The sequence below is a fragment of the Cololabis saira genome, chromosome 10 (genome assembly GCF_033807715.1).
Source record: "Cololabis saira isolate AMF1-May2022 chromosome 10, fColSai1.1, whole genome shotgun sequence".
Classification (NCBI taxonomy): domain Eukaryota; kingdom Metazoa; phylum Chordata; class Actinopteri; order Beloniformes; family Belonidae; genus Cololabis; species Cololabis saira.
Window position 1 is genome coordinate 9322346 of NC_084596.1, and position 60722 is coordinate 9383067.

At 39.3% G+C, this 60722-nt stretch overlaps 3 protein-coding genes across 3 annotated transcripts; all 3 read left to right on the forward strand.

Annotated features, from left to right (window-relative positions):
- The first annotated feature begins 1817 nt into the window (after positions 1-1817).
- LOC133451832 (tripartite motif-containing protein 16-like) lies at positions 1818-3500 on the forward strand. Its single transcript, XM_061730973.1, has one exon. The coding sequence runs from the start codon at positions 1836-1838 to the stop codon at positions 3498-3500; it is 1665 nt and encodes a 554-aa protein (XP_061586957.1). The 5' UTR covers positions 1818-1835.
- Positions 3501-7216: 3716 nt separating this feature from the next.
- Positions 7217-27026, forward strand: ift57 (intraflagellar transport 57 homolog (Chlamydomonas)). The gene is made up of 11 exons (XM_061730974.1): positions 7217-7395; positions 12680-12854; positions 14003-14121; positions 15574-15664; positions 16748-16816; positions 19608-19730; positions 19846-19917; positions 21107-21238; positions 22371-22433; positions 25421-25487; positions 26788-27026. Exons 1-11 carry the CDS (start codon positions 7241-7243, stop codon positions 26967-26969), a joined length of 1248 nt encoding a protein of 415 aa, XP_061586958.1. The 5' UTR covers positions 7217-7240; the 3' UTR covers positions 26970-27026.
- A 12919-nt stretch (positions 27027-39945) lies between these two features.
- Positions 39946-57915, forward strand: tmem71 (transmembrane protein 71). The gene is made up of 10 exons (XM_061731660.1): positions 39946-40080; positions 40387-40440; positions 40643-40688; positions 43634-43843; positions 47798-48081; positions 51017-51205; positions 51301-51367; positions 54439-54497; positions 54643-54692; positions 57046-57915. Exons 2-10 carry the CDS (start codon positions 40410-40412, stop codon positions 57067-57069), a joined length of 960 nt encoding a protein of 319 aa, XP_061587644.1. The 5' UTR covers positions 39946-40080; positions 40387-40409; the 3' UTR covers positions 57070-57915.
- The last annotated feature ends 2807 nt before the right edge of the window (positions 57916-60722 follow it).

Genomic DNA, 60722 nt, shown 5'->3' on the forward strand with positions numbered 1-60722 from the left:
ACATACCAGTCTTTGATATCCTTCATATTTTTTTCTATATAGATAACTTGAAGTCGAATGTATCTGACATAATAAATATAGTTATTCCCATGGGTAATCATCATATTAATTTTAGTAAGTGGAGGAATAGAAAACCCTCCTTTGATTGGGTTTTAAATTATTTTAAATTATTCTTCTTATCCCTAAAAAAAATAGACTCCAACAAAATTGCTAAAAAGATTTGTTACGATAAATCTTGTTTTCTGCTTTTTTGATGCATGCCTCAGTCCTTGCTCCTCTTTTTGGCACTTTTGTTTGCCTGATTTTAAATACTGTGATACTTTTATAGTTTGCACTTTATAAAAACCCCTGTTTGTCTTTTATTTTAATATATAGTTAATTGATTTTCTATATAGCTCTATATTTGACAGCATCTCATATTATGTCTACTAAGTATACTATCATCCTTACGAGAAGATGTTTAATTACTGTTTTATGTTGTCTTATTGTGTTCAATAAAGAAGGAAAAAAAAAAGGTGTCAAACGGAATCCATGGAGGGCCGGTGTCCTGCATGTTTTAGATGTTTCACTGTTTTAATACACCTGATTCTAATTAATGATCATCACCAGCTTGTCATTAAAGTCTGGATAGTTCTGTTGATGACACAGGTCCTTGTATCACGGTGTGCTAAAAAAGGGACACATCTAAAACATGCAGGACACCGGCCCTCGAGGACTGGAGTCCGACACCCCTGCTCCCTGCTCTAAAACATGCCTTACTAAACAGCATATAATCAAAAAGTATACTTAAGTTCGGCACACTTTTGAGTAAATATCAGTAGTATGCATTAATTCGGACGTACTACTCACTTATATACTTAATATAAATAAGTATAATATTATACTTATGACATATACGTATCGCTTAGCAACCAAACACGCTGCATTGCATTGTGGGAAGTTTCTGCCTAGCTAGTGTCCATCAATCCACACTAATAAATTTCTCTGGAATGAGTATGAATAGCGCATACTATTGAGTACGTAATTAGAAGTAGAAGTAGAAGTAGTAGTTAGAAGTATGCATACTTCCACCCTAATGATTATGTGAGATTTTTTAGTTTGTCCGAAAAATGAGTGTGTAAGTTTTTTTTTATTGTTTTTTTCTATAAAGCAAAACAATTTCTCAATACAAATGCACTACACATACTGTATAATTGTATCTATCATACTGCCATACATTACTTACTGTGTGGAGATTTGGGGGAATTCATACAAAACAATCATAAATCCAATTATTTTGCTCCAAAAAGAGCAATCAGAGTTATCAACAGAGCTGATTATCGGGAGCCAACAAATAAATGATTCATTAATTGTGAGATGCTCAAATTTAATGAAGTTGTTGATTTCAAAATATCACTGTTGATGTAAAAGGCTTATAATAATGAGAGAAGTTGTTTGTGGTTATTTTATCCAGATACAGACTTTTATGAAAATCCCAGAGTTCATTTGGTTTCATCTGTAAACGCTACATTAAGTCTGTTCATGTTAAATGTATAAGAATTATAAACTATAAAGCAATTCATCCATCTGAAATGAAACCTAAAATACATTTATCATTATTACTTCTGACTATATACGAGTTGAGGTAAAAAGACCTTTACTTCTAAACTGATGTCTGATATAAAAGGGTTAAATCCAGAGTTCGTCCTCTTCCTGTAATCTGATGCTGATGAACCTCCCTCTTCTTCCTGCTCTCAAACCAGCAGATTCAGTCGGACCACGTGTTTCCTGGTTCTCAGACTGGTTTCATGTTTGAGGAAGTAAAACTGTCTCAGTCTCAGTTATCGAGAGGAGAAATGGCGCAGAAAGGAGTTCAGCTGGACCAGGAAACCTTTTCTTGTTCCATCTGTTTGGAGGTTTTAAAGGATCCTGTGACTATTCCCTGTGGACACAGTTACTGTATGAACTGTATTAACAACTACTGGGATGAAGGAGAGAAGAAACTCCCCAGCTGTCCTCAGTGTAGACGGACTTTCAATCAGAAACCTGAGCTGGTGAAAAACACCATGTTCGCTGATTTATTGGAGCAGCTGAAGAAGACTGGACTCCAAGCTGCTCCTGCTGATCACTGCTATGCTGGACCTGAAGACGTGGCCTGTGATTTCTGCTCTGGAAGAAAACTGAAAGCTGTTAAGTCCTGTTTAGTCTGTCTGGTCTCTTACTGCGAGAAACACCTTCAACCTCATCATGATGTGGCTCCATTAAAGAAACACAAGCTGGTGGATCCCTCCAAGAACCTGCAGGACAACATCTGCCCCCGTCATGATGAGGTGAGGAAGATGTTCTGTCGTACTGATCAGAAGTGTATCTGTTATCTCTGCTCTGTGGATGAACATAAAGGCCACGACACAGTCTCAGCTGCAGCAGAAAGGACTGAGAGGCAGAGAGAGATGGAGGTGAGTCGACAACAAATCCAGCAGGAGATCCAGGACAGACAGAAAGATGTGAAGCTGCTTCAGCAGGAGGTGGAGGCCATCAATCAGTCTGCTGATAAAACAGTGGAGGACAGTGAGGAGATCTTCACTGAGCTGATCTCTCTCCTCCAGAAAAGAAGCTCTGATGTGCAGCAGCAGATCAGATCCCAGCAGGAAACTGAAGTGAGGAGAGTCAGAGAGCTGGAGGAGAAGCTGCAGCAGGAGATCACTGACCTGAAGAGGAGAGACGCTGAGACGAAGCAGCTCTCAGACACCGAGGACCACAACCAGTTTCTCCACAACTACCCCTCACTGTCACCACTCAGTGAGTCCACACACTCCTCCAGCATCAGCATCCGTCCTCTCAGGTACTTTGAGGATGTGACAGCAGCTGTGTCAGAGGTCAGAGGTCAACTACAGGACATCCTGAGAGACATGTGGACAAACATCTCACTGACCATCACTGATGTGGATGTTTTACTGTCACAACCAGAACCAAAGAGCAGAGCTGGATTCTTGAAATATTCATGTGAAATCAGTGTTGATCCAAACACAGCAGACAGAGATCTTTTACTATCACAGGAGAACAGAAAGGTGACTTTTATGGACAAAGATCTGTCTTATTCTGATCATCCAGACAGATTCACTTCATATCGTCAGGTCCTAAGTAAAGAGAGTCTGACCGGACGTCATTACTGGGAGGTGGAGAAGAAAGCAGGTGTAGTTGGTGTAGCAGTTTCATACAAGAATATCAGCAGATCAGGGGAGGAAAGTGGATTTGGATATAATGACAAATCTTGGTCACTACATTGTTCCTCAGACAGATATGTATTTTGGTACAACAGGATCAAAACCTCCATCTCAGGTCCTGAGACCTCCAGAATAGGAGTTTACCTGGATCACAGAGCAGGTGTTCTGTCCTTCTACAGCGTCTCTGAAACCATGACCCTCCTCCACAGAGTCCAGACCACCTTCACTCAGCCGCTACACGCTGGAGTTTGGGTTTACGGTCCTGGAGCCTCAGCTGAGTTCTGTAAACTCAAATGAATTTGTTTCCTCTTCATTTTTTTATCTCAGTTTTTAACATTTTTTTTCTTCTCAGAGTTGAACGTCTCAAACTCTAATGGATGGAGGGATATTTTTGTTCTATAAGTTGATGTTTTGTTGTTATTTCCTCTTTTGGAGGTGGAAGTTGTTCTTTTGTAGTTTCACCTGGGAAATATTAATAATATTAACATCTTCTATTTCAGTATAAAAACATAGAAATGAGCCTGTGTTGTAATTGTTGTTAATTGTTAGTTCGGATGTGTTTCTATGTTGTATTTCTCTTTTCTTCCACTTCATGGACTCCAACAAAATGTTTTCTCCAGTCTTCATTCCAGGATTTGACTCAGATCTGAGGGAGAAAACATGAATCTAATATTCCAGTCAAACAGAGACAGTTTTCCTCCTGAAACATCCCAAAGTCCAGAGTTCATGTTCACAACAGATCATATTTCTGGATTTAAATGTGTCTTTACTGGTTTTCCTAATCTTGTTCTGGCCAGACTTCACTCAGAAAAGAGGCCTGAAACCTCCACAGTCCTGTTTTCCTGACCTCCACTCTCCAGCGGTGCAGTGTCAGGTTTTCCTTCAGCATTCATCCAGACAGACTTCTGTTCTCATCTGATCATCTACAATATTTATGTTTTACTTCTTCTTTTAGTGTTTCTGCTCTTTCTGTAACTTTCTGTCATGAACATTGTATCCTGGTTCACGTCTGCAACCTCAGGACCTGGAAACAGTGAAGATCAGGAGTCTGGGGAGTGACGTCACACCGCCCCCTACAGGAAGATGATTGCATGACACGTAAAGAGGTTTTTAAAGAGGAAAGAAGTCACGTGTTTAAACACTTTCCCTCCAGTCTGGGGTTGTTGGATATGCAAGTTAATATTATTAGGGATGCAGAATGTAAAATAATTGAATGTTACTATGTTTAAACACTGAAAATAAAATGATTACTCAATAGTTTACCTGTCTATTATTATAAAGTCTTAAATATGTGGATCCAGACTTCAGCAGATATTCAAATGTAAACTCAGACGTCCCAACTGGAGCCTGGTGTTAGTTAGTGTTTTAAAGTTACTCCATGTAATACCGCTGCAGGCCACATGGGGCATATTGACCTGCTGTGTTGATAAAAGATTCTCTGGAGATGCTGTGCTGATGAGTGGGGACGGTGTACCAACATCTTTAAATTAATTAAAAATACCTTATTAATCGCCATGGATCACTTCGTCTGAGTACAATTTATTTTATATTTTTCTAACCAAGCCCTGTAGTCAGTACTCGAGTTGTAAAAAAAATCAGGGGGGATGGTGGATTTTATCATATGGGGACAGATAATTTGTGCTGATTACAAATAATATAATATATTACAAATAATAGCAGTGACCAAAACACCTGCAGAAATACTGCAGGAATGACATAGCAGCAGTTAAATGCAGCCTTCTGTAAGCTTTAAATATCCACTGGGCTTACATCAAATACATCAAAACACAACAATAAAAAACAGTTTTCTGAACTTATCAATATGACTCTGTCCTTCACAGGATAAGTAAAATGGATCACTGCAAAAACTCAAAATCTTAACAAGAATATTTGTCCTATTTCTAGTTAAAATGTATAATTTTAGTAAAAGAATCTCATTACACTTAAAACAAGACTCATCACTGGAAAAAACAACAATTTTCACCTGTTTCAAGTAGATTTTCACTTGAAATAAGTAGAAACATCTGCCAGTGGAAGATTTTTTTGATTGTAATAAATCTTGTCCCACTGGCAGATTTTCAAGTGAAAATTGACTTGAAACAGGAGAAAATTGTCAAATAAGTTATTTTTCTGGTGTTATTTTTCTGGTGATGACTCTAAATGTGGAAATAGCAGTAAAACCACATTCATTGATGAAATGACATAAGGGATGGAAAGGGGGGATGACAGTTTTACAGGGGGGATGATTTGGACCGTTTTTATTTCAGGGGGGGATGCCGTCCCCCCTCATCCCCCCTCAACTCCAGCACTGCCTGTAGTCTAAAAATCCCTCCATGGATTCAGTTTGACGCCTGTGTTTTGTAGAGGCTGCCTGCAGCGGGACCGGAAGTTGGCCTCCGGTTGCCTAGCAACGGAGAGGAAGCGGATGCGGGCCGCCGCGTCACGAGTATTTAAGCGCTCCAGCTCAGGCCCCCAGTCTCGCGCTCAGCAGGCACGCCGATTTTTTCCAGTGGCCAGCCGCGGTACTGCAACAAAAAATCCCATGGGGCCCAGAAAGCTTTTTTCCCATAGACCGCAATAGTAAAAGAGAAGCCTCTAAAACTGTTCACAGGACACCTCCAGCTGTAATCACCGGCAATTACTAATCTTTGTATTCTATATTTTTAAGTCATGGACTTTATATCCGTCAAAAATGTTTTATAACGGCCAGAAAAGTCAAAGAAAAGTCTCTTTCTGGGCGTGACGTCACGGCTTTGTCCGTGCACTCGCAAAGCGCGGTCGTGTGTGTCTCGGGAACGAGCATGGCTGAATCTAAGCCGTTCGGCGGAATAATCACTCAGAAAAGTGGAAAACACGGCTCAAAGGTGTGTTTTTGTGGTCTCTTAATTTTTTTTTCCATGACAAAAGACATTGGGTTTATAATAAAACCTCAGTAAACGAGGGGGAGCTGCTCTGATCAGTGTTGAGCAGCAGCTGAGCAGGAGACCCTCTGTCATTCATTGAGCTGGAGCTGCGCGCTATGGCACAGAGCTCAGGTGGGACGCTCAGCTCACACTCGGTCTAAACGCCCTGACCAGGGGGATCACAGACGGAAATGTTTAATAGCAAGAATAATAATGGTTTGTCATTCTTGTACTTAAACATTTCCGTTATAGCCAACGGTGTATGGTTTGATAAAATAAGATATCAGGCAGGAATAACACTTAATGTGAGCCCAGAAGCTGTAAAAGAATCAGAGCAAATGCAAAGTTAATTACGCCTAACATTCGGACTGCACGATCATTAATAGACAAAAAGATTTACCCAAAGGTATATAGATAAATAGCATATGACAGCTTGTGTTATTGTGGGGAATCCCATGTGTTTTTTTGTTTGTTTGTTTTTATAAAGATGACTCGTTTTATCCTTACTCCAAAAAATAAAACTCCACAAATTAACCACATTTAAACATAATATTTGACATATTTAAACATAATACTTGACAAAACTTGTAATACAAAAAACATTTGTCTTAATGTAAGTAATAAACTTGGGAAGTTTCATGGTTGATACCTGCTATTTACATTTTTACCCTATTTTAGCCTATTAACCTGGGGTGTCTCATCTTAAATAAAAATGACTCGTTTTATCTTTAATTAAAAAAAACACACAAATGAACCATGTATAGTCTATAACCATGACTTTGAGAACAGCATCGGTTGATTTGCCCTATAAATCCCTAATTTCATTGTGTACATCTATCATTACCGGTCTGAAGGACTCATGAGCGCGCAGCGCTTGTCCAGAGCGCGCAGCGCTCGTTCACATTGCCCCGGGGCATGATGGGAGGCCCCAGAGCATCATGGGAGGTGACTCAACTGCGCATGCTCTATGGGCCCGTGTACCAGGAAGTAAACCAGGAAGTCAGAAATTTTTTCGGCGGATGCGCTGGGTGAGCAAACTCCATTGAAATGAATGGGCGGCCATTTTCGATCCTGTATCCAGTTATATAATACATCCATGCTCCAGCTCCGCGGCGGGGACGCACTTCCCTGGAAATGGCGGAGGAGAGCAGGCGCGGAGAGGACGAGGACCGGGGACCCGGAGCTGCTCACCGGCCCTTCCAGGCCATGGAGAACCTGCTGGAGAAGATGAAGCTCCTGAACTACGAGGAGGAAGTTCTGGTGCAGCACAACATGAAGAACCTGTCCAGGTAGGAAAGCCGCTCCGCAGGAGCCTGGGATTGAGAGGCTTCGTCTCCATGGAAACAACAAACCATCTCTAACTTACTGCAATCATAAAGGATAGGATTTGGTGACATTTCTGTCTCTAACTTTAGGAAAACAAAGCAGAAATGTGACATTTCTGTCTCTAACTTTAGAAAAACAAAGCAGAAATGTGACATTTCTGTCTCTAACTTTAGGAAAACAAAGCAGAAATGTGATATTTATGTCTCTAACTTTAGGAAAACAAAGCAGAAATGTGACATTTATGTCTCTAACTTTAGGAAAACAAAGCAGAAGTGACTGTTGAATAGTCTGTTCACAGGTGGGATGAAAGTCTTGGAATACCGATTTTTATTTATTGAGAAGAAGTTATATACAAAGAACATCAGACAAGTGCTCCAATATATATGTAACAAAAAAATAAATATAAAATTCCAGTGAAATTAACAGAAGTAGGGAGAATTACACATAAACGAGTGAATAAAATGTGAAATAATAAGTAAAATGTAAATACAGTATTCATCTCTTTAAACTCAAGTAAGAAACCTTTAAAGTGGGGTGGAGTTTTGGAGTATTTACATTTGTGTAGGTGAAATTTGCCATACAACAAACGTAACGTTCTTTAACTTACTCCAATCATGAATTATATTAATTTGACGACATTTCTGTCTCTAACTTTAGGAAAACAAAGCAGAAATGTGACATTTATGTCTCTAACTTTAGGAAAACAAAGCAGAAATGTGACATTTCTGTCTCTAACTTTAGGAAAACAAAGCAGAAATGTGACATTTCTGTCTCTAACTTTAGGAAAACAAAGCAGAAATGTGACATTTCTGTCTCTAACTTTAGGAAAACAAAGCAGAAATGTCACATTTCTGTCTCTAACTTTAAGAAAACAAAGCAGAAATGTCACATTTCTGTCTCTAACTTTAGGAAAACAAAGCAGAAATGTCACATTTCTGTCTCTAACTTTAGGAAAACAAAGCAGAAATGTGACATTTCTGTCTCTAACTTTAGGAAAACAAAGCAGAAAATGTGACATTTCTGTCTCTAACTTTAGGAAAACAAAGCAGAAATGTGACATTTATGTCTCTAACTTTAGGAAAACAAAGCAGAAATGTGACATTTATGTCTCTAACTTTGGGAAAACAAAGCAGAAATGACGTTATATAGTCTGTTCACAGGTGGGATGAAAGTACCGATTTTTATTTTTTGTATTTATTGAGAAGAAGTTGTATACAAAGAACATCAGACAGTATATAAGTAACAAAAAAATAAATAAAACAGAAGTAGGGAGAATGACACATAAATGAGTGAATAAATTTGGAAAAATAAGTAAAATATAAATACAGTATTCATATTCTCATATATCGTGGATATTATACTTTGTTTGGTGTCAATTAGTTTAAGGGATTTAATGTACTCTTTAAACTCAAGTAAGAAACCTTTAAAGTGGGGTAAAAGTTTTGGAGTATTTACATTTGTGTATGTGAAATTAGCCATACAACAAACGCAACGTTCTTTAACTTCAATCATAAATTATATGAATTGATGACATTTCTGTCTCTAACTTTAGGAAAACAAAGCAGAAGTGACTGTTGAATAGTCTGTTCACAGGTGGGATGAAAGTCTTGGAATATCAATTTTTATTATTTTATTTATTCATTGAGAAGTTATATACAAAGAACATCAGACAAGTGCTCCAATATATGTGGAACAAAAAAATAAATATAAAATTCCAGTGAAATTAACAGAAGTAGGGAGAACGACACATAAACGAGTGAATAAATAAAATGTGGAAAAAATAAGTAAAATGTAAATACAGTATTCATCTTCTCGTATATATCGGTGGATGTTATACTTGGTTTGGTTTAAGGAATTTAATGTACTCTTTTTAACTCAAGTAAGAAACCTTTTAAAGTGGGGTGGAGTTTTGGAGTATTTACATTTGTGTATGTGAAATTTGCCATACAACAAACGCAACGTTCTTTATCTTACTCCAATCATAAATTATATGAATTTGATGACATTTATGTCTCTAACTTTAGGAAAACAAAGCAGAAATGTGATATTTCTGTCTCTAACTTTGGGAAAACAAAGCAGAAATGTGACATTTTATGTCTCTAACTTTAGGAAAACAAAGCAGAAATGTGACATTTATGTCTCTAACTTTAGGAAAACAAAGCAGAAATGTGACATTTCTGTCTCTAACTTTAGGAAAACAAAGCAGAAAATGTGACATTTCTGTCTCTAACTTTAGGAAAACAAAGCAGAAATGTGACATTTCTGTCTCTAACTTTAAGAAAACAAAGCAGAAATGTGACATTTCTGTCTCTAACTTTAGGAAAACAAAGCAGAAATGTGACATTTCTGTCTCTAACTTTAGGAAAACAAAGCAGAAATGTGACATTTCTGTCTCTAACTTTAGGAAAACAAAGCAGAAATGTGACATTTATGTCTCTAACTTTAGGAAAACAAAGCAGAAATGTGACATTTATGTCTCTAACTTTGGGAAAACAAAGCAGAAATGACGTTATATAGTCTGTTCACAGGTGGGATGAAAGTACCGATTTTTATTTTTTGTATTTATTGAGAAGAAGTTGTATACAAAGAACATCAGACAGTATATAAGTAACAAAAAAATAAATAAAACAGAAGTAGGGAGAATGACACATAAACGAGTGAATAAATTTGGAAAAATAAGTAAAATATAAATACAGTATTCATATTCTCATATATCGTGGATATTATACTTTGTTTGGTGTCAATTAGTTTAAGGGATTTAATGTACTCTTTAAACTCAAGTAAGAAACCTTTAAAGTGGGGTAAAAGTTTTGGAGTATTTACATTTGTGTATGTGAAATTAGCCATACAACAAACGCAACGTTCTTTAACTTCAATCATAAATTATATGAATTGATGACATTTCTGTCTCTAACTTTAGGAAAACAAAGCAGAAGTGACTGTTGAATAGTCTGTTCACAGGTGGGATGAAAGTCTTGGAATATCAATTTTTATTATTTTATTTATTCATTGAGAAGTTATATACAAAGAACATCAGACAAGTGCTCCAATATATGTGGAACAAAAAAATAAATATAAAATTCCAGTGAAATTAACAGAAGTAGGGAGAACGACACATAAACGAGTGAATAAATGTGGAAAAAGTAAGTAAAATGTAAATACAGTATTCATCTTCTCGTATATATCGGTGGATGTTATACTTTGTTTGGTGTCAATTAGTTTAAGGAATTTAATGTACACACAGAAAGTGGGGTGGAATTTTGTGTATTTACATTTGTGTATGTGAAATTTGCCATACAGAATGAACAGGTTTACAATAAAAGTGATGTCATTTTCTTCTTGGACAAAACAAAATATCACACTCCTGCAGACAATTGAGATGTTTATCTTATTTATTGTTGGCTTTATCTCCAACAACAACAAATCACCATCAAATTAAAAGTGTCAAAATATAAAAAAAAAGCAAAACAATTTAACAGTCTCATCCAGAAATAAAGAACAGCAAAATAATGTGTTGGAGAGGGAACAGGAGGAAGCAGAACGCTTCTTTAGTCCTGTCCCTTCCTCACAATATCATATCACATGCCATAGAAAATATAAAAATTAAAAGAAAGAAAAGACAAAATAATAACAAAAAATAAATAAATACAACACAAACAATTAATAAACAAAGATCAAGGCATAATTGAACTACAATATCCTAACTTAAATGTAATTTCCAGTCACTTCTTTGATGATGCAGGGAGTTACATTTGTATCGCATATGATGTATCACATAAGAAACAGAATAATAATAAAAGAAAAACATACAGAAGGTAAATTGAGTTCTTTAAAGGTCCTTGTTTTTATATTTGTCAAGAATTGTTTTCTTGTATGTGTTTTTAAACTGTACAGAGTTGGTGCTTCGTTTGATTTCCACAAAGTTCCCCCACAGACTGACATTCACATGCTTTTAAGAGCAGTACGTAAACAAGGTTGTTTAAAATTTTTAGTTTTCCTCTTAGATGATATTTTCCTTCTTTATCTTGAAACATTTTTTGAATGTTTTCAGGCAGTGCATTATTTCTTGCTTTGACCATTATTATTGCTGTTCCAATATTTAAGAATTTAGAAAAATATACATTTATTGGATATAAAGTGTGCAGAATTTGAATATGAACCTCTTTTATTTTATTGAAGACACAATACTTATAAGGCAATGTCCAGGCCTTCTTCCACTCCGTAAAGATGTTATCCCAGAATGCCTTCCCTCCAGGACTTATTTTCCTCTTTTCATAAAATATATTCAGTATATGTTTTTTGTTGCACTTTAAATCCAATATATCAAGTCCATTTATCATTAGAAGGGGTTTTATTCTTAGCGTTTCTTGATACTGATAGTGACTTCTCATCAGGAGAGAAAGACCAGTAAGGATTGCTTTAGGCCCCGTTTACACAAAGCAAAAACGGTGGTGTTTTCATGCGTTTTGGCCGTTCGTTTACACGAAAACGAAGCTCAAAGTCTCCAAAAACCATCATTTCTGAAAACTCTGGCCAAAGTGGAGATTTGCAAAAACTATTTTTTAGATTTAGACTTCAGAACGTCACATTATGCAACAGAAACGTCACCAGCATCATGTGCTCGACCTGTGTTTACAATTTGTTTGGCCACTGTCAATATTTTCTTGTATTTTACCTGTTTTATATTCTAACGTCACACTTAAAAGTAACTCCACTTCTCTGTCACTCCAAATGAAAGACTTTCGCTCATCTTGGAAGTAACTGGAAGTTACTCGTGACATTTGTTGATGTTTTTTTCCAGGATTCTGATTGGCTAGCATGACTTTATGCTTCTCGTTACACTGCCCCCTGTAGGTTTGGCTGCTCATAGCACACTTAACAGTATTTATGCGGGTTTGTGTAAGACGAGATAAGAGATTTTTCAAAACATAGAGGGGGAAATATCCGTTTTTGTAAATACCCGGCTCTGTGTAAACGTGGCCTTAGTTACGTAATTTAAATTCTTTACTTGAAAACGTTCATAACTAAGCCTTATACCATAACAATCAAAAAGGTCGCATATGAAAATAATGTCCTTATCAATCCTTTTTTGTTTAAATATTGATTTTTTTTTTTTCCCCCCAATATTTGAAAATTATTGTCTGGTCGGGGGCATGAAACCCTCCCCCGACCCCAGAGTCCTCGCTCCAGGACGTCACCAGCTCCGTCTTCTGCTGGTTCTGACCCGGCTCCTCCTCTTCTCTCCAGCCACTACTTTGTTTCTAGCCCGTGCCTGGACTCCAACCCGGGCGAGCAGTTCTACATGTTCACCATCATCGCCGCGTGGCTCCTGAACCGGGCGGGGAGGCCGTTCCCCGAGCCGCAGGAGTCCGACGAGCCCAACGCCACCGTCTCCAACATCCTGGCGGAGGCCCGAGCTCTGGTGAGTCTACTCCTCCGGTCCAGCAGCAGTGAAAGATTGTTTTTTGTTTCACGCAAATACAAGGATGAAGAGAAAAAAACAACAACAAGAAAACTGAATAAAAAATTCACATGAGGAAAATGTTTTAAAAAACAAAACAACAAGAAGACAAAATATGTGTGAGGAGGTTAGAAGCTATATATATATATATATATATATATATATATATATATATATATATAGGCTTATATGAAAACCACACCCAAACAATATACTAAAGTTAAGATATTAACAAATATAACAATTACATTTTACACATTACATTACATTTCCTGTAAAGGAAAAAGTAGAGGAAAAAAAATAGGGGGTCCTATTATTCTAAATCAAAATTTAGAGAGCAAAGCATTCTGAAGTTTCTTTTTGTACATGGACAGAGGCAAAGATAAATCAATTAAATGTACATATTTGTTCCACATAACTGCACGGTATTTAATAGAAAACTGACCACGGGATGTTAAAACAATGGAAGGTGAAGTTTCTCAAACTGTCAGGTTCAATAACTATGAACTTGAGAGTTATTAACAAAATAATTTGATTCACTTTAAAGAAAAATGTACAGATTTGAAGAATGTTGATGTCATCGATAGTCAAGAATTGCAATTTAAAGAAGAAAGGTGCAATTGAAACATCAGCTTGCTTACTTACTTTATGTTTATTTGATATGGACATAGCAATTACATTGGAAAAACCCGATGCATTGTTTAAATGTTTTAGCACAAGTGCTAATTCGCAACACTTGTCCATAGGCAGCTTTTGAAAAGAATAGAGAGCAATAAGAGAGCAATTTGGAAAAAGTTGCTAATCTAACAAAACGTTTCTGCAGCAATAATATTTTCTTCAAATAAGATGGAAAGGTACTTGCCCACACAATATTACAGTATGTTAAATATGAATAAATCAAAGAAATATATAATGTAAGGGAACATGAAATGTGTACAAAATCTGTTATTTTTCTCAGGATCCCGAGAGATTTAGTGACCTTGTTGTGAATGCTAAAGCTGTGCTTCAGGCCTTCTGCTCCTGAAGCAGCAGGAGAGGCGGAGAGACGTTGAGAATAAAAGCCGTGATGTGTGTGTGTGTGTGTGTGTGTGTGTGTGTGTGTGTGTCAGGGTGTGAAGGTGGACTTCCCGCCCTCCAAGCTGAAGTCGGGTTCAGGCGAGCAGGTGTGCGCGGTGCTGGAGCGGCTGGCCGAGGAGGCGCTGCGGAGGACGAGCTTCACCTTCAGCAGGTACCAGCGCCTCTTCTCCCCGCCGGGGCGGAATAATGTTGGGGATGAGCTGAATCATTCAGAGCAGCTTTTCTTGTTAGTTTTAAGTAGACCTGTGTTGAAAACAATCGATTTTCCGGTTCGGAATCGATTCTTATATGAATTCCTAAAAAATCGATTTGCATGTCTAAAGATAGTTTTTTTTTCCCATCATTACATTACAGCTTTTGGTATTTTTTTGTTTATGCCAAAAAAAGGAATGTTTTGTTGGACCCGAGAATAACTGGTGTCATGTTTTTGCCTTTTAAATATGTATAAAAGTATGAAAACATTAAGGTTTTCAGTTATAATTGCATAAATTGTCTATATTTAATTACTTTATATACTGTCTTGGGGTTACATTTGCATAAAATGCTAAAAACCAAATTCTCAAAAATTAAAAATCAAAAAATGGGAAAAATGAAAACGGAATGTGCGAAAAAACGGAATGTGCGAAAAAATAAAACTGATTTCATCCGTCTCTGTTTGCTGCCCTGGATCTGTTTGGTAATTCTGACCCACGATGTTTCTGAAAGCAGTTCTATCAACATTCTGGGAGCTGATCCTTGGTCCTTACAGCATCATTAGCTGGAAATACTTGCTGTTGAATCTCAATATAATACTAGTATTTTTATGCTGCATAACTACAGTCATATAATTCATGCAACAGCTCAAAAAACAGTTTTAATAACAGTAACCCAAATCAATATCAGAATCAGGTCGAATCAAATCCTGATAATCGATTCTGAATCTTAAGAATCAGAATCGAATCGATTCTTGACATTTGATCCCCAGCACTAGTTTTTAGCTGTTTGAGTTTGTTTCACTGATGTCTGTTTGGGTCACATGACCCAGACCAAATTGGGGCCTTAAGCGAAATGTTATTTGGAGTCCCCCCCTATCGCAGGCCATTTTAAGTTTTAATGGCCAAGTTTGACTATCCGGAATTAACATTGCAGATATCTACAACTGCATTTTGACTAGTCGTAATTACATTGTGACTAGACAGAATGGAAGTTAAAGATGTCTCCAATTTGGAGATATTTATTATATCGACTTTTTTCTCGACATTTTGCCTTTTTTTCTCCAAGTGCATAATGAAAAAAAAAATCTTCCTCCTCTAAAATATTATTTAGATTTTTCTCCTGCCTGGCCCTAATACTCTTCCGTAGATTTGTGATGTCTTTTGGATGAAAAGTTGAAATCCCTGCAAGAGCATGCCTGCCTGCAGCCTTCTGATTGGTCAGATTTTGGGTGCTGCCAATCATTGCCAGATTACTCGTATCATTCCCATCTCTTTTCTCTCCTCCTCCTCACGGTAGCGCGTATGCGTTTAGGGAGGGGCTGCACACGACGCACAGCGGCATCACCGCAGGATCGGTCGGGAATGATGGACGTGTTGACCTGCTTGTTGTTCTTGTCCTCTTTCCTCAGACCAAACTACCCGTCAGAAAACGCGGAGGAGGAGTGTGTGATGGAGGACGACGCAGAGCTCACGCTCAGCAAAGTGGAGGAGGAGATGATCGTGGGTGTCCCGCTTTAACCGGGGTCTTGTACAACTTCTTCACCTTGTAGCTCTGTGGGTTGCAGGGGGGAAGTAAGCCGGATCGGATCCCACAGGAACCCGTTTTGAGCAGAGAGGGAGGAGAGAAAAGAGTGGAGAGGAAAGATGATCCACCTGTTATTCCCAGTTTTCTGATGCTCACAACATGAGTAGAAAGGAATCAGATGTTAACCAGAAGACAAACGTTTCCCTTGATCTAACGCGACACTGCCAGACGAGCAAACTACGGTACACTACAGTGGCATAAAGTTATATACAGGACTGTCTCAGAAAATTTGAATATTGTGATTTTCTGTAATGCAATCTAAAAAAAACAAAAATGTCATACATTCTGGATTAATTGCAAATCAACTGAAATATTGCAAGCCTTTTATTATTTTAATATTGCTGATCATGGTTTACAGCTTAAGAAAATTCAAATATCCTATCTGAAAAAATTTGAATATTCTGTGAATCTTAATCTTAAACTGTAAGCCATAATCAGCAATATTAAAATAATAAAAGGCTTGCAATATTTCAGTTGATTTGTAATGAATCCAGAATGTATGACATTTTTGTTTTTTTAATTGCATTACAGAAAATAAAGAACTTTATCACAATATTCTAATTTTTTGAGACAGTCCTGTATATACACCACTGTAATGTAACGAGCAGAACACAGCGCCTTCTGGGGGCAGAACACAGGAATATACAGTGAACACATATACAGAATCCTCATCAAAATGCAGAGAAAGATTTACGGCATATTTAAGAGAAAAAGGGAGTCCGACTCCAAAGTTAGAGATGAAGAAAGGATGGAGGGAGCAGCAGCAGATTCAAAAAGATCAGGTACACGATGGACAGAATTAACTAACTAAATAATGTTAAACTTTACTGTCTCAGAACACGCATAACATTAAACTGGAAGTGCTTCTTTTTTAAACTTCACATAAAAGCTCATAAACGTGGGAGTGATGGGGACGAGCAGCGATTGTAACTGTGAGCAGGAAATCCTCTTCTTTTCTCCAGTTCTGCATGTTAATGTTTGTTTTTCTGTGACTTCAGGAGGAAGCCGACGATGAGGAGGAGACGGTGATGGACCTGGAGGCTCTGAAGTTACGAACCACTCACACGGTGAGACCAGCTGCTTGATGACATCCTCACCTGGTTTAAAATATCATTCCCCCCCCCCCCAAACTTTATTAATAACACAGCTGAAATACAACAACAGAAAACTAATTTAAAAACGCATTAATTTTCACTTTTTACATGTTTACGTGCATGTTTTTGAGTGTCTGTTAACCTGTTAATGCCAGTGGACGTGCCAGACCACTGCGGCTCGTTACAGCTGAGCTTTATGCCCCCATGTGGTCAGACCTGGTACTGCTACACAGAATTTCTTCCACAAATGGATAAATTAAGATGATACAACCATCTCTTTTCATTTTCTGTAACATTAAAATTATTTCTGATGTGGGGTTTGTGACTCATGGAGCCCAAAAATCTGAATTACCGTATTTTTCGGATCATAAGGCGCATGATAAAACATATAAAGTGAAACAAAACAGTCTGGTAACTTTATTCAACTCGTTCACAATAACTCCGAATATCGTTCAGTTAAAACAGAAAAACACATTTTATGTTTCAGATCTTTTATTATTTTTCACAATGAATATAAAAGTAACAATGATACAATGGCCACGGTTACATGATGTTTTTTAATTCGGAATTAATTATTCCGAATTAAATAATTCAGAATTAAACTATTTTTCTTCGAGTTTACATGGAAATAGTAATTCCGAATTGAGGTTTACATGGAAAACACGTTTGATCGGCTTTATCCAATTCCTCTACAGGTCTGGGGGTTGGGACGGTTCTGATTGGATAGGGGGGCGGACAGAAGTTACGTCTACCGGAAGAAAAACAAACTTAGCTGCTACAACTTTGAAAAGCTCACGATTTTTATGTTTCCTGCCATCTGTTCTTTTAATTATTTCCAGGTCCTCCAAGCTATTTATTAAATAAATGGTCTCTGCTCTTGACCATCGTTTACTGCGTGCTGCATCTTGAAACTTTGTTTGGAAAACCAGCCCAGCGGGATATAAGCGTCATGGAGACAGACGAGCGAGGGAACGAGCAGAAAGACCAGAATTAATTTAAAGCGGAACGAGTGTTTACATGATCGTGGAATTATTCTATTGGGATTTAAAATCAGAATAAATCAGCCACTTACTTCGGAATTAAGTTTAATTCGGAATGGCCATTTTCATTTGGAATTAGGTGTTTAGATGGTCATTTTTACTCCATTTTAAATCTGATTTTAATTTTAATTCTGAATTAAAGAGGAATTAAACTTCCCATGTAATTGCCGCCATTGAGAACCATAACAAAAACAAAAATCCCCCCCACTGAAGGTTGTGCTGCTGCAGGTTCAGATGGTATCAGAATTGTGTTATCTTACAAAACATACTGAAGACAAAAAAGAAAAAAGGATCTTGGAATATTGAGGTGTTACAGTGACCCCAAGGTATAATCTATGTTCCATGAGAATCATGGAAATAAGTCAAAAATGGTTGCCAGATCTTATCAAATTTACCCTCTGAGCCTCTAATTGAAAATCTCTCCTTCTCTAGAGTAAGACGGTGCATAATCACACTCAGAAGTCATCGCTAGAAGGACCGAACAAAGCAGTCGTAGGATTTGGGACTAGTTTACACTTTAGAAAAACACATTTTAAATCATTAGTCTTCGAAGAATAGTGTGAGGTTGGAACAACGTTGTATTCCAACATTTGATTATAATTGATTATCATACAGATTTGAAAACTGGGTTTACTCTAAAAACCTGACGTTGACGTCTAATTACAGAAAGGTAACATGGACTAGATCAGGGGTGTCAAATGTGCGGCCCGAGAGAGATTTTTATGCGGCCTGCGAGAAGTTTCCAACGCAAAAAACCGAAATGTTAATTTACTAAAGAGGAAGGCATAAATAATTACCATGAATCGCAGCATATCCGATAATATATTTCTTCTACAAATCCATCGTTATTCCACAAATAGAGATTTTTTTAGTTTTCTAAAATGCATTTGCCGATTTTATTTATTTTTAGACGGTCGTTTATTTTTATTAACTGACTACTATTATATATTTTCGCAGGAAAGATATCACTGCTAAAAAAGATGATAGAAGATATTTATTCGGAGAATTTCAGTTTTGAATACGAGGATAGTGACAAAGTAAAACAGTTAAAAGAGAAGTGCTGACTTTTTCGGCACACTGGCTTAAATATCTGCGCCAATTTTTAAAAATAAATACACTTAATTGTACTGGAAAAATCTCTAAATCACAAAGAAACACTCTCGGATGTAATAAGAAAGATTTTGCTTTTAATTAAGTTTCCTATAAAAAAGCGAAATATAAAAAAAAAAACCATACTTGTTTCTTTTTATCTTTGTAAAATGATATTAAAAGTAAGTAGTACATCATTTGAAAAAAAAAACGACAAATTTCAAGAAAAGATCCTGAAGAAATATATTTTACATAATAAGAGTGTAAACAAAGTGCATATTTCCTTTTAAAATTAACTAAACTGATATTGGATTAGATAACAATAGTACAAAAAAAAAAGATTTGAAGAAAAATGTTTCGCAGCGTTTTTGTTATTTTGAGCGTGTGAGAAAAAAATTGGTCAAATCTGGCCCGCCAAGTAAAATGTGTTTGACACCCCTGGACTAGATGTTGGAAGATGGTTGATTGCAGCTACATAATTAGTTATCTAACGACTCAAGCGCTCGTCATTTTTACGTGTTACTCCTCGTTCGGTCCGGTTTTACAACGCTTGGATGCTTTTTCCTTTCAGCTTAGCTGCGGTTGTAGTCAGAAAAGCTGTCTTCCTTCACACTGAAACACATCCTGTCTGACAGGAAGAGAAACCGTCCTCCAAACCGGACGACATCCTGGAGTCCAAGGTGGACGCAGCGGAGTGGATGCTGGAGGTGGAGCGAGTCCTGCCGCAGCTCAAGGTCACCATCAGAACCGACAACAAGGTCTGCACACGTCGCAGCAGCTCCGCCTGAACCCAGCAGCTTCTAGAAGTGTTGATGCAGACGAGAGTCTGAAGGCTGCAGGTTGATCCGTCTCTGTCGCTGTGACGCTTCGCAGGACTGGAGGATCCACGTGGACCAGATGCATCAACACCAGGATGGAATCAAGTCTTCACTCAAAGAAGCCACGGTGCGTTCACTGACCTGCTCCATTATGAGAGCAGCGAACATTCAGCTTGCAATTTAAAATGTATTATATTATAAGACTGTGAATTTACGGGAAAATACTAATACGGGACGATGGTGGGAAAGAGGGGTAAAATACGGTCGTTTCCCGGTTAAAACGGGAGACAGGTCTGGTAACGGTACGCAGAAGTCCCGGTACAAGCTTGGTACAACGGGGAAAAAGAAGGTAGAAAATAATATTTTGGTCTTTAATTTTGAAAAATGTAACCATCCAACAATGAATTATTGGTCCTAAGTTTTAGTGAAGCAGTTCAGTTCTGCTGCAGTGGAAACAGAAAACTGAACATAAAGTAGAGGTTTAACATTTCAACAAGTGATAACACTGATATTTTATATTGTTTTTTTCTCCTTGGTTTGGGTTCAGTTTATTTTACACATCGGAGAGAAGAAAAACATGAACATTTCCATTGTTCTGTCTGGAATTTATATTATTTGAAAAGACAATGTTCCTTTCTTTCAGATATTTGATCCACAAATACAGTACTGTCTCAGAAAATTAGAATATTGTGATAAAGTTCTTTATTTTCTGTAATGCAATTTAAAAAAACAAAAATGTCATACATTCTGGATTCATTACAAATCAACTGAAATATTGCAAGCCTTTTATTATTTTAATATTGCTGATTATGGTTTACATCTTAAGATTAAGATTCCTAGAATATTTTAATTTTTTGAGATAGGATATTTGAGTTTTCTTAAGCTGTAAACCATAATCAGCAATATTAAAATAATAAAAGGCTTGAAATATTTCAGTTTATTTGTAATGAATCCAGAATGTATGACATTTTTGTTTTTTTTAATTGCATTACAGAAAATAAAGAACTTTATCACAATATTCTAATTTTCTGACACAGTCCTGTATTATTTCAAAAGCAAGTGTTATTTAACCTATTTAAAACAAACATAAAATCTGGTTTGTGTAGTTCAGTTTGTTTCTAAAAAAGACGGGGAATGAATTGTCCAATCACATTAGATTAAAAACAACATACAAGTCACGATACTGATCCCTGATTCGTTGCTCAAATGTTGGAGAGCTACACTGGGTTCTGTTTGACCGGCGCCCCTTACTTTAGGAAAACAAAGCAGAAATGACTGTTAAGTAGCCTGTTCACTCACCCCCCTCGACTTTGCAGAGCTACCTGGACAAGCTGCACGAGGACATCGGGAAGACCCTGGAGAAGGTGAGCAGCAGGGAGAAATGCATCAACAACCAGCTGGAGCCTCTGGTGCAGGAGTACCGCAGCGCCCAGGCCAAACTCAGCGAGGTAAACGCCCTGGAAGCCCGGAAATCCTGGGGGAAATCCCCCAGCAGTTAACGGTGACAAATGTTTTACATAGGCCTGTGTTGAAAACATCCATTTCCAATTCTAAATCGATTCTCATATTAATTCCTAAAAATCAATTCGTATGTGATTCGTATACAACTTTTGGTATTTTTTTGGTTATCCCCAAAAAAGGAATGTTTTGTTGGATACCAGAATAACTGGTGCCATGTTTTTGCCTTTAAATATGTTTATAGGTCTGAAAACATTAAGGTTTTCACCTGTAGTTGCATAAAATATTTCTTTGCTTTATATACTTTACAGGACTGTCTCAGAAAATTAGATAATTGTGATTTTCTGTAATGAAATTACAAAAACAAAAATGTCATACATTCTGGATTCATTACAAATCAACTGAAATATTGCAAGCCTTTTATTATTTTAATATTGCTGATCATGGCTTACAGTTTAAGAAAACTCAAATATCCTATCTCAAAAAATTAGAATATTCTGGGAATCTTAATCTTAAGATGTAAACCATAATCAGCAATATTAAAATAATAAAAGGCTTGCAATATTGCAGTTGATTTTTAATGAATCCAGAATGTATGACATTTTTGTTTTTTTTTAATTGCATTACAGAAAATTAAGAACATCACAATATTCTAATTTTCTGAGACAGTCCTGTATATACTGTTGGGGTTACATTTGCATAAAATGCTAAAAACCAAATTCTCATAAAGGGGAAAAACTAAAACTGATTTAATCCGTCTCTGTTTGCTGCCCTTGATCTGTTTGATCATTCTGACCCACACAATGTTTCTGCAAAGCATTCTGGGAGCTGATTGGTCCTTACAGCATCATTAACTGCCAATACTTGCTGTTTAATCTCAATATAATACTAGTATTAATATGTTGCAGAACTACACAGTCATATAATTCATGCAGCAGCTCAAAAAACAGTTTTAATAACACTAACCCAAATCAATATCGGAATAGAATCGAATCAAATGGTGATAATCGATTCTGAATCGTAATTGAATCTTGACATTTGAGTCGATCCCCAGCCCTAGTTTTCCACTGCTTGTAACTAACGGGGTGAAATGAAGGTAAAAATGTGTGTTTCCTCTGTCAGGCCAAGGAGCGCTACCAGCAGGCCAGCGGCGGGGTGACGGAGAGAACCCGGATCCTAGCCGAGGTCAGTGAACGCATCACCAGGACCACTTTTTGCTGTTTTTACGCTTAAAAATCCCCCAAGAGCGTCACAACTGGAGGGCTGAGTCTGTTGCCAGGCAACAGCGGTGGTGGCGACATCACATGCCGTAGCAGAGGCGACGCAGACGAGCTCCGTCATCAGACATCCTGGATGGAAACAGGGGAATGTCTGGGGTGGAGCCCTGCGTGGGACTGTTTTCTTCATCCCGCTCCCGCAAAACTCTTGAGAATTCATGCCGCACAATAATAGAGAGGCAATCATTTAGTGTCTTCTCCTGTCCCGCAAGAGAAATGTCCTGGACAAATCTATCTCATTTAATGTTAACATGATAATTGTGGAGCTTGATGGATAAGTGACAGTTCATAGTCACCTGACTGAAAGTTAGACACATCATTGTCATCATCCACAAGCATTTTTCGTCCTGTCACTAGGGTTGCCACCAGTCCCTTGAAATACGGAATTGTTACGTAATTGGGAATTAAAACCTGCGTTCCATTTTGAACTAATACGGACATATATTACGCTCTTATTTATTGATGTCATAATATACAGGTGAAGGTCAGAACATTTGAATATATTGCAAAACTTCATTCGTAGTAAATTCAACTAAAGGTGAAATACATATATTATTCCTCACTACGTACAAAGTAAGATATTTCAAGCCTTTATTTGTTATAATTTTGATGATTATGGCTCAGTTTATGAAAACCCCAAATAAAAAATCTCTATTATGAAATCAATAAACAATTCAATCATCAAAATTATAACAAATAAAGATTTAACTCATCTTGCTTTGCGTGTAATGAGACTATGTAATGTATTAGTTTCACCTAATAATAATCTTTTTTAAATTCCCTAATAATCTCACAATGGGGAAATTCTTTCTCTGCATTTAACCCAGTTTCTAGTCGAACTAGTAGCAGTTAAGTTGAATTATTGAAATAAATTAACTTTTACACCATATTCTTCACCTGTAGGCTATATTATACATCTGGGCTGATGTGGACATAAGTAGCATAGTTAAATGCTAGTAAGGCACTTTAAACTTTAAATCCAAGCATTTTGTTTTTTCATATAAAATTAATACATTTCTATGCAGTTTAGAAGTTTTGGGGATTTCCCTTTTTTGGCGTCTGCGCTGCTGAAATCGGGGCGTCCCTTATTTCTATTTCTGAAAGGTGGCAACCCTACCTGTCGCACATCAATTATGTGATTGAGGTTATAGCAACAAGGCTGTGAGTGGCTCAAATAACACTAATAAATAACATAAAATAAACAAAGTTAACGAATTAAACAAATTAATTTAACAAATGAATCACTTGGCCATTATATTGCTGTGGAGGGAGAGAATGTTGCTGACCGACTGCCGTCCCAATCCCACGTCTCTCTTCCAAGATTCACCACAGACACTAAGCGCAGTTTCTCCAAATATCTGACTTTACTTGCTTTGTCTTAGTTTTGCACGTCATTGATTTCCATCTTGTCGCTAGGCTACATCTCGATCCTGCAGTGTTTTATTTAGCAGCCTGCAGCAAAGTTCAAACCACCCGCTCCCGCCAGATCTGCGTTGGGTCCCTCGGGACCCGGCAGGGACCAATCCCAATGCAGCCCTCTAGTCTGGGGTGCAGAGGTGTCCTTCTTCCTTCAGTCACTTGTCCAGTATTACACGTCTGTCCCAAGCACTCCGGTCCCACATCTGCTGGTCTGCCTGAAGTTCTTAGTCCACCTGGGTCTAAAGGCTGGATTATGGTTCTGTGCTACACCAACGCAGAGCACACGCCACTGCCGTGACGCCGTCGTGAACCCTCCGGACTTCTCTGTCACTCCATTTGGCCATCTCAACCTCCGCTTGATGGAGAGGGAAGATGGTCTGCGTCCGAGTCCTCACCTCTTCACCTCAAATGTATTTCAAGTGTTTTTCTCAGCATTAGCTGGTCTTTTGTTGCCAGAATAACCCGTAGAAATCCCCCAGGCAGAACAGCGTCCAGCAGGAAAGATGTTTCAGAAATCCTCATTTAAAGTGAGGAGAGGCTCAGTTAAAAATCAAGTACCTGATGATATGTCAGTAGGGGGCGCCGCCCCATCAAATCAACAGAAGAAGAATAAAATAAAATAAAATAAAAAACATGCTGTAAGGTGCAAATAATTGTTAAAAGGTGTTATTTCAGTCTGTGGGTGACTGTCAATAGTAATTAAATGTTTAAATATTTATTTGGTTCCAAAATGTTTTTTATTGTATTTACTTCGCCGGTCAAACAGAATCCAGTGTAAACTCTCCAACATTTGATAAGTAACCTGAGGATCTTATCAGCAACGAATCAGCATCGTGATTATAATAAAATTATAATCTAATGTGATTGGACAATTCATTTCATTCAGTCTTTTTTTAGAAAATCAAACTGAACTACACAAACCACATTTTTATGTTTGTTTTTAAATAGGTTAAATAACACTTGCTTTTGAAATATTTGTTGATCAAATATCTGAAAGAAAGGAACGTTATCTTTTCAAATAATATAAATTCCAGACAGAACAATGTCTAATGTGTCAAATAAACTGGACCCAAACCAGGAAGAACAAAACAAAACAAAATAACAGTGGACTTGTTGAAATGTTAAACCCCGACTTTATGTTCAGTTTTCTTTTTCCACTGCATTATAACTGAACTGCTTCACTGAAACTTAGGACCAATAAGCCATTGTTGGATGGTTAAATTTTTCTAAATTAAAGGACCAAAATATTATTTTCTACCCCCATGTATGCCAGGGTAAACTGCCCCCCCAAATATTTTTTGCACCAGTCGCCACTGGTGTCCATTATCTGGTATCTTTTCAAATATCTGGTATCTTGTCGAGTACCTGGTACCAACGGTCCAATCTGACGTCAAAGTCCATGAAATGTTAAAGTGAAGCCCTAAACCCGTGACTGGTTCCAGCAGCAGTTTGAGTTTTTCCGTGTCTCTGTTCCAGGTCAGTGAGGAGCTGGAGAAGGTGAAGCAGGAGATGGAGGAGAAGGGCAGCAGCATGTCTGACGGAGGTGAAGCAGGAAGATCCGGTTGTTTCTGTGACTGTTGTCCTCCTCCGTGTGATTCCCCCTCCGTCTGATTCCCCCTCCGTCTGATTCCCCCTCCGTCTGATTCCCCCTCCGTCTGATTCCCCCTCCGTCCGATTCCCCCTCCGTCCGATTCCCCCTCCTCCGTGTCCGATTCCCCCTCCGTCCGATTCCCCCTCCTCCGTGTCCGATTCCCCCTCCTCCGTGTCCGATTCCCCCTCCTCCGTGTCCGATTCCCCCTCCGTCCGAGTCTGATTCCCCCTCCGTCCGAGTCTGATTCCCCCTCCGTCTGATTCCCCCTCCTCCATGTCCGATTCCTCTGTGTCTGATTCCCCCTCCGTCCGTGTCCGATTCCCCCTCCGTCTGATTCCTCCGTGTCCGATTCCTCCGTGTCCGATTCCCCCTCCTCCGTGTCCGATTCCCCCTCCTCCGTGTCTGATTTCCCCCTCCTCCGTGTCTGATTTCCCCCTCCTCCGTGTCCGATTCCCCCTCCTCCGTGTCCGATTCCCCCTCCTCCGTGTCCGATTCCCCCTCCTCCGTGTCCGATTCCCCCTCCTCCGTGTCCGATTCCCCCTCCGTCCGTGTCCGATTCCCCCTCCGTCCGTGTCCGATTCCCCCTCCGTCCGTGTCCGATTCCCCCTCCGTCCGTGTCCGATTCCCCCTCCGTCCGTGTCCGATTCCCCCTCCGTCCGTGTCCGATTCCCCCTCCGTCCGTGTCCGATTCCCCCTCCGTCCGTCTCCGATTCCCCCTCCTCCGTCTCCGATTCCCCCTCCTCCGTGTCCGATTCCCCCTCCTCCGTGTCCGATTCCCCCTCCTCCGTGTCCGATTCCCCCTCCTCCGTGTCCGATTCCCCCTCCTGCGTGTCCGATTCCCCCTCCTGCGTGTCCGATTCCCCCTCCTCCGTGTCCGATTCCCCCTCCTCCGTGTCCGATTCCCCCTCCTCCGTGTCCGATTCCCCCTCCTCCGTGTCCGATTCCCCCTCCTCCGTGTCCGATTCCCCCTCCTCCGTGTCCGATTCCCCCTCCTGCGTGTCCGATTCCCCCTCCTCCGTGTCCGATTCCCCCTCCTGCGTGTCCGATTCCCCCTCCTGCGTGTCCGATTCCCCCTCCGTCTGATTCCTCTGTGTCCGATTCCCCCTCCTCCGTGTCCGATTCCCCCTCCTCCGTGTCCGATTCCTCCGTGTCCGATTCCTCCGTGTCCGATTTCCCCCTCCGTCCGTGTCTGATTTCCCCCTCCTCCGTGTCCGATTCCCCCTCCGTGTCTGATTCCTCCGTGTCTCCGCAGCTCCGGTGGTGAAGATCAAGCAGAGTCTGACGAAGCTGAAGCAGGAGATGGTGCAGATGGAGGTGAGGACCGGCGTGGTGGAGCACACGCTGCTGCAGGCCAAGCTCAAGGAGAAGAACAACATGACCCGGGACATGCACGCCGCCGCCGGGCCCGAGCCCTCCGCCGGGGCCTACGCTTAGCTCCAGTGACGGGCCGGGTCAGTTCTTATGGGGCTAGAACAGTCTCATAATTCACAAATGCACACGCCGATCCGCAAATGCACAGACCGATTCACAAATGCACAGAACAATTCACACGTGCGTAGGACAAGATGCACAAATTTATTTTTGATGCGCACACAAATATAACCTGATTTACAAACGTTTGACTCGATCCACAAATACGTTTTTTTTTAACACGGAAGGATCTGCAACCAATCACATATCCGCCCCTTTAATCTGATTGGTTTCCGAGTAAATCGTCCACGTGGGGTGCGCTCTTATGATTGGCTGAAACAAAGGAAGACATCTGATTGGTTGCAGATCCTTCCGTGTTAAAAAAAAAACAACGTATTTTTGGATCGAGTCACGTCAGGGGAGTCTCAAAAGTCACACGCAAATCCAGCACAGCTCACAGACAAAAAACCGTTTGTAAATCAGGTTATATTTGTGTGTGCATCAAAAATACGTTTGTGTATCTTGTCCTACGCACGTGTGAATTGTTCTGTGCATTTGTGAAACTTGCCCTGTGCATTTGTGAATTGTTCTGTGCATTTGTGAATTGTTCTGTGCATTTGTGAATTGTTCTGTGCATTTGTGGATCGGCGTGTGCATTTGTGAATTATGAGACTGTTCTAGCTCCATAGGTTCTGGACCCACTACGCAGTTCTGTTGTAACTGCTGCTGAATACAAACAGCTCACCGATGGAGCTGAGTTTCATTATATGTGACATTCGTTTGTTTAACTTATTATTCTCATGTTAATATGCTTTGTGTAAATAAATTTTGATACGGATATAAAAAAAAGCTTTTACATGTCATTTAAGCAAAATTTGAGGCCAATAATAAATGACACTGGAACAAAATGTCCACTAGATGTCAGGAGTGCTGCAGGTTTACCTTTTACTTAAAAGACCTGCTTCTTTAACACTAATTTAGTTTATTTTTTACAGTTAACAAATCTATTCAAATGTTCTGAGTAGGCAGAGTGAGTCCTTGGAAAAGCGGAAACTGTTATCAAATTCATGTGGGATCATTGGGGGAATAATCAAGTCAAAAACGTCAGATTTATTTAAGGACCTACCGGAAAACAACACTGTGCCTTTCAAATTAAAAGCATGAATCACATCAAAGTGAAGTTTTGTCAGATGTACGATAATTTATGTATTTGCACATTTCATTTCGATTTTCATCACAACTATTATTCACTATCGGTCTGAATTAGTGTCAGAATCAACAGATTTATTTGTTTGTAATTGATTTGGAGTTTTAAGTCATATTTAATTTATACTTCCAAATGAACAACACTACAAAATGTGCTCTTTTTAAAGTTTACTTACTCCTAGCAAAAGTGATGAATGCCAACTAATTAAACCTCCTCAACTCTTATAGTTTAATATTTTATATAATAACAGAAATTCACCTGTATACTGTAGTTTTCATGGTGAAGAAATCTACCCAGGCAGGACCAAAACAGTTTTATTTATATAGCGTCTATTACAGCAGAAGTTATCTCTGGGATCTTTCTAGAGACCAGGGGCCTGTACTACGAAGCGGGATTTGGGGTTAGCGAGGTAACTTCAGGTTTAACCCTGGGTTTTCAGGACTACGACGGTGGTTCACTTCTTATCGCCATGGTAACTTATGCTGAACCGCTAACCTGCTCCGGAGCAGGTTATGTTCGAGATACAGATCGCCGGGTGTAAAAGCACCGCCCACTGACCAATCAGCTCTCTTGGAAAATGACATGCCCTTTCGAAGAGAATCCAGTGGAGCTTGGTGCGCGGATCGTGAGAGGATCCCTCCGAAGAGAACGCGTATTCAGGGACCACCAAAACCCCTTTGCTTTCCCTGATGAGTACCTGTATGAACGATCCAAAAAAAAAGGAAAAAAAGAAAAAAGAGGTGGAGGAGAAAATAAAAAATAAATCAATCAATGAATAAATAAAACAAATCATCACCCAAAATCCGATGTACAGTCAATCCAAAACTAATACCAATTAAATAAATAAATCAAGAAGAAATGAAAAAGAAGATGCATTTGTAAGGGGATAGCAAAAAAGGGATTTTCAATTTCGTCCCTCGAACATTCTGAGAAGTCACTTTAAAATACTAAATACCCCCCTCCTGAAAAAATAAAAAATTAAATAAAATAAATAAAAAAACCCAATTCTTTGGTACAGCATCAGCACAAGTTATCGGTCAACAACAATAGTTATAGAACCAATATATACAGGACTGTCTCAGAAAATTAGAATATTGTGATTTTCTGTAATGCAAACACAAAAACAAAAAAAATGTCATACATTCTGGATTCATTACAAATCAACTGAAATATTGCAAGCCTTTTATTATTTTAATATTGCTGATCATGGTTTACAGTTTAAGATTAAGATTCCCAGAATATTCAAATATATGTTTATATCCCTATGAACTTACGCATTTATACAGTCAGCGATCTTTTGTCAGCTGTCTTTCCTGCATTTTGCAGCTGCAACTGTGTTGCTTTTTGCCTGTATTATATGCCTATACTCATCATATTTCCGTAAAATTATAGTTTGCTCTTCGCTACTGAAATAAGCGGCTCTGACAGCGGACTTCTCCATGCTTGCGATTGGTCATGCGCTGAAAACACCGCCCCTTTTATGTGCACGCGCTCATATCCAGATTGGAGAAACCTGGGTTGATATACCGAGTTGATAACCGCCGTCGTGTGACCGCTTAGCGTGATTGCAATTGTCCCGCTTAGTGAATCTGGATAAGGAAAAGATATCCTGGGTATGTTGAACTTGCTTCGTAGTACAGGCCCCAGAACATGACAACCGAGCATTTATCACATAAACACTTTACTAAACTTAATAAACACTAACTAGAGGTTTAATAAACACTAACTAGACGTTTACTAAACACTAACTAGTGGTTTACTAAACATTAACTATAGTCTCTAGTAAACACTGACTAGAGGGTTTATTAAACACTAACTCATGGATTTATTTATGTATTTGGTTTCATTCTCTAAATCCTACATTTTTAAAAGCTAACTTTTGTTTTGTGAAAAGCGTAGGCGTCATAAGCTTCAGTCTACACGTTTTGGTCCTTGGTTTTTAGTTAAAATTGTGTATGTATATATATATATATATATATATATATATACACCAAAAAATTATATATTTTTTGTATTACACTGATGATTTACACCTGTACGTTGGGTTACTTGTGTTGTGGAAATTGAAAGGACCAATAAACTAAACTAACTAGAGGCTTTACTAAACACTGACTAGAGGTTTACTAAAAAAAAATGGTTGAAGTCTGGTTTTAAAGGAGGATGTGGCGTCAGCCTCCTTAACCCAGCCTGGAAGTTGTTTCCATGGTAACGCTGCCTGATGCAGAAGGCCGTCCTCCAGATCTACATGTGGATCGTCCAGTTCATCCGTGTAGTTTCACCACCCAGATGCTGGAAGGTTGGCGGTTCGATGCTGCCTACAATGCACATGGCAAGGTAACCGGAAGATGGTAGACTCATCAAAGTGCAAAAAAAAAAAAGACTATTTTGTAATGGTAATAAAAAACTAGCATAATATACATATGGCAGTGAAATAAAAAAGGCTAAATTTAAAGGTTTTGACTTCCTGTACCCTTTAAATGTTTCCATATTTCTATTTTGTAATATACACAAATTACATTTACAGGATTGTCTCAGAAAATTAGAATATTGTGATAAAGTCCTTTATTTTCTGTAATGCAAAAATGTCATACATTCTGGATTCATTACTAATCGACTGAAATATTGCAAGCCTTTTATTATTTTAATATTGCTGATCATGGCTTACAGTTTAAGAAAACTCAAATATCCTCAAGAAAATATCTAAAAAAATGTGAATATTCTGGGAATCTTAATTTGTAAGCCATAATCAGCAATATAAAAATAATAAAAGGCCTGCAATATTTCAGTTAATTTGTAATGAATCCAGAATGTATGACATTTTTGTTTTTTAATTGCATTACAGAAAATAAAGAACTTTATCACAATATTCTAATTTTCTGAGACAGTCCTGTATATATTTTGCTCATCTTTGCGCTTTTACTGTGAAACGTCGCAGACCGGAAGTGGGGTTTTGGTGGAGTGACGTCACTGAGGGCGGGGCTGATTGACAGCTGCGAGGCGCTGTTTGTTTTCATCGAGCTGAATAATAAGACGCTTCCACCGAAACCCGAGAAAACAAGACAAGGAAAGCGAAAACGAGATTATTTACCAGCCAAAAGAGGAGTTTCTTGTTGGAATAAGGTTCTGGGGAGGAAAACAAAGCGGTGAGTTCACTTTTTTACCGTTATATTCCTCTTTTTCTGCGTTTATCTTCTTTAAAATACAGAAAATGAGTACCTCCTAAGATAGTTTTGATTATTTTTAACCTAATGGAAACAATTGAACTCAAATGTATTCAATCAAAATATATTTTTGGTTTACTTGGTAAGATTAGAGGGTTTTTTTTCCTCCCATCGACTTTACCGTCACTAATTCTTTAAAATCATCTCTTCCTTTTGTCTAAATGTGTCCTAAGAGTTTTTATAACTTCACATGTGACATACCAGACATATCCACCCTGGAAATACTCCACTGTTGTTACTAATAATAGTGTAAAACAAATGCTACAGTGGAGGAAAAAAAGTCTGTGGTGCATTTTAAAATTATTATTATTAAATTATTTTTAAAGAAAATCATTAGAATAAGCAGATAATGTGTCATAAACACCCGAGCTGCTTTAAATACTGCACACGGGAACTTTAGATAAGGAGACAGATCAAATCGGATCATGTTAAAACTTCTAAAACATGTATTTTACATTCCATAAGTCACAAAATATGATTCTTATAATGGAAAACAAATTATAGTTATATTAAGAATATTGTAAATAAAAGAAAAGCTATAAAATGTGCTTTATTTGGACGTTGAGAGTTGTATCTCCTGAGATGGTCTGGTCCTTCATGTTTCCTGCTACGCGTTTTCCTCCAACATCAGCTGCCCCGCACACACTGCTGCTGCCGCGGTGCATGCTGGGAACAGCCAGGGAACAGTCCACACATTCACATGCAGGGGAGGACTGTCCTCAACACTCACATGTGGGTTTAATTCTGCTGGAATAACACTCTTATCACTCACAGAGTCTCAGAGTAATCAATCACTGTGCAATAATAATAATAATAATTATTATTATTAACAACCACATCATATGCTGTAACAATTAGGGGTGTAACGATACACTAATCTCACGATAAGGTACGATACACGATATTGAGGTCACGATAACGATACGATATAGCAGTATTTTTTTTAACAACCTTGCATGAGGAACATATGACTGGAAAAGGCAAAGCAAGTTTATTTGTAAAGCACAATTCAACACAAGGTAATTCAAAGTGCTGTACATCATCATTAAAAGCGGCAAGACATAATTAGACATTAAATAACAAATAAAATGAAATAAAATTATGAGAAAAGAGGTAAAATAATAAAAAGCACACGTTGCTGAAAACTAAGGTGTACCGCAGGCAGAGCCGCCTGGGAGATTTGCGAGGCCCTGTGCGAAATGGCTGGGGGGGCCCTCGCGAAATTTTTGGGGTTTTTCGGGTCGGATTGAGTGTCTATATGCGCAATTTTAACTCTCCAATTAGCAAAACACTGGATACCTTCCCCTGCCTCATCATCATCTCGGCTTGCCTCGACGCGGGGCCCCACGGCTGCTTGAGACCTGGTCGGATCGGTGATTTTTGTAACAAATTTATCAAACGAGCCTTTCAGAGAGGCATTAAACTCTTCCGTTTTCTTTAGTTTTTTTTTCTTTTTTCATCCCCTGATCAAAATTTCCTGATTCTGTCTCGTTCTCTCGACATTATGTGACAGTTTGTTCCAACTCCACCGTCTGGATCAGAGCAGCTTGTGTCTGCGCTTGGTCTGATCAGTTGTATTGAACAACAGACACGCGCGTCATTGCACATATATTTATTGATATGCACAGACTAGTACACATTTAGGTCTGTAATGGAACGTGACTGTTGATATTTATAAGGGGAAAAAAAAAAAAAAAAAAAAAAAAAAAAACGGCCCATAGCGCGAGGCCCCTTGGGGCGCCAGGCCCTGTGCGGTCGCACGGTTCGCACACCCCTTGCGGCGGCCCTGACCGCAGGTAAACATCTCATTCGCGGTTTTCAGAAAGTATTTAATTTAAGAGTACGCTTAAATACCAAATAAATGAAATGAAATGATAAGAAAAGAGGTAAAATAATAAAAAGCACAAGTTGTTAAAAATAAGGGCAGTAGAGTAAAAGACGGTCTTTTATTTGAAAGACACAAAATACAAAACAATACTGTGCATTTTACCTATTGTTACAGTTTGTAACGCTTTATAACTGTTTAAGTTTTAAAGAGAAGGCCAGGCCAACCATTTTCCACAAACTGAACTAAAAGTAAATGTCAAGTTTGCATTATGATCTTCAGTTTCATACAAGTACAAATATTTTGCCACAAACGGAATAGTTTCTCTCATGTATGATTTGACCTTTTTCTTTGTCAGAAATTTAACAACTAAAATTAAATAAATAAAAGTAAATAAATAAACTATGAAAAGTCCCAAACTCCAAATGCAACATGACTGTTATTTATCTTCTGCCAGAGCTCAGAGCTTCACCTGCTCCAGCCTGACGCCGTAAGGTGAACCCCATTATCGTTTCATCCTCACACCTTTGGGGACGACACAATCTTTACATCATAAAAAACATTGATTCATGCTGACCTTAGAAGTAAAAGTTCGGAGCTCAAAACCCCACAAGAGTCCCGTGATCGGGACTGCAAAAGGGTACTAGTTTCTTCTGAGCGTAGTCAGATTTTGGTCCGCGGGTCGAGGCGCGGTCGTTACGTGATCCCGCTGCACCAATAGGATGTTACTAGTTAACACAATATATTAATATTAATAACTCAATATCGCGCTACAGTTTGTCACCTCCACGACACGTATCGTGATGTTTTTGTATCGCGAAATTTCGTGGCACGATATATTGTTTCACCCCTAGTAACAATGCACCTTTCAATAACCATGTCTACCTCATACTGCTGCACCTTTCACTTTAAAAAAAAATTGTATATATGTTAATAAGAACTGTCATTTGCCTATTACCTATTTACTGTACAGTGAGCGACAATAACCGAGTCAAATTCCCTGTCTTGTCTGACCTGACTTGGCCAAATAAACATGATTCTGATGTAAAATCAGATATACATGGTTGTAGAAAACCCTGCAGGAAGGGAGTTTCTCAGTCCGTTCTGGTAAATGTTTAAACTCCAAACACTGGAGGAACCCAGACAATGACGCTTCGCCAAGGAAACAAACTTTCTTTCACAAACAAAGGGACATTTATGGATTCAGGGGGGTTTCTGAGCATCGGGACTCCGTGTGGGTCTGGTTCTCTGTTGGCTGCAGCATTTGTCCTGGAAAAGGTCCTGGATCCTCCAGGAGTTCCTGACGGATCAGACGTCTGATGACAAAAATTCAAAATCCTACCAGGAATATTTGTCTTATTTCTAGTTAAAATGTCTCATTTTTAGTCAAAAAATCTCATTACACTTAAAACAAGAGTCATTACCAGAAAAATAACTTATTATTTGACAATTTTCACAATGTTCACTTGAAATAAGTAGAAAAATCTGCCAGTGGGACAAGATTTATCTTCTCATTACAAGCAAAAAAAATCTTGTTCCACTGGCAGATTTTTCTACTTATTTTACGTGAAAATCTACTTGAAACAGGTGAAAATTGTTGTTTTTTCCAGTGATGAGTCTTGTTTTAAGTGTAAAGAGATTTTCTTTTGGACTAAAAATGAGACATTTTAACTAGAAATAAGACAAATATTCTTGTTAAGATTTTGAGTTTTTGCAGTGAGGAGTTTGATTTAGCTTTCACCATCTGCGTGTTATTTATCGCACACATGTGCTTCTTCAGGAGTTATCAAATCAAAGTTTATTTAGATGGGACCATGCATATTAAAGAACACTACATTAAGCAGTGTAAATACACCGGGTTTTAGCAGAAGTGTTATTTTCCACCCGCAGTCCCCACAGAAAACAAAAACAATTCAGTCAGACAATACAATCAAACAAGAGAACAAACATAAAACATACATAGTAGAAAAATAGATTTAGCAGCATTTAAAAGCAGTATGGATTGTATCTAAAGTGACTTGAGTTTAAAGTGACTTGAGTAAAAAATGCCATATTAAAAAAAATGCATATTACATACAAAGTACATAGTGTGACATACAAAGTGCGTGTTTCATTGCACATTGCCGTAGTAGGTACGAATTAAAACAGATAAATAACATTAAGACAAACTACACAAGTTTAAGCCTGGAAATAAATCTGTTTAGTTGTTAGAGACGAGCTTGCTTGTCAATGCCTCAGTCAGTGTTGCCAGGTTGGGCGGGTTTCAGCCCAATTGGGGTTAATTTGACTTTGGGCTGAAAAATACAGGACTGGGTAGGTAGATACAATCTGGGCTGCTTTTCCTGTTTTTTACAAAATATGTAGGAGAAATTATGAACAAAAAAGTTTCCATTATGGCAGAGAAAAGTAGAAACTTACACAATAAAGTCACTGATATTATATTTGTTTTCATCTACTCAATTTAATTGTAGTCTTTGTTTGGAGCCTGAACTTTTTTTGGCTATTTAGTGGAGTTGTGAAGCTTGAAATTTATTCCACATTTAATAATTTAGGGTTTTAACATAGAGAATGTATGATTTAGGCTGGTTTTTCATTATTTTGGTGGGTTTTACATCGTGTCTGGCAACCTTGACCTCAGCGCTGGATTTCTTAGTGACTGTTTTTTTGGTCTTAAATTTTGTTTGACAATGGTATTAAAAAGTCTCATTGCAATACATACATTACCAATTCTAACTCTAATAATTATTCCTGGCATTATCATGATATATTGTTTCATATTATATTAAGTTATGAAATCTCATGGTATGTTAAACTATAGTATTTTTATATTGTTATATATTATAGTATGGTGATATCATTTGGTTATATGTTATAATATTTTATAAAAATTATGTTATTAGGATATTACTATATTATTATGCTATATTTATATTATATCGTGCTACACCACTCTATATGATAATTTATTTGTTTACTTATTTACTCTCGAATTAATATTCTTAATTTATGTATCTACTTTCATCATCTTATTTACACGCACACACACACACAAACTGATGTCGTCTTTTGTCGTTGTTTGCACTGTATGTTAATAAATAAATAAGGAAAAAAGGTATTAAAGTCTTCCATTTACCTTTTAACTTACCTATATATTCCTCCAATAGCCGTGATTTAAAATGTTTGAATGTTTCAAATAAGGTCAGAGTGGGAAGAATAGGGATTTGTCACACTGTTACCACCGTGAAAAATTCCTACGTGTTTAACACAAATGACAAATAAAAGTAATCGGAATCTGAATAATCTGGATCACGTATCGTGCTTGGTGTTGCATTCCAGGTGTGAGAGGCACGAACCCAAAAAAGTGTCTAAAAGCACTTTTTCTAAAAGGAACTATCCAGTCGCCTCTAACACCAGCTCTGGTTAATCTGTTTGAATTTCTTTTTCTTTTTATCAAACCCATGTTGGCCTTCTGCCCGGTTCCCTGCGGTCCTCGTGATTGTTGCTGTAAATAAAACAGTTTTAATCGTGTTTTTTAGTGATTTGATTTAGTGCAGACCAGATGAAACAGGACCGGCTCCAGCAGACCCCCGTGACCCGGAATAAACGGGTTTAAACCGCTGTAACGGCTGCATGATAACCGCTAAAGGACGCAGCGTTTGAAGGGTTTTTATTTGAAACGGGGGAAGATGACGCCCCCCCTTCATTCTCTGGGAAACAGAAGGGCTCTGTCGTCCCCAGCGGTTCTGACCCAGTTTCAGTTGACAGTTTGCCAGGTTTTTTCTTCTTTCCTGTCTCTTTTTACGGGTTTATACGGAAGATTAGGGCCAGACATGAGAAAAATACAAATATTTTAGAGGAAGATTTTTTTTTCATTATGCACTACAAGAAAAAAGTCGAAATGTCGAGAAAGAAGTCGAAATTTTGAGATTAATGTTGAAGTAAAATTTTGAGAAAAAAGTCAAAATGTTGAAGAAAGTCAAAATTTCGTGAATAAAGTTAAAAATGATGAGGAAAAAGTTGAAATGTCGATGAAAAAAGTCAAAATTTGGTGAATAAAGTTGAAATGTTGAGGGAAAAAAAGCGAAATTTCGACTTTACTCACGAAATTTCGACTTTATTCTTGAAATTGTATTTCAATATTAATCTTGACCATGCAGTAGAAAAAATATTTGAGAGGGGAAGATTTTTTTTTATTGTGCACTTCAAGAAAAAAGTCGAAATACAATTTCGAGAAAAAAGTCGAAATACAATTTCGAGAAAAAAGTCGAAATGTCGAGATTAATGTTGATATACAATTTTAAGAATAGTCAAAAGTCAAAATTTCACGAATAAAGTTGAAATACATTTAGACTTTTTTTCTTGACATTTCGACTTTTTTCTCAAAATTTTGACTTTTTTCTCAAAGTGCATTATGAAAAAAAAAATCTTTCTCCTCCAAAATATTAGTTTTATTTTTCTCCTGCCTGGCCCTAATACTCTTCCGTACATTAGCAGCAGTAAAACAGTAAACAAGACAAATATTAAGTGCATTTTGTGAAGAACATTCAGTGGTCAACTCTACAGTTGCGAGAAGTTTACAATTCTGAACAGACTGAAACTTGTTCACAGTTTATTCATACTAAGGAAAGTCAGCATATCCACATGGTGTCAGTCCGAGCGGGTTTCACTAGTGAGGTAGGAGTAACATTTCAGGACGCGCCGGACCGTCCCCAGTCATTAACACGTGTAACCCTAGACATATATACGTATCCGCCCCATGGAGCTGCTGCGATACGTCAACGTCGCCGCCATATTGGATGTTCAAGACTGCGCTGTAAACTAATACAAGTAAATGGACTTATTTTCATAAAGCGCCTTTCTACAAAGAAATTTACATTTTACGTCTCATTTATTCATTCACACACGCACTAATATACTTGGGAAACAGTTAGGCACCAAGTATAATATATTTAATTTTCTCAGATGGCAAAAATAAGAACTTTATTGATCCCACATATAAGTAATTCATGTTATATCAGCTCACAAAAAATAAAGAAAAATCACAAAAATAAGAAAAATGGAGAAACATATTTTCTCATCAACAAAGCATATTTTACATAAACATATTTAAAATTTTTCAAGTAACAAAATAACATATTTGAACCATTTTTCAGTTATTTTATTGTCTGAAAAACGGTTCAAATGTTATTTTATTGTCTGAAAAATGGTTCAAATATGTTATTTTGTTATTTGAAAAAATTTAAATTTGTTTTGTTGATGAGAAAATATGTTTCTCTATTTTTCTTATTTTTGTGAGGGGGGATATATATTGTTTTTCGGCACTACCTTGTTCTCTATAGCTGATATAACATGAATTACTCCTATGTGGGATCAATAAAGTTCTTATTTTTGCCATCTGAGAAAATTAAATATATTATATTTGGTGCCTAACTGTTTCCAAGTATATTAGTGCGTGTGTGAATGAATAAATGAGACGTAGAACGTAAATTTCTTTGTAGAAAGGTGCTTTATGAAAATAAGTCCATTTACTTGTATTAGTTTACAGCGCAGTCTTGAACATCCAATATGGCGTTGACGTACGGCTCAGCGCTCGATGGGGCGTCTACGTATATATGTCTATGCGTGTAACCCTAACTGGCTCCAGGGCTGGTTCTGGTTCTGGTTCTGGGCCTGGGCTGAGTTTGAGACCGGGCTTTTTGTTTCCACAATGTCACCGTTTCCAGCAGTGAAAGTTTTTATGAGCCATTAAACCCAGTTTCTGAAGACAAGCTGCACGTTTCTGACTCTTTGTTCTCATTTAAGCAACAGTTTATAACCCTCATAGCTGCGTGAATGTGAACATTGAAAAGTGGAACCTTAAAGAAACACGGCAGACTTTTGTTGGTAAAAGTTCAGCTTCATTTGAGGGAATATTTGCTCTTAGACCCCTTTTCCACCAAACCGGTTCCATTTATTAATAATACTGATGATAATAATAATAATACATGTGATTTATTTAAGGCGCCTTTCAGGGCACTCAATATCTTTTTATTGTTGGCTTTATCTTTAGCTTTAACGACAACAAATCACCATCAAATACAACACAAACAATTAATGAACAAAGATCAAGGCATAATGAAACTAGCCTCTTACAATATCCTAAACTCAAAAATGTAATTTCCAGTCACTTCTTTAATGATCCATGACCAGCCATGAATGCAGGGAGTTACATTGTATCATATATGATGTATCACATAAGGAACAGAATAATAATAAAAGAAATACATACAGAAGGTAAATTGAGTTCTTTAGAGGTCTTTATTTTTATATTTGTCAAGATTTTTCTTGTATGTGTTTTTAAACTGTATAGAGTTAGTGCTTCGTTTAACATCGATTTTAAAAGACCAAAAAAAAAGACAATATAAACGCAATAAAATCAGGAATCAGCAGAAGCGTAGGGGGGGAGAACTTAAAGTGAGTAGGCCAGTATTTTTGTCATTTTATTTATTTACAGCAACAAAAACACTTTAAACACTTGAAAGTGTGTATTTATTAAGCTCCAAGCTTGAAAATGATCATTTCTGTGAAAAATATTTAACATTTGCACCAATAAATGATTAATCAGTTGTCAGAGAACAAAGTTTTTGTAATCGGCTCCCCGTTTGATCCAGGCCAAAGAGAAGCAGATAAAAAAGTGGATTTATTTAGTGACGCAAGGGAAAGCAGCTTCCTCCTCGGAGCCGGCGGCCGACAGACAGTTAACAGGAAGCATGAGCTCACAGCCGTCTGTTTTTCTTCTGCTCCGTTCTCAGGCTGCAGGATGCCAGAGGAGCAGCGCTGAGCACAAGCTGCTGCCGGCCTGAAACTCCTGAAACTCCTGAAACTCCCGCACCCGGTTTCACGGTAAGAACCCTGCAGAGACCGACCCGGACCGGGTCCCCAAAGAGCCGAGGTCCCAGCTCGGGTCCGAGCGGCACTCCGGGGGGGGCGTAGCCGTCTGCTTTTTGAAGCAGCTGCAGCAGGTTTAGACCTCTGCAGGTTGCATCCGGGTGGTAGACATGACAGTCCTGCAGACAGGACCAGGAACACTAACCGACTGACTGAAGAGAGTAAAAAAACTTTAAACTGTGCTAAAAGAGCCAGCAGTTCCTGACTTTGCTGCTCCTCTCTGAGGAGGAAGTTGCTGACGGTTGGTGATGTCCTCCACAGATCCACGGAGGCTGCAGGCCGACATGGCTCTGTTCTTCTCCGGAGCCGTTACAAGTGAGTAAATGGAGCTGAGTTTGAGTGTTTGAGCGTTTGAGTGTTTGTGAGTTGAGTGTTTGAGAGTTTGAGATTTGAGTGTGGGCACCGGCACATTCCTGGGTTCCCAGGGCCTCAGGAATGTGTCCGTCTCTCCGGGCTGATAAAAGCTGCTGGTTTGTGACTCGCTGCTCTCTACCCCCTCAACTCCCCCTTCGTCCAGGTTCTCCAGTCAAACGGCGGCTGAGGAGCAACCACAACTGCCAGAGGTAAAAACACCAGCCTCCTCGTCTGTCTTTCTGTCTGTCTGTCATATCTATCTATCCATCTATCATTCATATCTATCTAACGTTCATATATATCTACCTATCGTTCGTATTTATCCATCTAATTATCATTCGTATCTATCATCTATCGTTCATATATATCTACTAGGGGTGTAACGATACACTAATCTCACGATACGGTACGATACACGACATTGAGGTCACGATAACGATACGATATTATAGCAGTATTTTTTTAACAACCTTGAATGAGCAACATATGACTTGACTTTTTTTCTTTTCCAGAAATGTAACAACTCAAATTATATAAATAAATACAAAATAAATAAATACATACAATTTTACATCATAAAACAGATTGATTCATGCTCACCTTATAAGTGTAAGAGGAGATTTATTTTTGTTAAGAAGGTTATTTTGGTAATTCAGGGTTCATTATTTTATAAATATATTCTTTATATTCTGATGTAAATCAGGGACTATAATGACACTAGTCAGTTTATCTGTAGTTGTTAGTATGTTTTGGGCGGAGTGATACGCCACAGTACGGCACTAGGTGCTGTGTTGATGTTCTAAAATCCTACACTGTTGAGGGACATTAAAGTACACTGCTGTTTCCCCGTGTTTATCCTACTCACGACCCCAAAAAGGTTTAATTTAATAAGGTAAGGCTTAACTCTACACCAGCCTTACATCAGTAAAAGTTCAGAGCTCAAAACCCCCCAAGAGTCCCGTGATCGGGACCAAAACGGAACTAGTTTCTTCTGAGCGGAGGAAGATTTTGGTCCGCGGGTCGAGGCACGGTCGGATGCGCGTTACTAGTCAACACAATAGATTAATATTAATAACCCAATATCGTGATACACTTTGTCACCTCCACGACACGTTTCGTGGCGTTTTTGTATCGCGTAATTTCGTGGCACGATATATTGTTACACCCCTAATATCTACCTATTGTTCGTATCTATCCATCGTTCGTATTTATCGTTCGTATCTATCTATCTATCTATCTATCTATCTATCTATCTATCTATCTATCTATCTATCTATCTATCTATCTATCTATCTATCTATCTATCTATCTATCTATCTATCTATCTATCTATCTATCTATCTATCTATCTATCTATCTATCTATCTATCTATCTATCTATCTATCTATCTATCTATCTATCTATCTATCTATCTATCTATCTATCAATGAAAATATCTATCTATCCTTTTCGCTCATGTCGCTCTCTGGGATTCACTGACTGATTACTCATATACTCCTTTTCCACCAAACTGGTTCTGGTTCTGGTTCTGGTTCTAGTTCTGAGTTTGGAACTGGGCTTTCTGTTTCCACTGACAAAGAACTGGTTCCGGGTCAGAAGAACTGGTTCCAAGGCACTAACTCTTTGCTGGTCTAGAGGAAAGAACCGCTTACGTAAGTGGAGGAGGGTGGAGTTATTAAGACCAACGGCAACAGCAAGACTGGGAGACGGAGACATTTTCAAATAAGAATGAATCTGGATGCAGCAAAGCATCATGGGAGGAGGAGGAGACAACCTGTCTTTTAGAGACGTGTCCATGGAGGAGCTACGTGGACCAAGTCCTGTTAGAGCAGGTACCTGGTTGTTGCTGCAACTTTCACGCAAACGCAGCGACGTAACTGGTGTTTGCAGAGACGTAATGACGTGGCTCCTCTTAGCACCCGAGCTGTGGAAAAACAAACCGGTTCTCAGCTGGTTCCAAGTTGAAGGAGTTTTGAACCAGCAGTGATCCAGAACCAGCTCTGGAACCAGTTTGGTGGAAAAAGGTGTAACAGACGTTTCTGAGCCTCCAGCTGACGGACATCATTCTTTCCCCCGTCAGAAACACTAAAATCACAGTTACACATTTTTCAGAAACTGAACTGAACTGAACTTTTTTTTTTTTTTAAGTTAGTCGGGTTTTCTTTTTTCTCTCTCTCTCTCTTTTTAGCATCATTGTCATATTTTTTTTCTTTGAAACAAAAAAGAATACGACTATCTGTGTTTGACGACAGTTATTTTGTGTTATTTTATAACTTTGTTGCCGTTTTGGTTTAGTTTTTTTGTTTTTTTTGTTTAAATTAGGTTTATTGGAAAGTGTTTTTTTTTTTTAAATGCGTACCGTATTTTCCACATTATAAGGCGCACTAAATATCTGGTAAAATACCGTACTATAGTGGCTGGGGTTGAGTTACGTATCTACCTGATGGAGCTGCGCTACAGGAAATGCTGCAAAATGCTACAGCAAATGCAAAAGAAAAAAACAAGAAGAAAAGTACTGTATGTCAAACTTTATTAACAAAATAAAAACCAGCTTTGCTCCGTCTCGTCAAAGTCGCCATGATGCGAGTCAGCGTCGCTGTTGTCTTGAACGTCTGTGACGATTCCTGACGTTTTTAGTGCCGTTACTTCCGCGACACCAACTACATTACCCACAATCCCCCTGACTACATTACCCACAATCCCCCTGACTACAGTAACAGAAATTACCGTAATGATCATATATAAGGCGCACAGCATTATAAGGCGCACTGCCGGTTTTTGAGACAATTAAAGGCTTTTAGGTGCGCCTTATAGTGCGGAAAATACGGTAATTATTATTATTATTTTTTATTACATTAATTGAAATTTTATTTAATAGGAAAAAGGGACAGATAAAATAAGCTTAGTCTTCTTTCTGTTCCCTTTCATTCAAGGAAAGAGATTTGTGGAAATTTTATTGAACTGTTTTGTTTTTCTTTTAATGAATGAAATAAAGAATAAAACAAAACTGAGCCCCGTCCTGCTCCTCTCTAGGAAAGTAAATTCCCATTTCTAGAGATATTAACGTGGGCAGGGTTTACATTCATGTCGACACGGTTCCAGATTTGGTATTTTTCCTGATGCGTTATTTTTTATTTCTGTCTCGTCCTCCAGCCTGGACCTATCGCTCCTCTCCCCCGACTCCTCGTACGTCTGCTACTCGTCGGCGGACGGCGGCGGCGCCTGCAGCTGCCGGCGCTCGCCGCGCCTCCTCACCAACGGCTACTACGCCGTCACCGAGGACAGCTTCTCCTGGGACGGAGACGGCAACGTGTCGCTGACGCCCTGCAAGACCAGCGTGTCCTACAAGGAGAACCTGGTCCGGTGAGACGGTCTGACATGTTGGGGGGGTTATTTCTTTGGTTTCAGGCCCCGTTTACACGGCGCAAAAACTGTGGTGTTTTCATGCGTTTTGGTCGTTCGTTTACACGAAAACGAAGCTCAAAGTCTCCAAAAACGATCATTTCTGAAAACTCCGGCCAAAGTGGAGATTTGCAAAAACTCCGTCTTCACGTTTGCTTGTAAAGAGAGAGAAACGGACATTTAGGCTTCAGAACGTCACAACACGCCTGTGTTTACAATTAGTTTGGCCACCGTCAATATTTTCTTGTATTTTAGCTGTTTTATATTCTAAAGTCACACTTAAAAGTAACTCCACTTCTCTGTCACTCCAAACGAAAGACTCTCGTTCATCTTGGAAGTAACTGGAAGTTACTCGTGTCATTTGTTGATGTTTTTTTCCAGGATTCTGATTGGCTAGCGTGACTTTATCTTCTCGTTACACTGCCCCCTGCAGGTTTGGCTGCTCATAGCACCTTAACAGCTATTTATGCGGGTTCGTGTAAATGATGATATTTTTCAAAACGTAGAGGGGGAAATATCCGTTTTTGTAAATACCCGGCTATATGTAAACGTGGCCTTTTTGTTTGTAAAGTTTACTGATGAATTAGAGTTGAGATTTATAAAATTTTACCAACTAGATACAAAACATTCCTCCTGGAGGTGGAACCAAAACTGTTTTTTGTTCCAGACCGGATACGTGTTTATTTCTGCTGTGGATTTTAACCTGGTGGTCAGTAGAGGACCTGCAGGTCTGGACCTCACACCATGTCCTAACTGCATGCGACGCGAGCAAGCGTCAGCGACAAAAACAATTCCATTGCTTTATTTTCTATTGGACTGTCCTAACTGGCTGCAGCGAAGCGGCGCGCCGTTTTGAGTTGAACATTTGTCGGACCCCCTGCTTCTATTTTCTTCCTGTCGCTCGCGTTGAAAGCGCTGTAGGAAACTGTAGGTCATTTCAATACAAGAACCTCAATACAGTGGCAGCTGCTGGAGGGAGATCACCAGGGAGCTGGAAGATTCTGACAAGATAATAAGATAATATATAACAATAAGATAATAACAGGATAATATTTCTTTCTGCCACTTTATTGAGGTTTTTGTAGTGAAATGAGGAGGAATCATAGAGATAACTTCTCATTTCAACTAACTGGATCAGCCGTTTCTCATCCTTGACTGTTTCCTACAGCGCTTTCAACTGGCTTAAAATAGAAGAACATTTAAATATCACAATATCAAGCTTGTTTTCTGTTTAGAAACTACAAACGTAGGAAGATTACAAGTACTCACTGATCTTTTACTTGTCTCTTTACTCTTTTAGGAGTTATTTTAGGAGTTTCTTTCAGGAGCGCACGGGCGGGTATAGTGCAGTGAATAAAGGCGGATTTATGGTTCTGCGTTAAATCGACGGCGTACCCTACACCGTAGGGTCTGCGTTGGTGTAACGCGGAACCATAAATCAGCCTTTTAAAAAGCGAGTTTCAGCTATCAATCAAAATAACGTGGGGGCCCATAACGCGTTCAGTGTGGACAGAGAGCGTCCGATGCCACGCTGTGCGACGCGATTGTCAGACCTGATCCGGACCCGGGAACTGGACTGCTGGAGCTGCAGCAGCCGGTTCAAAAGGCTTTTCAGTGTTCAACGGGTTAATTTCCCATCGTCTAAGAACAACCTGGTTAACTTTGTTAGGGGGGGTTGAGGTAGAACTGGTTCTGGACCAGTTCTACGCGAGTCTAAGCAGATTGTTTACAACATTAAAGTGTCTGTACAGCAGTCCCCCCCCCATCACATGTCAAGCTGCTGCAAAGCTTGTAAATTCCTCACGACTGACTTCAGCAGCCTCCGGCGGCCTGGGTGTGATGTCATCGGCCGCGGTTGCTAGGAGACGGCCGTGTTGTCGGAACCCCTCCCAGTAAACACGCAGCTTCACGGGTGGGTTTGTGGACCGGTTCTGCAGAGTTCTGCAGAGTCTGGCAGCCTGAACCTCACCATGTTCAACCCTTACATCACCGTTCTGATGCTGCTGTGTGATTGGCTGGTTAGAAACTTAACGAGCGGTTGGACAGATGTATCTAATAAAGTGGCCAGTGAGTGTACGTGACTTGTGTTGGTAGATTGAAATTAATAACATATATATATATATATATATATATATATATATATATAGTAGAGCTGTTAGTGTAGTAATTCTGCCTAGTACGATGAATAATAAATTCTGCTTTCTCTCTTAAAAGACAGCTAAGCTCATTCAGCAGATTTTGACGTTTCCTAACACTTTCAGGTGAAATGTTATTCAGCATGCCTTGCTCTAATTCTGCGATTTCAGTTTCCAGAGCCTCAGATCTCCGTTTTTTGGTTTTATTGAGATGTGAAGCAAAGGAGATAGTTTTATTTCTAATGCAACCTTCGACCGCATCCCATAACCACTGTTCTTAGCGAGAAAGTACATAAAACAGCCCTGTGATCGGTCACAAAAAAGAGTTTTGGAAGCAAAAATATAATAATCTATTCGTGAAAAAGTCTTATGTCTAGCAGAATAAAAAGAAAATTCCCTAGTAGAGGGATTCATTACACGCTAAGTGTCAATCACTGCATAATCATTAGTTACTTTCCGTAACGCCTTAGATGCTAGTCGTTGATCTCTGCTCTCTGTTGTCCCTGTTCAGTCAATATTCATCAAAAATGTCAGTTCGCTAGATAAAATATATTAATATACAGGACTGTCTCAGAAAATTAGAATATTGTGATAAAGTCCTTTATTTTGTGTAATGCAAAAATGTCATACATTCTGGATTCATTACAAATCAACTGAAATATTGCAAGCCTTTTATTATTTTAATATATTGCTGATCATGGTTTACAGCTTAAGAAAACTCAAATATCCTACCTCAAAAAAATTGAATATTCTGGGAATCTTAATCTTAAACTCTAAACTCTAATCAGCATTATTAAAATGATAAAGGCTTGCAATATTTCAGTTGATTTGTAATGAATCCAGAATGTATGACATTTTTGTTTTTTAATTGCATTACAGAAAATAAAGAACTTTATCACAATATTCTAATTTTCTGAGACAGTCCTGTATATTAAAATATTTTAATTGCTGATAAAATAAGTTTGTTAGTGCACAGTTATACTCATGTGTGCATGTGAATGAGTGTATATTTGTACACAAAAGTAAAACGTGCATTGAGGTTTCTTTCTTCGGGAATCCTGGTCTGTGATTGGACGCTGCCTCGGCGTCGCCGCTGCTCATTTGCATAAAGTTGAGATTCTCTCAACTTCAAATTAACGCTCTGGACGCCTATGACACTGTGACGCTTTTGGTGTGAATGCACGGTTATGATTGGCTGAAACAAGGAAGATATCTGATTGGCTGCAGATATTTAATGAAAAGACGTTTGTGGATTGAAGCAAGTCAAGGTTTCTCAAAAATTCACACACAAATGCAGCGAAGCCCACAGACCTGAAGCTGTTTGTAAATCAGGTTACAGGACTGTCTCAGAAAATTGAATATTGTGATAAAGTTCTTTATTTTCTGTAATGCAATTACAAAAACAAAAATGTCATACATTCTGGATTCATTACAAATCAACTGAAATATTGCAAGCCTTTTATTATTTTAATATTGCTGATCATGGTTTACAGTTTAAGATTAAGATTCCCAGAATATTCTAATTTTACAGATAGGATATTTGAGTTTTCTTTTTGTAATTGCGTTACAGAAAATCACAATATTCTAATTTTCTGAGGCAGTCCTGTGTATTTGTGAATCCTGTTTTAGCTCCGTACAAAAGCCGCATCGCGGTCCGATCGTTTCCAGATGGGCCAGGTTCTTCTGTCCCAACAGAACTCCGGCCCCCGGCTCACACGGAAGTGCCTTTCAGAGTAAAAGCACGAGGCTGCAGTCTGACCCGGTGAATCTCCTCCTGCAGGGTTTTCCGGCGCCGGCGCCGGCCTCGGGGCTCTCTGGCTCGCCTGCTGAGCGACGTGACGGAGAGCTGCCAGTCGTGGCTGGACGAGAAGGTGTTCAGAGGCGTGTTTGGGACGGGACCCGTCCAGGACCGGGGCCTGGACCTGGACCGGAGCCTGGACCTGGACCAGGATGGAGATCTGGACTGGATCAGAAGGAGCCGGGAGGGCGGCTCCCTGCTGGACGAGTCGCTGTGGCCGGATCTGAACAGCACGGAGCTGGACGCCAGCCGCAGCTTCACCTACGGTGGGTGAACGTTCATCTGCAAGGAGGGTCAACCCTCAGCCCTTCACCTTAAAAGCACTTCAGATATCAGATCAGTTCAACTTTGTTGAACCCGAAGGTAAATTAGGAGTGAGGTCGTCCAGCAACAAGACCCCATCAGTACACATAAACCATAATCACAACATAAAGGGCTAAAACTTGATCTTTTTATTTAGGGTTATAGAAGTAGGTATAAAACAGAAACTGCTGCTGACTGTCTGGAAACCTTTTTCTTTCACGCCATCACCTCATTTTCCCAGCTAGCAAAGTTGCCATCCAAAAACCATCTTTGGATACACTTTCCTTCAAAAGAAAACCCAATGTGTCGTAGAAAAAGAAACAAAAATTGGGGAGAAATGCAGAAAAACAAATAAATTGTAAACTCAAATTAGAGTCTTCTGTATCTGGAATGAATGTATTCTTGAGTCTATAAGGTAACAATAACATAATAATTAGATAACCTTGTTTGAATTGTAAAATGGGTTTGTTTAAATACAATCTTTGACTAAAACGAGACTAAAATGGACAATTCTGACTAAAATAAGACTAAAATGCTCAGACTTTTAGTCGACTTGACTAAAAAACTTGACATGACTAAAAGGAGAATGAACTTGACTAAAACTAGTAAATGATAGCTCGACCCAAAGACTAGACTAAAACTAAAATTGAAACAGGCTGAAAGAAACAACACTAATCTACTGCTGCTCTCGTTACTATACTGGACCGCTTCATTATCTGGTTCACTTCTTATTTCTAAGAGATAGATCTCCAAACCAAGACACCAGGCAGAAGGAGAAAACCAATTTGTCGATATGAAAAGACAACAGTCTTCTCACGATCTCACATTTTGCCTCAAATGTCAGTTTACTGTCAATAAACTACCCAGATATTTGTACATATCTTAAATGAATCTGCATGTCTTTAGTTGTAGAGACGTTCATCTGCAGGAAGGATTCATCACAGCGCTGAGGTCACGTACCATGTGACCTGGAGAGGCTTTAGTTTCCTTCAGCAAACCGACAACAGTCATCTGCGTACTTCAAGATAAATCTATCCTCCCGCATGTAAAGGATGAACAGCAGAGGTGAAAAAACATCCTGGTGGAGAAACAAGTGGGATCAGAGTGTTATTCACTCTCTCACTCTCTCTGTGTTCTAGTTGATAAAACATCTCAAATCCCGCCCACAACATTAAAACTTAAATTAAAATGTTCTGAAAGCCTCTCTGTTAAAATGTCGGGGGTGAATGGTGTTAAAAACGGATGAAACATCAACAAATAGGAGGAGATGTGATGGTGGGACGGACGTTGGTTTTATTATTATCAGTTCATATCAGTTTAGATTTTTGTGTGTAATTATAGATGAAAACCTCACATGGAAATCTCAGTTAAATTATGTTAAAACTAAGGTATCAAAGAACATTTTTGTTTTGAACAAAGTGAAACATGTTTTAGATTATAAGACAATGCAAATTTTGTATTGCTCACTTATTTTGCCTTATTTTAGTTATTGTGTCGAAGTTTGGGGGAATACATACACAACAAATATCAAGCCTTTGTTTATTTTACAGAAGAGAGCAGTAAGGATCAGACATAAAAAGGAGGCAAGAGAACACACCCAGGGCCGCCGCAAGGGGTGTGCGAACCGTGCGACCGCACGGGGCCTCTTTTTTTTTTTTTTTTTTTTTTTTCAAAAAAAAATGTTTTTTCAATTTTTTTTTTTCGTTTTTTTTTTCGTTTTTTCCCTTATAAATATCAACAGTCACGTTCCAATTCAGACCTAAATGTGTACTAGTCTGTGCATATCAATAAATATATGTGCAATGATGCGCGTGTCTGTTGTTCAATACAACTGATCAGACCAAGCGCAGACACAAGCTGCTCTGATCCAGACGGTGGAGTTGGAACAAACTGTCACACAATGTCGAGAGAACGAGACAGATTCAGGACATTTCCATCAGGGGATGAAAAAAGAAAAAAACTAAAGAAAATGGAAAAGTTTAATGCCTCTCTGAAAGGCTTGTTTAATAAATTTGTTACAAAAATCACCGATCTGACCGGTTCTCAAGCAGCCGGGGGGCCCCGCGTCGAGGCAAGAGATGATGATGAGGCAGGGGAAGGTATCCAGTATTTTGATAATTGGAGAGTTAAATTTGCACATATAGACACCCGATCCAACCCGAAAAACCCAAAAATTTCGCGTGCGCTCGCTACGCTCACGCGCGAGGGCCCCCCTGTCCATTTCGCACAGGGCCTCGCAAATCTCCCAGGCAGCTCTGAACACACCAATGGACTTTTTATCAATGCAGGATTAATTAAACTTAGATATTGTTGAGTTACAGACTTTACTAGTTATGTTCAAGGCAAAAAGCAGAATATTGCCTGAAAATATACGTTTTTTTGTGTTTAGTTCAGAAGATAAGGACCATAGGAGGAAATTTGATTTTAAACATCCGTTTGCACAAACTACTTTAAAACAAATGTGTATTTCAGTATGTGGTGTAAAATTATGGAACTCCTTAACAACTGATTTAAAGGATTGTAAAAATATTCACCAGTTCAAGAAATTGTATAAAGACAACACAATCAGACAATATGAATTTAACGGGTAAAATATCTTTTGTTGTTTTTTGTTTTTGTATTGTTGGTGAGTTAGTGTGTATGTTTTCTTATTTTTTTGTTTTGTTTTTTCATTATTTCTTTTTTTTGGTATTATATAAGCAGTGACTGTTGAACAGACGGACAGACCATCTTCATACGAATTGTTTTATTTTTTTGAGAAAGGGGCTTGTAATATAAGGCTTTCTTCTTCTTTGCCCCTTTTCCATCATGGAATGGAACATGTATGTGAACTATTTCCATGATACGGAATAAATAAAAATGAAATTAAATGAAATGAAATTATTTCCTGTCTTTCAGACCCCACAGAAGTCCCGCCTCCTCCTGACAAAGAAGCCCCGCCCCCGATGCTCATCCAGGAGGAGATTTGCTCGGAGATCTGTCAATCAAAGGAGCGGTTCACTCAGACGCTGAGCGGCCTCTCCGAGGTCCCGCCCCCCTCGCCGTTCTACGCCGGCTTCTGCCGCCAGGCGCCGCCGGAGCCCCCAGGTGAGCTGCAGGTCCCGGGTGACCCGGACCGGAGATGGGGACACGTCGTCACGGAGACGGGTTTGAGTAAGATCGCTCTTATTCCTGTGTTGCAGGGTTAACGACGAAGGCCCTGCTCCTCCTCATCTTCACCGTCTTCATCTGCGGCGCTCTGTACTCGGGGTGAGACTCTGGTTTAATCTGTCAACGGTGTTTTTTATTTATTTATTTTTTTTTATTTATCCTTTATTTATACAGATAAAACACTTGAGTCCGAAGACTCATTTTCAAGTGTGACCTGTTCACATCCACACAGTTGCATAAAACATAAAAATGAGACATGACAAGATATGACAGGACATAACACTTGAAACTGATGCAGAGTGGAAATGACAATACACTATAACCGTTAAATAGCTGGAAAATAGAGATATCAGGTTAGTACACTAGCCCCAGACAAAAATAAAACTTGTAGAACACAGACTAGCTTATGCGCTTTATATGCTTAGCTGCGGCAGAGGTCATCTAGTGCAAGTACAAGATAAAGATGCACTCTCCATGTTTCTAAGCAAAAGCTTAAAACTAGCAAGGGGAATCAGGTTCGTCAACTTCAGACTCTGTTGCAAGGAGTTCCAAGCGGACGGGGCTGCAAAAGAGAACGCCCTTTTGCCTTTCTCTGTGCGGACCAAGGGGATGGAGTAAGTAATGATATCCTGCGTACGGAGAGCGTATCTGGATTGCTTGCGTGAAAAGTAGACAGAGAGGTAGGGTGGGAGCAGACCAAGAATGGATTTGTAAATGAGGGTGTACCAGTGGAGGGTTCGGCGGATGGAAAGAGATGGCCAGTTAACAAGACAGTAAAGCACACAATGGTGTGTAAGTGGTTTACAACCGGTTATGAAGCGCAGCGCTCCATGGTACGCAGCATCCAGAAGTTGGAGACAGCTTGCAGATGCATTCATGTAGAGGACATCACCATAGTCCAAAAGAGGCAAGAAGGTGGCAGTAACCAGCCGTTTCCTAGCAAGAGCTGAAAAGCAGGACTTGTTTCTGAAGAAAAAGCTCAGTTTCAACTTCAGTTTCTTCAAGAGCATATTGATGTGAAGTTGGAAGGTGAGAGTGTCGTCAAGAACAACGCCAAGATATTTGTAGTTTGACACAATCTCAATAGGTGTACCCTGACGAGACACAATGCCAGGAAGTGCCGCTGACGCCTGCTTGCTGTTGGAGAAGAGCATGACCTTGGTCTTCCCTGCATTCACCACCAGTCTAAGCTGAGACAACTGGGACTGAAGGGTGTCAAAAGCAGTCTGTAGAGACTCCAAGGCACGGGAGATGGAAGAAGCAAAGCAGTACATAATTGTGTCATCCGCGTAAAGATGAACAGCAGCATTTGAGGTTGATCCTATTTCATTTATGTAAATGGTGAATAGGGTTGGCCCTAAGACCGAACCCTGTGGCACCCCATTAGAGGTAGTAAGCATGTTGGAGGACAGATCACCAAACTGCACAGCCTGTTTACGCTGAGACAGGTAGTTTGTAAACCAGCCAACAGCATGGGAGGAAAAACCAATGTCCGAGAGGCGCTGACATAAGATGGAGTGGTCGACGGTGTCGAATGCCTTTGACAAGTCGACAAAGAGTGCGGCACAGTGGTTCTTCCTGTCCAAGGCCTCAGTGATGTCGTTGACCACTTTAAGAGCAGCGGATACTGTGCTGTGCTGCTTCCTAAAACCAGACTGCAAGGGTGAAAGGACATTGTGTAAGTCCAGGAAGTCCTTGATCTGTACATTGATTAATTGCTCAAGAACCTTAGCAAGAATAGGAAGTTTGGAAATTGGCCTGTAGTTGTTCAAACATTTGGGGTCACCACCCTTCAGGAGTGGGACCACAAAGGCAGATTTCCATACCTCTGGGATCTCGTTGTTGGCGATGGATAAGTTAAAGATGTGCGAAACAGGTTCTGCAATGAAGTCTGCAGCAAGGCGCAGAAAGAAAGGGGGAAGATTATCAGGACCTGCTGATTTCCTATGGTCGAGCTCCCTCAGGACTTTCCAAACATCACCAACAGTGAGATGGCAGAACGAGAAGGAGTGATGCCCAGGGAGACTACCGGAGGCCATCCCCAAAGGAGGAGGAGAACTGGGGGGTGGAGAGTTGGCTCCTGGCAAGGAATCAAATAATGAACCAGAGGCTATAAAGTGTTTGTTGAAGCAATTAAGCATCTCTGATTTATCGAACACTGGTACTGAGTCATGGATGATATGAGGAGGTAGCTCAGCAGGGCCAGAGTTGGCAGAGAGAGACTTAACAGTCTTCCAAAATCTTCTAGGATCATTCAAACTGTCAGTAGAGCAGGAAAGATAGAAGTCATTTTTAGCTTTTTTGATGGAGGCAGTAAAGCTATTGTTGGGGAGCTGAGGAGGAGGAGCCACGTTTCAAACCTGGCTCCTCCCCCTGGCTGCTGACATCATCATCATCTTGAGATAAACAGGACCTTTTTCTGTTTTTTGGGACACAATTCAACTTTTTGTGACATTTTCATAGTTGGATATCAAAAGGTCTGTTGTCGATAAATTCAGAATGAAAATGAGGAATTGCAAAATAAAATGTTACACTAAAGAGTCTCTTTCTGTACGGAAGAGTATTTGGGCCATGCAAGAGAAAACATTTGAGAGGGAAGATTTTTTTTTTATTGTGCACTTCGAGAAAAAAGTCGAAATTTCGAGATTAATGTTGAAATAAAATTTCGAGAAAAAAGTCGAAATGTCGAGAATAATGTTGAAGTACAATTTCAAGAATAAAGGCGAAATTTCATGAATAAAGTCGAAATTTCATCTTCATGAAATTTTGACTTTTTTCTCAACATTTCGACTTTTTTCTCAATATTTCAACTTTTTTACCGTGGTGCATAACGAAAAAAAAATCTTCCTCCTCTAAAATATTTGTATTTTTCTCCTGCCTGGCCCTAATACTCTTCCATACTCTGGGACGAGCAGGAACATATGAAATTAGTATAAACAAACTTTTATTTTGAAACAGATTTGTCTTTATGAGGGGAAGGGGGGGTTGTGGTTTTGGGAGAGGGTCTTTAAATATTGGGGGATGGATGGATGGATGGATGGATGGATGGATGGATGGATGGATGGATGGATGGATGGATGGATGGATGGATGCAGCAGAACCAGAACCTGAGCGTCCAGGTGGTTCATGGACTCAGACGTGTGTCATGTGACCTGGAACCTTCTCTGCAGGTGTGTGTGGGGGGGCGTTGCCGTGGCGACGGCGGTGCTGGCGGCGACAGCGTTCATGGGTGAGTATCTGGACGGGCCTCCGGGTTCCTTCTGATGCGTGTGAGCCGGTTGACCCTCGTGTACGGACTCCGGTCCGGGTCCGAGGCCCCGCCCCCGGCTTCACCCCTCCCAGTCTGAGCGCTAAAGGATGTTCCTCTGTTTCAGGGCTGACGAGGTCGGGGCCGCTGGGCGGCTGGAGGAGAGCCAAGACCGAGGTGAGTCTCGTTCCACGTCCTCGGACCCGCCGGGTAGGGATGGGCGGTATGGACTAAAAAATGTATCACGATAATTTCTGGCATTTATCCCGATAACGATAAAAATGACGATAAAATAAATACCAATTCAACTCCACCTTTGTAACTATAAATCTATCTCACTCTCAGATCCACCATGTTTGTTACACAAAAACGTCATCAACGGGAATTTATCCTTCTTTCTTTCTTTCTTTCTTTCTTTCAGGCTCATTTCCTTCCTTCCTTCCTTCCTTCTTTTTTCCTTTCCTTCCTTCCTTCCTTCCTTCCTTCCTTCCTTCCTTCCTTCCTTCCTTCCTTCCTTCCTTCCTTCCTTCCTTCCTTCCTTCTTTTTTCCCTTCCTTCCTCCCTTCCTTCCTTCCTTCCTTCCTTCTTTTTTCCCTTCCTTCCTTCTTTCCTCCTGCTTTCTCCTTCCTTCTTCCCTTCCTCTTTTCTCCCTTCCTTCTCCTTTCCTTCCTTCCTTCCTTCCTTCCTTCCTTCCTTCCTTCCTCCCTTCCTCTTTTCTCCCTTCCTTCCTTCCTTCCTTCCTTCCTTCCTTCCTTCCTTCCTTCCTTCCTTCCTCCCTTCCTCTTTTCTCCCTTCCTTCCTTCCTTCCTTCCTTCCTTCCTTCCTTCCTTCCTTCCTTCCTTCCTTCCTTCCTTCCTTCACGTACGTTGTGCGTGGATTTAACGCAGAACCATAAATCAGCTTTACACAAAAACGTCATCAACGGGAATTTATCCTTTTTTCTTTCTTTCTTTCAGGCTCATTTCCTTCCTTCCTTCCTTCTTTTTTCCCTTCTTTCCTCCTGCTCTCTCCTTCCTTCTTCCCTTCCTCTTTTCTCCCTTCCTTCTCCTTTCCTTCCTTCCTTCCTTCCTTCCTTCTTTTTTCCCTTCCTTCCTCCCTTCCTTCCTTCCTTCCTTCCTTCTTTTTTCCCTTCCTTCCTTCTTTCCTCCTGCTCTCTCCTTCCTTCCTTCCTTCCTCCCTTCCTCTTTTCTCCCTTCCTTCCTTCCTTCCTTCCTTCCTTCCTTCTTTTTTCCCTTCCTTCCTCCCTTCCTTCCTTCCTTCCTTCCTTCTTTTTTCCCTTCCTTCCTTCTTTCCTCCTGCTCTCTCCTTCCTTCCTTCCTTCCTCCCTTCCTCTTTTCTCCCTTCCTTCCTTCCTTCCTTCCTTCCTTCCTTCCTTCCTTCCTTCCTTCTTTTTTCCCTTCCTTCCTCCCTTCCTTCCTTCCTTCCTTCCTTCTTTTTTCCCTTCCTTCCTTCTTTCCTCCTGCTCTCTCCTTCCTTCCTTCCTTCTTTTTTCCCTTTCTTCCTTCTTTCCTCCTGCTTTCTCCTTCCTTCTTCCCTTCCTCTTTTCTCCCTTCCTTCTCCTTTCCTTCCTTCCTTCCTTCCTTCCTTCCTTCCTTCCTTCCTTCCTCCCTTCCTCTTTTCTCCCTTCCTTCCTTCCTTCCTTCCTTCCTTCCTTCCTTCCTTCCTTCCTTCCTTCCTTCCTTCCTTCCTCCCTTCCTCCCTTCCTCTTTTCTCCCTTCCTTCCTTCCTTCCTTCCTTCCTTCCTTTCCTTCCTTCCTTCCTTCCTTCCTTCCTTCCTTCCTTCCTTCCTCCCTTCCTCTTTTCTCCCTTCCTTCCTTCCTTCCTTCCTTCCTTCCTTCCTTCCTTCCTTCCTTCCTTCCTTCCTTCCTTCCTTCCTCCCTTCCTCCCTTCCTCTTTTCTCCCTTCCTTCCTTCCTTCCTTCCTTCCTTCCTTCCTTCCTTCCTTCCTTCCTTCCTTCCTTCCTTCCTTCCTTCACGTACGTTGTGCGTGGATTTAACGCAGAACCATAAATCAGCTTTACACAAAAACGTCATCAACGGGAATTTATCCTTTTTTCTTTCTTTCTTTCAGGCTCCCTTCCTTCCTTCCTTCTTTTTTCCCTTCTTTCCTCCTGCTCTCTCCTTCCTTCTTCCCTTCCTCTTTTCTCCCTTCCTTCTCCTTTCCTTCCTTCCTTCCTTCCTTCCTTCCTTCCTTCCTTCCTTCCTTCCTTCCTTCCTTCCTTCCTTCCTTCCTCCCTTCCTCTTTTCTCCCTTCCTTCCTTCCTTCCTTCCTTCCTTCCTTCCTTCCTTCCTTCCTTCCTTCCCGTACGTTGTGCGTGGATTTAACACAGAACCATAAATCAGCTTTACACAAAAACATCATCAACTGGAATTTATCGTTTTTACCGTGAGATACAAATTCTTATCGTGAGGAATTTTTTTGACGGTTTATCGTGAACGGTAAAATATCACCCATTCCTACTGCCGGGGCCCCAGAACCGAGCCCTGAGGTGCACCAGGTCACCCGGTCACTGACCGATTCTCTGTTTCAGGACATCACGCCGGGGAACGAGTGATGACAGGAGGAGAAGAAGAAAAAGAAGAAGAGGTGCGGCGGGACTCACCAGAGTCCCAACTCTCCATGTTTATGTCACTTCCTGTTTGCGTGAGTGGCGGTTACCGTAGTTTAGCAGCAGGGACGTGAAAATGTTTCGTATCAAGTGTAAAACGTCTCCGAGTGTCTGTCGTCTCGCTCGAGCTTGAACTTGGCGGCTTTGAGGAGTCCGAGGAGACCGGACGGCCATAAGAGGTGGCGCTCACTTCCTCCTCTAAACAATAAGAGCGGGTCGTACGGGGAGGGATTCGTGAAAGTGGGGCGGGTTGTTTCAAAATAAGAGCCCGAAACACATCAAAGATCAGGTTTACTTCAGAGCTGCACCAGCTCGAGTTTTATTTTGAAATCCTAATTTCACACGTTTCACGTGATTGACAGTTCAGTGGGTGGAGCCACATACTTAGGTTGCATCCATAGTGATCTAATGCAATTACATTTATTTTATTTTAATTTTTCATGACATTAATTAATTTAACTGAAGCACTTCGGTACTGGGCTGTGCCTGGCTGTGCCGGGCCGTCCTTTATACTTTTCATCTGATGTTGGTCAGGAATCTACAGAAGAGTATTAGGGCCAGGCAGGAGAGAAAAAAAAAAAAAAAATTTAGTGGAGGAAGATTTTTTTTCATTATGCACTTCGAGAAAAAACTCAAAATGTCGGGAAAAAATGTTGAAATGTCAGGAAAAAAGTCGAAATGTCGAGATTAATGTTGAAGTACAATTTTTAGAAAAAAGTCTGAATGTTGAGGAAAAAAGTTGAAATTTCGACTTTATTCACAAAATTTCTATTTTATTCACGAAATTTCGACTTTATTCTTGAAATTGTATTTCAACATTAATCTTGACATTTCAACTTTTTTCTCGAAATTGTATTTCAACATTAATCTCAACATTTTGACTTTTTTCTCTAAGTGCACAATAAAAAAATATCTTCCCCTCTCAAATATTTTTTCTCCTGCATGGCCCTAATACTCTTCCGTAGGAATCAGCTGACTGAGAGATGTAACTGAAACAGTAGGGGTCCTAGGGTCGACCCCTGAGGATCACCGGATCAGCCGCGGTTTGTGTATTTGGTCAAATAAGAGCAGAATCTTTAGTTCCAGGCGGCACCGTAAACGGCGTCGAGGGTTGAGCTTGGATCCAAAGGTCGACGTCAGACTGAGTCGTGGGTTTCTTTCGTTAGAAGTTTGGGAGTTTTTATTGAAACCATCAACCAGTCGGATCGCAGGCACAACACTAGCGCTAGCCCATGACGTCATACACGAGTCTGTGAAGGTTTGTCCGTTTCGAGCTCTTATTTTGAAACAAATCAGGCTGTGAAAGCAATAAATCCAGAAACTGGAAAAAATAACTTTTTTAACTTCAATAATGTTTGAGGATTTGGGAGAAAAACTAAGTCGCAACAAAGCTAAAAAACAATCATTGACATTCCTGTTGAAGGAAAAAAAAAAAGCCTTTTAACAATTTTAAGAGAAGTGCCGAGAATCAAGTACTGTACAGTTTTAAGAGGCCTTGACCTTATAAAGTTAGGTCTTATTCATGTTTGGGCCTCAAACTGCGCCAAGACTTCAAAACGAGGAGATGAGCTGGTCCTGTTTGTTTCTGCATTTAAAAAACAAAAAAAGCTTGTGTGTTTCCAGCAGAGAAGTTGTTGACCTTCCGTGTTCCAGATGTTCTGCATTTCCGAGGGACCAAAGTTCCCAATGGGACCAGATTTGACTTTAAAGTGCCAAATATGTTCAGACACATCTGGAAAATGTGCTTTATTTTTAAATGAACAAAGAAATGTCACACGATTGTATTTTTAATACTTCTCTGCCTGATTTTTGTATTCAACGCTGCGCCTGCTAACGTTTACTAACCAATAATGAGCAAAGACTCAGCGTTTATAGTGTTTATTGTGTGTCATGTTACAGCAACTCAGTTCCACCTCTGACCACACGGGGGCGCTACAAAAACCACACTCGAAAAATAAAGAAAAGCAGTAGAACTGGACTTTTTTTAAATTTATTTTTAATTCAATCACAATTTAAATGACAAAATCCAGAATCACATAGTCGGAAAAATATTTTGATCAACATGTAACTAACATGACTGAGCATATATTACATATAAACAGCAACCAAATCACCCAGAGAGGATAAACAATAATTAATTAAAAAAAAAAAAAAAGTTGGAGAATTAATCTGGAATTAAAGTTATTTAAAATTAAAGTAAACTTAATGAAATAATAAAATAAATAACTTTAATTTAATTTTAAGATACATTTAAATAAAAAATGTAAATTTAATTTTAAATTTAATTAGTTTTTTATTTTATTAATAAAATATTAATTAAAGCCTTCATATGCACACATGGCTTGTTTAATTTTTATGTTTTAATGATTTTTTGAAATTAAGAATTTCATTAAAAAAAATAGAAAACAGTGGAGAGCTATTTGAAAACCTCTGTGGGTGAAATATTTTGCTAAAGTAATTAAAGTATAATATAACATATCCCTCTTTTTTCTCCTGCAACAAAACCCCTATTTTAATAGTGTGGAAGTTTAAGAAGTTTAAGGTGCTTGAGTGTCTTTCTCTGAGGTCCAGGTTTGAAAACATCCCCAAAAAGTTATATTGATATATTGACAATCTGAAAATACCTGTTCAAAAGTTTCAATATCTGGGTCACATAATTTACAAGTATTACAATCTCTATCAGATCTTTGTCTAAGAAAGGCATTGCAAGGGTAGATATTAAAAATGAGTTAAGCATTAGGAGCGACCGGGAGAGAGAGGTTCTGATCCAAACTACGACATCATCAGGATTCTCTTTTAACAAATATTTTCAAACATTTGAATCCATCAGATGTGAAATGGACCAAATATCTCTCCGCCGAATCGTGGCCCCCCAACCCACTCAGGACAGTGTTGCCCCTGCGCTCCCCTGGGTGGGCCTCGTGTGGAACGCTGCCCCGTGTGGCCGGAAGTGGCGTTGCCTAATTTAAAGTGGTCGTTTGCAGCTTTGCAGCTCTTTTTCCCGGGAGTTTCCGACCAGATGAAGGTGCAGAAACAGATTTATGGAGCTCTGCTGCCCCCTGGTGGCTCCAGGCAGCCATGCAGCTTTAAAGGGATCCCGCTTTAAAAGTCTAAGAAATGTACTTCAGGAGAGGAAAGATGGGGAATCTTTGACAAAATGATTTTTTATATTAAATGTTACCTTCAGATCTGCAGATTATCTGTGAAGCACTGAGCTTTTTATTAGTATTAATATTTTTTCTATTGACTGCACTTGTTTCCAAACTTGGATATGTGACACCCTGCTTGTGATGGCACTTATTATTTCTGGGGTTTTATATCTATATATATATCTATGTAAACTGTTCTGGAAACTGGAATTGAATCTTAAACTAAACTATACAAAATTAAAATGAAACGTACATTTTTTTGTATTTTAAGCGAAACAAATGATGAATTGTTTGTTGAAGTCTGATTGTAATTGTAATTTTTTACGAACCCACAGTGGAATCAGGAGTAACTGTTTTAAGATTCAAATGTCACCGTTTCCAGCAGTGAAAGTGTTTATGAGCCATTAAACCCAGTTTCTGAAAAAAAAAAAGCTGCACGTTTCTGACTCT

What these genes read in the sequence shown, in the direction of transcription:
- LOC133451832 (XM_061730973.1), top strand. Translation starts at nt 1,836, where the DNA reads ATGGCGCAGAAAGGAGTTCAGCTGGACCAGGAAACCTTTTCTTGTTCC.
- ift57 (XM_061730974.1), top strand. Translation starts at nt 7,241, where the DNA reads ATGGCGGAGGAGAGCAGGCGCGGAGAGGACGAGGACCGGGGACCCGGA. An exon ending in AACATGAAGAACCTGTCCAG is followed by an intron (nt 7,396 to 12,679) that starts GTAGGAAAGCCG and finishes TCTTCTCTCCAG; the next exon opens with CCACTACTTTGTTTCTAGCC. An exon ending in AAGTGGAGGAGGAGATGATC is followed by an intron (nt 15,665 to 16,747) that starts GTGGGTGTCCCG and finishes CTGTGACTTCAG; the next exon opens with GAGGAAGCCGACGATGAGGA.
- tmem71 (XM_061731660.1), top strand. Translation starts at nt 40,410, where the DNA reads ATGGCTCTGTTCTTCTCCGGAGCCGTTACAA. An exon ending in TACAAGGAGAACCTGGTCCG is followed by an intron (nt 43,844 to 47,797) that starts GTGAGACGGTCT and finishes CTCCTCCTGCAG; the next exon opens with GGTTTTCCGGCGCCGGCGCC. An exon ending in TGCGGCGCTCTGTACTCGGG is followed by an intron (nt 51,368 to 54,438) that starts GTGAGACTCTGG and finishes CCTTCTCTGCAG; the next exon opens with GTGTGTGTGGGGGGGCGTTG.